The sequence below is a fragment of the Carassius auratus genome, chromosome 20, assembly GCF_003368295.1.
Source record: "Carassius auratus strain Wakin chromosome 20, ASM336829v1, whole genome shotgun sequence".
Lineage (NCBI taxonomy): Eukaryota > Metazoa > Chordata > Actinopteri > Cypriniformes > Cyprinidae > Carassius > Carassius auratus.
In genome coordinates this window covers 22488575-22546523 of record NC_039262.1, presented here as the reverse complement: position 1 = coordinate 22546523, position 57949 = coordinate 22488575, and the positions used below count along the sequence as shown (strand labels likewise).

The following is a 57949-nucleotide window of genomic DNA, read 5'->3' as shown; positions in this document are numbered from 1 at the left end:
AGCTGGGAGACTATCCTGAAGCAAATGAGGGTAGTTCAGAAGATCTTGCTTTGCAAGTCAAGAAGTTGTAGTTGCAAGCTAAAGAGCACAATAGAGTTTTGTTTAAAGAAAGGGAAGAATGGGAGCATGAGAAAGAAAGACGAAGAGAGAATGAGAAATGAGCTTTAATTGAAGAAACTTGAGATGGAACAAGCTTTCCGCCTCAAAGAAATCGAGTTGAGAGGGGTGAAAGGGGTGTAATGGATGTTTCTGATTTCGACTTAAGGATTCGTATTGTTCCTCCCTTTAGAGAACAAGAGGTAAACACATTTTTTATGGCCATCAATCTTAAGTGGCCAAAATCATTTTGGCATATGTTGTTACGGTCTTCTCTCTTGGGGAAAACTCAGGAAATGTATTCTTCTTTGTTAGTGGAAGAGTCTCTTGATTGTGGACAAGCAAAAGTTGCCGTTCTTAGCTGCTCTAGCTGATGAATGTGTACATACACATAATAATGTGTTTGGTACTGCAAAAAATTCTGGTAGCAACAGTCGGCTGTATACAAAGTGTAGCTTTGATCACACTCCGCGTGAGGATAAAGCCTAATCCTTTGATCTGTGCATTGTCCTCCGTTTCTGACAGTGCCGCTGTCTTGACTACACTTTGTTGGCAGGTGGTTGAAACATACGTGCTCCTATTTCTATGGTAGGCAAATTGGTGTGGGTCCAGTGTGGGTAGGAGGTAGTCCTTGAGGTGTGCTAGGACCATTCGCCCAAAGCACTTCATAGCAATAGGTGTGAGTGCTATGGGGCGGTAGTCATTCAGGCACGTTTGGGAGGAGTGTTTTGGCACTGGCACAATGGATGTGGACTTGAGGCATGTTTGGCTTATTGGGTGAGGGACAGGTTGAAAATGTCTGTGAAGAAACCTGCAAGGTGCTCTGCACATGCCCTAAGCACACATCCAGGAATGCTGTTGGCGCAAGCAGCCTTACGTGCATTGATCCGGCTCAATGCAGTGTAGAAATCTGTGGAGGTGAGTTTGAGCAGTTGGTGGTCTGCTGAGAATGTGATCTTGGTGGCCGTCACCTTGCTTTAACTCTTGAAGTGAGCATAAAAGTTATTTAGCTCATTAAGGAAGGAGACGTTTGTGACCATTGGAGTGGAGTTGCTTGGCTTGTAGTCACTGATGACCTGGATGTCCTGCCACATGCATCGGGGGTCAGCGTTTGAAAAGTGTGCCTCTATCTTCAGCTTGTAGCAGTATTTGACCTTTTTGATGCCCCTCCTCAGGCTAGCCCTGGATTAGCTGTAGGCCTGAGCATCATCTGATCTGAAGGCAGTGTTGGGGGCTTTCAGCCGGAGTCGCACCTCCTTGTTCATCCATGGCTTCTGATTAGGGTACCTTGTGATCTGTTTCTCTGTTGTAACACTGTCAATGGTGGTTTTGATGTGATCCAGTACAGAGAAGGTATAGATATCAATGTCCATGCGAGAGCAACATGCAGCCTGAGAAGCAAACATAATCCAGTCCATGTATTGAAACCTCTCCTGAAGTAAAGAGTCTGCTCCTGTTGGCCACAGTTTGATGGTCCTCACTGATGGATTCACACGGTTGATGAGGGGTGAATACTAAGGGGTGGAAACTAATAAAGTTTATCAGACTGTCCCAGGTGTAGGAGAGGGTTGCGATGTAAGCTCAATGTTTGTGTAAACATGATCCAAAGTTTTGTCTCCTCTAGTGTGAAAGGTAATGTGTTGATGGAATTTGGGGAGCACTGTCTATAAGTTGGAGTGATTCAAATCACCCGCAACAATAAATGCAGCCTCCGGGTGAGCAGTATGTTGTTTGCTAATGGCCGCATGCAGTTTATCCATAGCAAGCTTGGCATTAGCATCCGGTGGAATATAGGCTGCAGTTAAAATGGTGGAAGTGAACTCCTGTGGCAGATAAAAAGGTCTAGACTTAACCATGAGAAACTCTAGGTTAGCTGAGCAGTGTCTCCCAACAATGACAGAGTTCGCACAAACCGCTACCTTTGCATTTGCCGGAGTCATCTGCTGTCCTATCTGCCCGGAGCATGTAGCGTCCGGCTAGCTCAATACCATTATCGGGTACATTGCAGTGTAGTCATATTTCTGTGAAAACCATGACATTGCAATCCAAAAGTCTGGAAAAGCGAGGAAAATGCTGGGTAAAGAGAGCCAGAGTGGTGTTACCTTCAGGTTAGCTTTTAGACCTATGCACAGTTATCCTTTGCCTTGCTTGGAAGACTGCATCGATTGTGTCGGAAACGCTGTCTTCGTGATTAAGATCAACCTGCTTAAAAATTACTGGCAGGCGTCTTTAACGGAATGCGCAAAGGAGATCTCCACGTTCATTACACCTGACCATCTCCTTAATTATATGGTGATGGCTTTCGGTTTATGCAATGCACCGTCAACCTTTCAGTTGTTGGTAAATAGTGTTATTGAGGGCATGCATAATGTTGAGACATATCTGTATGACCTAGTTTTTTATAGCATGTCTTGGTCATCTTGACACATTGTTCAGTCATCTGTCTCGTACTAATCTTACGGTCAATCTACAAAAAAAAAATTATCCTTGGGGATACAAACATTAAAAAATATAAATAATAATAAAACCTTGACATTTTATTGTTTGAGTCCCAATAAGATGGAAAATAGCATTAAATAAATTTTCTGATGTCTCTAAATGGGTTTGCCCTTTTTAGGGTTAAGTTGTCTTTTTTAGATTCTCGTGCCAGTGTGTTGTCGAAATCTGAGCCAGGGAAGGACTGCTGTTTGCAGTGGGAACTGCGAACTTCAGACTGCAAACCTGCCCATAAAAAGTACTGAGATTAGAGAACATATTTTAACACCAAATCAATATAAACTCAGTGTTATAATGAATAAAATCCATTCATGTAATGCAAGGCATAAGACATTTCCATCGTGTGAAGCAACCACTGCTTACACAGCTGACTGACATCTTGTATTTTTGTTGCTTTGCATAAAATAATAAAATTTACAGCACCGTAAAGACTTTATAAATTAAATAAAATGTATAGACATTTTTCGTGAACACAAAAGTAACGCCTGACGTTTAAGAAGCAAAGGATGTTTTGCATTTCGGCTATCCGGTGTTTCTAGTCAAATTAGCATATATTCTGAGTTGATAATCTAATATTAGACCTATTTAAAAAAATAAAAAAAGCTCATGGCTCCATAGTGCCATCACTTTACAGTGTCGCAATGACCATAATTTTTCAGTGCCTCACTCCTCAATGTATAATGAGTGTGTGAATGAAATGAAGCTGCTGCCGTAGTAGCAGATGTTCACTATTATTTACAGGGGTGCTTCACAAGATCCTCGGTCCTATGCATGGGCAGTCTAAATGGGCCCCCCTTCCCTTGACAATATATATTCAAGATTTTTCAAGGGCCCTCTCTTCCTTTGGGGCCCTGGTAATCAGTACTGGTTTTATCCCCAGTCCTATGCCCCATATTATTTAAATGGGTTCCTATGGAGACTGGAAGAGTGTCACAGAGACAAACCCCATGATTCCCTCCTCTGGCCAGCAGATGGCTCTATCACCCAAATACTAGCACACACGCATCCATTCACTCACTTACGCCTCCTTCATACTGTCAGTTGAAATCAGTTCTGTAATACGCAATACACCCCCAGTGGACATCGTTCTGCACCACTGAAAAGCATTGGAAAGCTTCAGAAGTGAGTAGAACAAAAATGGCGGCAATATTAAAATGATTTATCTTGTCAGTATCTGAATGTGCAATTCTTGATGATCTCTCTGATGAGGGTTATAGAGACATCAATCGGAAGGCTGCTGCATGGAGGAAAGTTGCCCAGGACGTTGACATGTCAGGTCAGCTAAATGTGATATAGTGGTATAAAGGGCTGCACAAACCATGCACTCGAGCGAGAGAGACAGAGTGTGTCAGAGAACGTGGGCAGACTGTTATAAAATCATTATTTATTTTATTAAAAGTTAAGAATTCAGGTTTGTTTATCAGTACCATAGCAACGCCAACTTCCACTGGAATTGGCGGATAGGAACCGTCCGTAGCCTTTGCAAGAGTTGAATTTTTTGAACGCATCCGGATGACCAACGGACACAATTTTTTTTGCACCGCACTCGTTCGGACTCAGTTCGGAGCCTTTCAAATGCTATCTGCGAATTTCCATAGGAAATGAAAGACTTCCGGTCATTTCGTAGCCGTATCAGAGCTGATTTCATTGCCAGTTTGAAGGCGGCGTTACACTGACTCCCTGTCAAACTAGTTCACATCACCTCTGTGGGCTGAGTATGCCCAAAATTGCCAGATCATGCGTCACTGGACTGGACTCTCTCGAACATCGTCATCACAACAGCAGAACGATGAAACAAAAAAAAAAATTATTTGTGGCATAGTCCGCGAAATGCAATGGATTTTATGCATCACAGTGGTCAATGCATGGATCAGCAGCAGGAGAGCATCTCTAACAACGGACGCGCTATCCAAGCGCTGGTGGCACAGGTGTCCGAGCTCACCCAGGGGATCCATCAACTCAAATCTCCCACTGCATCCATCGCACCGCCTGCGCCGTCCGTCCCCCGGGAGATTCCCCAGGACCACTTCCGGCCAGCGCCGGAAAATTATGCGGTGGAAGAATCAACATCACGAGTGTTACGCCCTTATGGACTCCAGAGCCGAAGGTTGATTGATTCTTCACTTGCACATCACTTGAACATTCCTGTCCTTCCTGTGTCTCTCCCCATCCATGTCACCTCACTCAACGGCCAGGAACTGCCTCACGTCAGTTTAGGTCACCCCTGGTTGTCCAAACATAATCCACGAGTGGAATGGGGTTCTGACACTGTCACATTGTGGAGTGAAAGATGTCATGAGTCTTGTCTGGTTTCTGCTTGTTCTGTTGTCCCTGTTTTTGTTTTTCAGAAGGAAAACATGGTTTTGCCAAATGTGCCCGTTGAGTATCTGGACCTGAAGGAAGTGTTCAGTAAGTCCCGTGCTGCTTCTCTCCCTTCGCATCGTCCCTACGACTGTGCCATAGACTCAGTGTCAGGTAAGTCTCTGCCTAAGGGCAAGTTATACTCTCTTTCTATTCCTGAGAGGGAGGCCATGGAGAAATACATTTCTGATTCCTTAGCCTCTGGGTTCATCCTTCATTCCTCTTCTCCAGCGGGGGCGGGGTTATTTTTTGTGGGTAAGAAGGATGGTTCTCTGCGACCTTGCATTGATTACCAAGAGCTAAACAACATTACTATTAAGAATACTTCTCCTTTACCACTCATGTCTTCAGCTTTCGAGAGGTTGCAGGGAGCATCCATATTCACAAAATTCGATTTACTTAATGCTCATAATTTGGTCCGCATCAGGAAGGGGGATGAATGGAAAACCACCTTTAATACCCCTAGAGGGCACTTTGAGTACTTGGTGATGCCGTTCGGGCTCTCCAACTCACCCTGGGTTTTCCAAGCACTCGTGAATCATCTCTCCAGGAACACGTTCAACTCGTCAGACGAGTGCTCCAGAGGTTACTTGAGAATGGGCTTTTTGTCAAGGCAGAGAAATGCGTATTCAATGCACAGTCTGTTCCCTTCCTAGGGTATATCATTTCATCTGAGGGAATACGTATGGACCCTGATAAAGTTAAGGCTGTGATGGATTGGCCATCTCCAGACTCCCGTAAGGCCCTACAGCGGTTTCTGGGGTTCGCCAATTTCTATCGACGTTTCATTCGTAATTTCAGCCAACTAGCCTCACCTCTGACAGCCTTGACCTCTCCCAGAACTCCATTCAGGTGGTCGGACGCAGCTGAGGCTGCGTTCACTAACCTCAAGAATCGCTTCGTTTCGGCTCCCATCCTTGTGGCCCCTGATCCCACACGGCAGTTCGTGGTGGAGGTCGACACGTCAGAGGTGGGGGTAGGAGCAGTGTTGTCCCAACGTGCTGCTTCGGATGATAAGGTACACCCTTGCGCCTTTTTCTCACATTGACATCTCCTGCCGAACGTAATTATGACATTGGCAATAGAGAGTTGTTGGCGGTCAAATTAGCATTAGAGGAGTGGCGCCACTTGTTGGAGGGTTCAGGGGTTCCCTTTATTGTTTGGACCGATCACAAGAATTTAGAATAATTTAGAACTGCCAAAAGACTCAATTCCAGGCAGGCTCTGTGGGCACTTTTTTTCGGTCGTTTTGAATTTACCCTATTGTACCGCCCGGGTTCCAAAAATGTCAAACCCGATTCTTTGTCACGTCTTTTTGATCCCTCCGCCCGTCCGGTGACTCCGAGTGTATTTTGCCTGAGAAATTAGTGGTCTCAGCACTCGTATGAGAGGTCAAGTCGAAGGTCAAGACGGCCTTAGAAGGGGTAACGCCTCCGTCTGGTTGCCCACCGAACCATTTATTCGTGTCAGAGGAGTTAAGGTCCGAAGTTGTTCAGTGGGGTCATTGTTCTAATGTGGCTTGTCACCCAGGGATAAGTAGAACTAATGGGATGGTTAGACAAGGATTCTGGTGGCCACGTATGGCTCGCGATGTCCGCTGTTTTGGCTTGCTCAGTTTGTGCCAGTGGTAAGTCATCTAACCAACCTCCTGGTGGGCTCCTTCAACCGCTGTCTGTCCCTTCGAGACCCTGGTCCCATATCGTTCTAGATTTTGTTACTGCTCTCCCGCCCTCTAATGGCATGACGGTCGTTTTGACCGTAGTGGACCGGTTCTCGAAGGTGGCACATTTCATTCCCTTGCCCAAATTACCAACAGCCAAGGAAACAGCGGTCACTGTTCTAGATCAGTGACCAAGATTTAGAGAGGACGTTGTGATGTTTGGTCTCCAAAAATCCTTCTTCCTGGAGTCAACAACTCTCTATGGTGAAGTACGCCCACAATTCGTTGCCAGTGTCATCTACGGGCCTCTCTCCGTTTCAATGCAGTGTAGGGTACCAGCCACCAGCGTTTCCCAGTCTGGAATCTGAAGTCGCGGTCCTCTCAACTCACTCGTTTGTCCAGGGGATCTCAGTTTATATCCAAATTTTGGAAAGAGTTTTGCAAATTGTTAGGAGCGTCAGTTAGCTTGTCTTCGGGTTATCATCCCCAAAGCAATCTGAGCGAGCCAACCAAGATTTAGAGAGGACGTTGCGATGTTTGGTCTCCAAGAATCCTTCTTCCTGGAGACAACAACACTCTATGGTGGAGTACGCCCACTATTCATTGCCAGTGTCAGCTACAGCCCTCTCTGTTTCAGTGTAGTGTAGGGTACCAGCCACCAGCATTTCCCAGTCTGGAATCTGAAGTCGCGGTCCCCTCCACTCACGCGTTTGTCCAGAGGTGTCACCACACCTGGACCAGAGCCTGTGTCAAAGCCTCCCGTCTATGTCGTGGGTCAAAAAGTGTGGCTTTCTAACAGTAACATTCCTCTGCGATCCGTTTCTAATAAATTAGCTCCCAAATTTATCGGCCCGTTCACTATCACCAAAATCATTAGTCCGGTGACAGTCCGCCTCAAACTACCTCCTGCATTCAAGAGGATATACCCCGCCTTTCATGTGTCCAAAATTAAACCCGTGTTTTATGCACATATTAATCTGCCTATTCCGGTTCCCTTGCCGCCGTGTCTTGTAGATGGGAAAACCAACATATTCAGTTAATCGTATTCTGGACTCGAGACGGAGGGGATGAGGATTCCAGCATCTGGTGGACTGGGAAGGTTACGGTCTGCAGTGTAGGATTACTTACCTTCGGCTCCATTCCCCGCAGTCCTGTGCCATCCTCTCCAGCTGCCTACACGCCGTCATCATCCGGATTACTCACCTTCTATCCACCATCATCTGGATTCCTCATCTCCTCACCACCACCATGGAGTGTCGTCGTCTCATCATCATTGTTTGTTTGTGTATTCATTGTAAGGGAAACAGGTCAATTTAGCTCAAAGGGAATCATTTAAGATTTTAAAGGGAATTTGAACAGAATCACTGTTTCACGGCTGTTCACGGAGACACGCCTGCGGTTCAGTGAACGAGCCGTTTAACATCAAATCTGCGCTGGATACTAATATCCAAACTATAGTGAAAACACTATCAATTAGCACAGTAACAAGATCGGCAGTTTAAGACATTAACTTGTAAGCACAAAACACAAGATACTTCTCTTTTCAATATGAATAAGGCTTTATTAGATAAATCTAAGACATATAAACTAATCTAACACATAAACGCACGCACACACACATTCACACAAGTTGCAGGAAGGTCGAAAGTTAGGGAAAGATGAGTTTAAGAGAATGGAAATATGGAATTCCAAGTTTACAGCAAAACGTTAAATTGCATAGACATGAACAACCATCAATCACGTAATTAGCGCTCGCATTGAGTTCCTCAATGGGGTTAAAATTATATTAGATACACCAGCACAACAAATATCTGGGAATACGTTGCCTTCATTTGCTGTGAAAGGGACTCCAGTTGAAAGGGGTATCCCGGTGTCGCTGATTGGCTGGAAGTTCAGGTGGCTGAAGTGACGTCTTGGGGAGCCCGTGCTTGGGCGTTGGCTGAAGCTGGAGTTGTGTGGCTGGTTGGAGTTCAAACGCGCAGACGAGGTCGACGTTACAAAACTTAACTCAGAACACGAAACTCTCAAAAGGAAAAGAAAAGAAAGAAAGTTTGACGAGACTAGGTTGTGTTCCTTCTCATCGTGGCATAGTAGCAGCAGGCAGGCACGCTGGAACCGCGCTCAAAGAACAATGATGACTAAACCGCATGGCTAGAAGCTACAAGCTAGCAGAAGCATAGCTAGAGACTAGAAACAGACATGGCTAATAGCAGCAGCAAGGGACTAAAAGCAGACTAAAAAACAAGGCATGACTGATAGCACAAGCAATGCAAGAACTAAAAGCCGACATGGCTAATAGCAGCAGCTAGGGACTAAAAGCAGACTAAAAGCAAGGCATGACTGATAGCACAAGCAATGCTAGAACTAAAATCCGACATGGCTAATAGCAGCAGCTAGGAACTAAAAGCAGACTAAAAGCAAGGCATGACTGATAGCACAAGCAATGCTAGAACTAAAAGCAAAATTTCATGGGGTCCAAAGTATTTAAACTTCCTTGTTGGCCACCCCTCAAATGTTGCCTTGACCAATCAGATATGGTCTTGGGTCTGGGGTCATAAATCATTTGTTTATCTTACCAAGCATGTGGTTCCTGCCTCGCAGGATCTAATTTTGGACAGGATTCCTATAACACAATTATGATATATTTTACAAATAAATGATTGTCAGGACAATATCAAGCAAGAAAATTCGATTATATCAATACTAGACATGACTATGTATCCTATAGTAATCAAAAGACATACACAATAAGTGATTATACATGATAGTCAAATGTGTGGGTTACACGTAAATGAATATGGAGTTAAGCAATGGAACGATTCATTTAGAAGTCTTTTTGAGTTCATTCTGGTCCATATATAATGTATAAAAAGCAGTTTCTTTGCCATTCTCTGGCAAAGGGACTTTTCTGTGAAGACAAAGGTTTAAAGCCCTTCCCCCTTAGGAATTTCAGTCTGGTTCTGCTGGCTGGGGGGAAGTCAATGCAAGTATTTAACTTGATCTCCTGGGTTTACATGTGATGTCCAGCGTTGCATTTCAATCACGAACAATAAATTTGACAATCTCTTCTTCGAATTAAAATTGTTAATAATTGTTCTATTGGTGTTAATGTTGAAAGCTGTTGTGTGAACAAGTTAGTTGGTTGGTTATCTTGCTTGGTTCTTGTGGCACTAGAACTGATTTATGACTTCCTGAGGAGTTCAGCTCTCGTTTCAATGCACACAGCTCTGATAGACTCTTTGATTTGTCTGGTTCGACTCATTTCTGCTACATCATATTACTATCATCTCATTAAATCTGTTAACTCGCATCTGCTTCCAGAATTTCCTTTATCCACCGTCACATAATGCACCTTAACACCTTAACAAGTAAGGGTGTCCGTGGGGTATCTGTGCATGTGCTTAACAAGGTAAGCGTATTCATGGTCATTTACCCAGTCTTAAGTGATGAAAAATTAAATGTCTTTGGAAGTGCTTGGATTTACTCAAGGGCGTAAGAACCCTGGTGTACCTTTCTCTGAACAACAGAGGGCGACAAGGACTAACCATCCTCTGAAACCATCGGGAATCACTAGTGAGAGGTACTGGCTGCATCCGATCTTAGGCAGCTGACTCGTTGAGCATCAGGCGTGTTCGACTCACCAACACTTTGCCAACCGATCGCAATCTGACTGAAGTAGTGCATGATCCGGCTGATTCAGCCTGCACTTCTCGAGAATGACTGCTGAAGCGCTGATGACGACACAGCTGTCACGATTGGCCAGATTCACCACATGACAATGATCACGTGTGTTTCGGGGTTTATTCAACATTTTAGTTACAATAATGGCCACAAATCTGCGTTTTAAGAATGGTAAAAGTTTCAATGTAGTCAGCTGTTCCTACATCATCCTACACTGATCAAGTTTCAATGTAGTCAGTTATTCCTACATCATCCTACACTGATCAAAGCGTATATACTCCTCTGTATTAGCATTTAAAAAAGCATATGATCATGTGAACTTGAATCTTGAAATATATGACACCATAGTGTAGAGTATCTGTGCTCACAAAATGTTCTGAAACGCCTGCATATTTGTCAAGTCTGCATTTTATTTACTTCATAGTGATAAGTATGCGAGCACCGTGTGAGTGCCAAAACAGTAGGAGAGTGTCCGGCTGACATAAGTGTCTGTTTCTCCTCATGAACCGATTTTGGACAGGCTTCTGAAGCAGAGTAATGGTCTACAGCATTATCTACAGCTAAATATAGAAGCATTGGTTATAACCAGTGGATATTTCGTACTATGTACATTTTATAGTAAACAAAATACGACACTGACCGCAAGGGAAAGAGGAGAATGCGGGGGAGGATGAGAAGAATGAGGAGGATGATTAGTAGGAAATAGAGAAGGAGATGAAGATTGAGAGACACCCATCTTCATAACCAGGCTACAGGATAGACGTACCACTGCCACATCTTCATGATTATCACTGTTTGCTTTAAAGACTTTATTAAAAGTCTTAATTGTTATGCATTTCTAAATTCATGGTTCCAGGGGGTTAATGTTAAAGCTCTTGTTGGTTCAATTATTCTGGGAGCAAGAATCCCCACATATAGCCACAGCATCTCAACCAGATTTAAGAACTGACTTTGATTTGGGCACTTCAGAGGTGGACTTGCTGGTGTGTTTGGGATCATTGTCCTGCTGCATAACCCAAATGCACTTGAGGTCACAAACTGACAGCTCTACATTCTCCTTCAGGATTTTTTTGTAGACTACAGAATACAAGTCAGAAGAAGAGTTTACTTCCACCGACTCAACTTCAGTGTGGAGAGGACTGAGAGCCATCACAAACTACAAGACACCATCCCCCTGCACTGAGGCTAAACAACGACTTGCTAACGACCTGAATTAGTTTTATTGTAGATTTGAACCCCCCAACACCAATTCTGACCATTTCCCTACACAGCAATCAACACCTCCTGCACTTCAAATCTGTGAAGATGATGTGCCCCAGGTCTTCAAGGAAGAGCTAAAGAAGAAAAGCACAAGGCCCAGATGGCGTTACACCAGCCTGTCTGAAAACCTTTGATGACCAGCTGGCCCCCATCTTTTCACAGATCTTCAACAGATCTCTGGAGTTGTGTGAAATCCCTTCCTGCTTCAAACCCTCCACCATCATTCCCATTCCAAAGAAAACCAAGATAACAGGACTTAATGACTACAGACCTGTGGCTCTAACATCTGTTGTCATGAAGTCGTTTGAAAAACTGGTTCTGGCTTATCTGAAGGACATCACTGGACCCTTACTGGACCCTCTGCAGTTTGCTTACCAAGCAAACATGTCTGTGGATGATGCAATCAACATGGGATTGCACTTCATCCTGCAACATCTGGACAAAACAGGGACTTATGTGAGGATCCTGTTTGTGGACTTTAGTTCAGCTTCCAACACCATCATCCCAACAGCCCTTCAGACCAAACTGACCCAGCTCTCTGTTCCTAGCTCTGTCAGTGGATCACCAGATTTCTGACAGATAGGCAACAGCTAGTGAGACTGGGGAAATTCATGTCAAACAGCTGCTCCACCAACACTGGCGCCCCTCAGGGATGTGTTCTCTCCCCTCTGCTCTTCTCCCTGTACACCAACGACTGCACCTCTAAAGACCCCTCTGTCAAGCTCCTGAAGTTTGCAGATGACACTACAGTCATCGGCCTCATCCAGGACGGTGATGAGTCTGCTTACAGACAAGAGATTGAGCAGCTGGCTGTCTTGTTCAAACTTAAAAACCTGTAGCTGAACAAGCTCAAAACTGTGGAGATGATCGTGGACTTTAGGAGAAACCCCCCTGAACTTTCCACACTCACCATCATGAGCAGCACTGTGACTGCAGTGGAGTCATTCAGGTTTCTGGGCACCACTATCTCTCAGGACCTGAAGTGGGACATTCACATTGACTCCATTGTGAAAAAGGCCCAACAAAGGTTGAACTTTCTTCGCCAGCTGAGGAAGTTTAACCTGCCACAGGAGCTTCTGAAACAGTTCTACTCAGCCGTCATTGAGTCTGTCCTGTGTACTTCAAAAACTGTCTGGTTTGGCTCAGCAACAAAATCAGACATCAGAAGACTACAAGAGAACGGTTCGGACTGCTGAAAAGATTATTGGTGCTCCCCTGCCCACCCTTCAAGAACTGTATACATCCAGAGTGAGGAAAAGGGCTCAGAAAAATCCCTCTGGATCCCTCACATCCAATTTTCCCCATCTTTGAACTTTTGCCATCTGGCCGCATATACCAGGACAGTCAGGCATAAGAACAGTTTCTTCCCTCAGGCAATCTACCTCATGAACAGTTAAATATTCCCCACTTATTCAATAAAAACATGCAATATCCTTATATTTATTTGTTACCCCTCCATCCTAATACATCCCTGCATCTTACTCAATCCTATTCCATTATAATTTATAGCACAATTGTTTATACACTTATTATTATTTTTTTTAATAATTTTTTTGTTGTTGTCTCTGTGTACTGGAAGCTTATGTCACTAAAACAAATTCCTTGTCTGGGCAGGCATACTTGGCAATAAAGCTCTTTCTGATTTTGATTCTGATACTGATACATGGTTCCATCAATTATGGCAAGTCATCAGGTCCTGAAGCTGCAAAGCAGTGCCACACTTTACCACCATGTTTGACTGTTGGTATGATCTTTCTATGAAATGCTGTTTTGGTTTTACATGAGATGTAACGGGGTACACACCTTCCAAAAAGTAAAACTTTTGTCAGTCCACTGAATATTTGCCCAAAAGCCGGCAAATGTGAGACGTGCCTTTGTGGGGGTTTTTTTGGTCAGCAGTGGCTTTTGCCTGGGAACTCTCCCATAGATGCCGTTTTTGCCCAGTCTCTTTCTTATTGTTGAATCATGAACACTGACCTTACTTAATTGAGGCCAGTGAGGCTGCAGTTCTTTAGATGTTGTTCTGGGTTCTTTTATGTCCTCCTGGATGAGTCGCTGTTGCATTCTTGGAGTAATTTTGGCCAGCTGTCCACTCCTGGGAAGGTTCACCACTGTTCCAAGTTTTCTTTATTTTGGATAATGGCTCTGACCATGGTTCACTGGAGTCCCAAAGCTTTAGAAACGGCTTTATAACCCTTTCCAGACTGATACATGCCAAATATTTTGTTTCTCGTCTGTTCTTGAATCTCTTTAGATTGTCTCATGATGTGTTGCTCTTTAAGCATGCTTCACTTTGTCAGACTTGTTCTATTTAAGTGATGTCTTGATTCAACAGGTCTGGCAGTAATCAGGCCTGGGTGTGGATAGTGAAATTGTATATAATGAGAAAACCCATTTATGGTAATTTTAAACACATTTTGCAGAAAGAAAAATGGTATATTGAATCACTCTACTATAACATAGTTGAGAATCATCTTTATACAAAGTTAGGTAAAAAATAAAAAAATAAAATGTTTTTGCCTATGCATGTTCATTCATATGTTTTTTTTTTTTTTTTTTTAAATAAGTTGAGTCCTGATGTCCTCTACCGAGGGCATAGCATAAATTTATTTTGAATGTTCTAAACAATGTAATGACATTTTTCATATATTATATTATTATACCAAGTCTTAGGACAATCAGTTCCATTATGTGCAACAGAAACTTCATTAGAATTATTAATCATTATAGTTACTTAAAATAATTATATATACTTTTGTGATTCACACTATAATTTGTAGCAACAGATTGAAATTTTTTTTTTAATACTAGAGTTGAGTGACTGTACAATGAAACCATCATTCATTCATTATTTACAACTTTAGACAGACCTTTCAGATTGGACTTCTCTCTCTTTTTTTTCATACAATAACAGTTCGGCGTGATTAAGTTTGTCAAGCTTCAACGAACAAAATGTCTGGTGTGTTTATCATGCTATGTCTTCAGAAAACATGACATATTCAAGACGGGTGACCTTTACTTCTATTGCGCTTAATACAATACAGATTGGAGATACAATGGAGACAATTCAGATGCTGTTGTAAAGCAGCTTTAAAAGACAATAGTTTCATTATTCATCTAAAATCAGTTCAGATCAGTTCATATAAACTACTTTTGTGGTTCAATTTGAGCAAAACTCAATAAACCACAATAAAGTTCAAAACTGTAGCTGTGTTTTAAAATGGGTCATGGATGTCTTATCACCATCCTCCACAGTGTTTTCTGTGCAACATCTACAAATGATCTTTGCTTTACTTAACAGAGTGGATTGTGCATGACTTCAATATAATAACCTTTAACTGATAAGTCTATATTTGATACCAACGGTGCATGTTTCTTTTGGCAAGTCTGTCATGTTCCAGCTCAAAGGTATTTTTGGATGTAACTTATTAAAAACACTGATAAAGTTCCTCTCAACCTCAACTGACCCCGTAACAGTGACCATCGGAATCAGCTTTCTACAATTTTACAATTTTACTGGTATTATAAAACAGCATCCAAATAAAAGAAGTTCCTTTTCTAAACTATTTTGTATGGTACTCTGCATATATATATATATATATATATATATATATATATATATGTATGTATGTGTGTGTGTGTGTGTGTGTGTGTGTGTGTGTTGTTTATACATTTTTGCTCATTATAGTAAGAAGTATTAACAGAATAATAAACGAAGTATTATAAGTATTAAAATGAATAATAAACGTATACGTCTCAATGCATTCTAGTGCAAAGATCTCACAAAAGAGAATTATGCTTCTCAAAAATTCACCTGCTTCCACGTTAGGTTTACAGGGGCTTTTTAAAACCAGATTTGCAAATGGAAACCCAAATGTAGATAGATAGATAGATAGATAGATAGATAGATAGATAGATAGATAGATAGATAGATAGATAGATAGATAGATAGATAGATAGATAGATAGATAGAAAATACTTTTTGATTTGCCCACTGGGGGTCATGGTTTGCCAACTTTTTTCCTAATACAGCTCCCGCGGAACACTGCCAAAAACACCTTGATGTGATTTGGTTTCACTTTGTTTGTAGAATGTGGTGAGGAAAAAATCTGTCTTTTTAAGCTTCTTTTATTCTAAAGTGAGTCTACTGTGTGGACACTTCAGTTCTTTTAGACTTGCAAGTTTGTTCCTTAATATTAGCTACACATCTAGATTCTTCAGCAACAGAGCCGGTACCGTTGCGCGTGCCCGCGGCCTGTGGGAGGTCCAGAATAACGGAGCCGAAGATCATCATCACTATCATCCTCGTTCCTCATCCCGGAGGAGAGGCCCAGTGAATGCATGCCCGACACGACACGCCTCGCCCGGAGCGGAGAGATGGGTTTACGAGCCTGATCTCAAGCGCGTGCGATCCAGAGGTTCGGCTGCGTGACTCCAGAAACACGCGCGTGTGTAACTGAAGCGCATGCCTCCTATCAGGACACCGACTCTCGGAACCAAGTCAAGCCGTGGAGCAGACGACCTAAAGCTCTCGGGTGCACCGATCGACTCCGTCCGCTACATGTGACCGAACCGAACCGAGCCTCCCGAGCTTCACCAGCTGGCTGCGCGTTAGCACGGTGAGAAAACACCTCCACGGGGAGATTAGAGGATTGATCATAAGAGATCGTTTCAGATCATTGATGTCATTTGAACCGTCGAAGCGGTTAGATCTGGTTAGATTCAGATCTGGATCGCATTGCTGATCCGGTTCGTCTCTGATCCGTCAAGGACTTTAGTCCAAATCTCATTAAATCACCAAATCAGTCAGACACCGGCCACTGTGTATAAAGGACAGACAGTCGGGGATTATATAAACATGAAGACACACAACTAATGAAACAGCCACTCAAACAAAGAGCTCGTTTGAAGAATGAATAATCATATAATGAAGTGACCGTTAAACTGAATTGTGACTGGGGTTTGCTTCGCAGTAGCTTAGCATGCTAGCACAGCGGCACACACACACACACACACACACACACACACGCTCTGCTTTATTTACCAACAGTGACTGTATATATATATCATAATATTTTATTTATTTATTTACATGTCTACATTTGAATTGTTAGAAAATTATACCCGTTTTGGTATAAATTGGCATTGCTTTTTTTAAGCAGCAGTTGAAACTGTATGTAGCATGTTAGCCTCGTTAGCGCTGTTCAAGACTTAATTTAAACATTTCACCTTCATTCAAAGGATTTTTACTCAAATTGTCCTTAAAATAAATGAATGAAAGCCATGCAGACTCGGATAACTGAATTGAAGTGTGTTGAGCTTAATCAGGCTCTGCGTGTCCTATCAATGTGTGTTATGATAAATATCATAGTTATGAATACATTTATGATTTGAATAATTATACTCTCCATCATTCTTATCGTTATTATTGTGCACAGGTTTTTTTTATATATCATACAATCACCCAGGACAAATATAGGATGAAGCATGGTGTTATTGGTTTCTTTTGTTAACCTGAAGTAGCTCCTCCTCAACATGCTTATCAGGAAAGAAGCTTTAATTTGAACCAATGTTTTTGTTTGTTTGTTTTGCTTGAATCACAGATATCAAAGTCTGACGGGCTTAAAGGGTGTCAGTATGAACCAGCACACTTATATCTGTGGTATCTTGAGTGTCCGTTAGTAAATCAGTTCACAAGCGTAAGCAGCATCTCTATACAGTGAGTCTGTTGTTTGTTGTCACCTCCATGTCTTGCGTTCACTGGCTTGATGCATCGCATCAGCTAAAGTGTTGAGATTTAATTCGCTTTTTTTCTTTTTTTGCAGGCGGGACAGTACAGTATGGCTCCCCATCTGGACACGGCCCGCAAATTGTTCTGGATCTTAATGAAGTCGCTGATCCGTTTCATCTTCATGTTTGTGAATAACTGTGTGGCGATCCCGTCCTACTGTCTCTACCTGATAGTCCTGCAGCCTTTAAGACTCGTAGATGCCCCCACGTACTGGCACATCGAGGGGGTCATGTTCAGGTGGTTACTGGCGATGGTGGCGTCTTGGGGCTGGTGTGCGGGTTACACAGGTAAGACAGCTTCTCCTCTCTTTTCTGACTCTTTACATGCCAGTGAAAGGCCCTAAATGTAAAATTTTGTGTAAAACAACCTTTTTCAAGTAAGCCACACAGCACCAGACTTCACTCAGCATCTCTAGTATTTCACCTAGTGGCGCCAAAATATGACTCTAGGGTTTCCTGTGTTTGGATTGATTTCTCCATTTTTTCATTGGGAAACAAGGTTGATTAAGTGGTTACACTGGGTCTTGACGAATCCACATCATCATTCATTAGAGCCTGGAAGTGTTGCCTGTATTACTTTATTGTTACAAGTATCGATTTGAATTGGACTTTTTCATTAGAAAGTGATTTTGGGTTTTCCTCGTAAAGCCGATTTGAATTTATGGCTTGTTGAATCCACGAGAGGTGAAACGCTGTCTGCTTACTCACACATTTCATGGGTAATTTCATTTGTTGCATGCTGGTCCTAAGAGTAACCAGGGTGTTGATTGTTGATTTATTATGTGGACCGTGAGATGGAAGTACAAGGGCTGGGACAGTCAGACGATCATGAAGACAGATAAGACGATTTGTCAGCTTTTTACAAGATGACAGATAAAGGGAGTTCACTTGGCATTAAGCTGTGTTTCTCATTTTTACATGCTGTGTTTATTAAAAATGTATTTTAATCGATTTTCTCATACGTGCAGATTTTATAAGCTCATATTTATATTTTAAAAGGTAAAGTGTTATTTAAAAAATGGTGTGAAGCCTATAAAGATATGGTGACCAGGTAATATACCTGACAAAAGTAAAACTACACATAACTATGCATTTACTAAAGTATTTGCTGTTATGTTTATTGTGGACAAGTACATTTAGAATGTTTTAATATTGCATTTTGTCAAAATGGTAATAATAGTAATCTAGTTGGAAATAATCTAGGTATGTGTTTCACTACACAAAACAATGCAATAAACGGCTATATTTGTCTACCTATATTATTAAAATAACATAAATGCATTAAGAATTCAATGCAGTTTTTTGAGTGAAAACAAATTAATTTGGAATAGAACTATTTTGAATGGTCTCACAAAAAAGAATCAAGCTGGCCCAAACATTGTTTTTGCAACAGAAATTTTAATCTCTAATATTCTAGGCCTATATCAGAGATTTTCCGTAAGCAACTCTCTTTGATGTACTCAAAGCCATGAATTGAACCTGGCTTCATGCTGCATTAGATAATTGTGATTGGAAAATTAGATTGGTGTTTAATTGAATTTGCTCATTGTTTCATCATTTGTTTGATGTTGAACAAAAGTTGGATTTCATAAACTGAAGTGATGGTTAGACAGGCTTCCCTCTCACATTCAAAATTGGAGTTTCTTTTTTTTATTATGTATAACACATTTCCTTAATTCTTTGTTGTCATGTTTGGAGTTGGTTTGACATGCTTTAATTCTACAATTGAATCTAGAAGTACAAGAGCGCACAAAATCAAAATCAGTTTTATTTTAATTTGTCTTCTCACAGGAACAGCATGAGTTTTGGGTTACGATAGGCTGTGAGCTAAATGCTCACAAATTGGGATGAGCAGTGTTAAATAATTAATGGTGGTTTTCCTTTTGAAAACCTGCTCATGTAGCTGAGTTGCGAGTCACGTGGACGGCGTCTTTAGTTTAGACGCTGTTCTTGAACCCTAAAAGGAAAAAACAGGTAAATATAAACTATTGAGGATAAAAAGGGTGCAATTGATCATATTTGTCAGTCAAGGTTAAAGTTGCTTGTCGTGATTTTTCACCAGGTTAGAATTTTTCGCAAGACGCCTTGCTGATAAGAGGCTGGCCCGATGAAGCCGGTGGAGATAAATATGTCTGGCAGAGGTCAAATCTGTGTGTCATTTACCTGCTCAACTGCTTCCTGTTAAAGAGAGCACAAAGATCAGATCTCACGTGCCTTGAAGGAACACGTCACTCAAAAACTAACATTTAGTGATCATTTAATCAACCTTATGTTCATCCAAGTTTGTTTGCCATTTTTTTTAGTGTAACACTAAAGAAATGTCAAGCACCATTCAAAGTATCATAACTAGATTTCCATACTACTTGTGCACTTTTCTTCATAGTATATGAGGAACTGATAAAAATTCAAGTAATTATTTACCGAAATGTCTCTCTCCAGTCAGTTTTTAACTCAGAAATCTAGTTAATGAGTACAGCTGATTCAGTTGGAATTCTGATCCCAATTAACTGCTTCAATGAATAGAAACGGCTCAAAGGAATGATTCATTAAATGATCTGATTCTTAAGTTTAACTCAGTGACTCAATGATCCAGTTCTCCTTTTATGTTTCCCTGAAAAGATAAAATCCCGCATACTACTTTAACTTAAATCATTACAAAGTCTTATTACCAACATTGCGATAAATCAGGCAAAAGCATTTCAAATGAAATTTTATTATGATTTGAGTAGTGTGTGGAATTTATAATTTGTTCCCAGTTCATATTGGACTTTTGTCTGATTCACCTACAAATAGCATATCTCTTTAATGGCTATTCACACAGAACACAAAGATGCAAAACACTGGACAATGGGATGAAGAAAAAAAAGGTATTTTTTTTGTTGTTAGAACACTGTCAAGGGTGAGATGCTGTAAAAGACTTCAGGGCTCTAGACTAACTTTTTGCACTGGTTAACACTGCAGTTTTACAAGTTCACATTGTTTTTGTAATTGTAATTGCATATGGACACTATTGACTTGTAGCCTAAATGATTTTTGTAACTAACAATCTGGTTCTTTTTGCACATAAAGTAAGAGTAATGCATCATTCGTAACTGCAAAGGGTCTACTTTTGATGTTGTGCGCTCAAAATATCAACAAAACGTGCTTTTATAAAATAAAGAAAACAAACACGGTGCACTTTCTGCGTGTCGTCTTTAACAGGAGTACAAAAATGAACCGAAACTCATGCCTGACAGACATAATAAATATATCTATAGAAAGCTTTAAATGACTACTTAACTAAATAAAACAAATCGAAAACAAAAACTCTTTCATTATAATCATAATCCGTAAAGATGAACTTCTCTCTTAAGGCACATCTAATGAGGAGATGGCGAGCCAGGATCTGCAACACAGACTCAGAAAACACTAGTTTATTAGTAAATAATTCAAATATCTCCTTACAACCCCCCCCCCCCCCCATTTTATGGTATTAACTTTTGCTGGTGCTGCGGGACACTTAAACACTGTCGAGCCACTCTTGACAGTCGTGCTAGTAATGTCTTGTGTTGTTTCTACCAGCGCGGTACCATATTGGTCACACTCTAGAGACCTGGACTTGAGTGCGGTGGTCAAACATGCTTATCTAATGTATACTTGCATAGAAAACAAAGTAATTAATGACAGAATATGGCATTTTTAAGTGAACTATTCCTCAAAGTTGCTTTCACATAATGATCATCTGCGACAAAAAGTTGTGAAGTCATTTATTGTCATTGAGAGTTACCAGTTTGAAGTGACGTGAGTGACCGTAACCGCTGGCATTGCGAGCAGCTTTATGTAAATGAGCAGTGGCGCGATTCACAGCTGCTGTGGAGACCATGAACCACTGGCTGATACAGTTGGATGCAGAAGTTGAGTAGGAACTTGTGCTAGAAACTAATAGTTGAGCAAGCCAAATGAAAGTCAAACTAACCACTACTGCAATTGGCATTTTGAGATTGGGAATGATATCTGCAAATAGCAGCACAGGTCACATGGGCAATATAAGAATGCCATGCTTAAATAGATGGGCATGATGTCACAATTTTTGCAAAGCAATATACAACTCAAGTTCTCTCCCTGGCCTGTCTGCATTTTAATTAGTGTCCAGTTTTTATGCATTTTATCTCACAGATTGTTCTTACACTATTGATGATTTCATAGTTGACAAGAAAGGACAAGCTGCTTTGCATTGCGTTTGCATGGGTTTTCCCCACAAGGTCTCCTGTTTTACATGCAAAACAATGGGAGGGATATTATATATTGTTCTCTAAAAAGCTGATTTAAGCTGACCAAGTTGTTTTGCTGATATGAGAGAACTACACCAAGCAGGATCAAAATATCCTTTCTAGTAGGGCTGCACGATATTGGAAAAATCTCACATTGTGATTATTTAGTTTTATATATTGTGATCCTTGATGACTTGAATAGCTCTATTTGAAAAAAAAAAAAATCAATGATTGAGGTGATTGTGTAGGTGAATAAATCAACATACAGTCATCCACCATTGTATTTTATTCTATTTTTTTTTTTCTAAAACTTGAACTAATTTTTCAAAATGTTTTAGAACTGCATATTTATAACAGCAACAACAACAACAAAAAAACATTGTAATTGTACTACAGGTATAACTGCAGTAATGAATTGTGAATATGTGAAACAAAGATGTATTATGTAGGTTCTGCATAAATGGACAATTATATGTATTATCATACTTATTACAATATGAAGGGTTGTATAAACTAAGGCTGTAAGTCGATAAAAAATTTAATCTAATTACATGATGTGGCAATTAATAAAATTAACCGCAAACAAAATTTGCCTGTGAAAATACCCACAAAAGATTATTTTAAAGCTATTATTGTGTTAAATGAGAAAGTATCATGTAATTATTACCAATAGTAACTTTAGAAAGAAAGATTGTATTTAATTGACTGTAAATGATAATTTGAGAAACATCGCAGTATTTGTTGTTCATGCAATGAAAGTCATTGGGAACCAAAACAGCTTTGTTACCAAAAGTCTTTAAATGGCTTTCTTATACAGGTTTGTAAATGATGACAGAGTTGTTAATTTTTGGGTGAACTACCCCTTTAATGTTTTTAATTTCAGTTCTGCGGTGGCTTTACAGGAAATATTTTCATTGGCAAAACTGAGCAAAAACAGATTTTGTTTAAATATAACAACTTCTTATTTACTGAACTGTTGCGTAAAATAACATTTGCAGTGACATAAACGCCAGTGTGGTATTGCTTATCGAGATCAAAACATACTGGGGCATTTTTCCTTTTTGCCACAATGTCTTGTATTTTAGGGCATAACCACACTTGAGGGGTTATTGCCCTGCATCATATTTGGAAGGAGTCATCTGTATGAAATGCAAGATGATGTACAGGTCTGGGGGCGGGGCCAGTGCGTTTACTTCGTTAGAATGTTTTAATTGCATTATTTTTCTTAACTAATTAATACAATTAAAACGTTAAACTGACAGCCCTAGTATAAACCTATTAATATTTATCTTTAGTTATTATTAAGTATTATTCATTATTAAGTAGCTAGTAAACATTTGTGGTTTTGCTTGTCAAAAAAATTGCTTTTTGTCTATTATTATTATTACTTTTTTTTTTCCTGTCAAATTCAGTCATTTCAATAGGAATCCACACAATCTGGAATTTTTGCGTGTTAACAAAACATTTGCCCACATATATTGCTACAGTATTAAAATTGGACTTTGCACTTGCTGCCTCTCGTAATCGATTTCCTCACAGAAGCAGTCGGTGATCACTCTTAGAGCTGTTTACAGGGTTTTGTGATATTGAATGTCCCGGTCTGAAATGGTAGCAGCCCCTCTTGTTGTCCTGAAGTCTGTAAGTAAATACTCTTTGTTGATAGAAGGTCTGGTGGTATCTTTTAGCAAGCGTGGGTGACCTGTAACTTGTCATGTCAGGTGCCCTCAACCTCACAGAGATCCGATGGGTTTCCTGCTCTTAATAGGGTTGTTTAAACTTGCCCTCAAGGGCAAAGTACAGTGGGAACAGAGGGAAGATTTACACCCCATTGTGCAAGTGCATCTTGTGTCTTTTATTTACTCCTATAACTTGCTTTTGTAATGTTATGTATTTGAGGATTTTATTATTATTAAGTTAACATTTTCTATTAAAGACAAATGAGATATCTTGAGAGTAGGGTGACTGATATTACTAACAGACACATTATTGGTATCAGCAGCTACCTCATGATATATGATACACACAGCTGTACATGAATCACAGGCCAGCACATCATGATATTATAATCCTATTATGATTGTGTATCTGTGAGAGGGAACATATTTAAGGTCTTGTGACTTCTAGAAGTGGCTCTAATTGCACTGGAAATCATCAGCCTCAGAGTTTATGCTCATTAAGTTGACCTTTTTGTTTTTTTTGAACCAGTATGACATTATATTAAATTTTGATACAGTATCATAAGAAAAAAGAATTGCGATTTTAAATGACTGATATAATCCTAATACACACGATACAACTTCATGATGAATGAGACATACAAATACAAAAATTTAGACCATTAATTCCATTAATTAGTATTAATAAAATGGTATAACAGTGTAATATTTACAGTATTACTAATTTTACTGTCTTTTTGATCAAATAAATCTTTCAAAAACCATAAACCGCTAAATTGCCATTTAATAGTCAGAGCCGTAGATCGCTGACAAGCTACGCAATATCGCATTCATTATCGAAGGCGATACATCTGGGTTAATGAATGCGATATTGCGTAGCTTGTCAGCGATCTGGCTCTGACTATTTAAGCAGGTGATGGTGATTTTAGCGGTAATCACGGAACCAGATTTACTGACTAGATGTGTATTATCATATCCATAGAAATATCGCCCAGCCCTACTTTCCAGCAGTGATGTTCCTCTATTAAAGCCCAGTTTCAAATGCAAATCAGTAAATCATGTAACATGACTTTTGCAAAAGGGGATGTGCTTCATTTATTGAAGTGTATTATATTTATTCATGTTTTTAAAAGCGCTAAAGACAACTTGAGCTTTTTCAGATTTCTGATTAATGTTTTATTTCTTTCCTTTTTTTTTTTTTTTTTTTAGTGACAGAATGGGGTGATGATGTGAGACCAATGTCTGAAGATGAAGCCATGGTCATAGTTAACCATCAATCTACAGGAGACGTGTGCACCCTAATGATGTGCTTGCAGGACAAGGGCACGGTGAGCACGCCTCTGCTTGGGTCGGGGCCAGTACTGCTCTCATAGTAGTGAATTGTACATTAAATATTGGCTGATGTCACAGTGATAATATTCCAGAACATAGTCAGACAACAAGATGAAATCTCATGTTCTTTTCCAGGTTGTACGAAAGATGCTGTGGTTGATGGATCATGTTTTTAAATATACCAATTTTGGGGTTGTGTCCCTGATTCATGGAGATTTCTTCATCAGACAGGTAAGACCTGTTCACTTAGAAAGAAAAAATAGACGTTTGTTATGTAATGTGACAAGGATAGTGAGCTGATATTCTAAATTCCTTTGTCTGCATTAATTAAAAAATAAATCAGTTGTTTTTAGTGCAAGGGAAAATTTAGCCATCATTGATGAGATATGTCATTACCAACAGGGCAAAGCTTATCGAGAAATGCAACTAGTTTACCTGAAGGATCACCTAGACAAGTATTACTACAGCAGAGACAGGAAATGGATTGTGCTGTTTCCTGAGGGCGGCTTCCTAAGAAAGAGGCGAGAGACAAGTCAGTCCTTTGCCAAAAAGAACGACTTGCCTTCCTTGACTCATGTAACACTGCCGCGACTGGGCGCTACACAGATCATCCTGAAGACCTTAGGACCCCAGCAGGAAAACGGCATCTTGGGAACAGAGGGAAGCCCACACAGTCAAAGTAAGGAAAAAAATCAGCTCTTTTATATTTAAACAGATAGGGTCTTTCACTACGTTTCCCATGGTTCTGTGCATGCATGAATTGCCAAATGGTATACCATTTACAGTAAGTCCCTTGTCCTTTTCAAAACCATGAGTAATATCTGTATTATGGTATCTACTAGGAAAAAAACTATTTGTTGATGTAATCAGTGATGTTGATAACACATGCATTACACAGATACATTGCTTTCATTCAGATCAAAGTGCACACAATGTAGAAAACGTTAGGGATGCACCGGTTGACCGGCCATAAATTGGTTTTTGGTCTTTTTTCAGGCAATTTTTCCGGAAGTGCGCCCACATGCACATACTACATTGTAATCGTTCGCTATCATGTCGTTTGTGTGCAAATATTTCGGAATCTGTGTGTAGGACACGGGCAGTTGTTCAGCACTGGAAATGCAGAGTTTCATGTCTGAGGCACAGATAGCAGGAAGCGAACAGCCGTTGGTGTACTGCCGCACAAATAAGAGCCCCTTTTCTGCGCGCACTAAAGCTGCGTGAGCGTATACTGCATGGGTTCGTGCCCTGAACACATGTAGACCGTGAAACCAAATTTAAAAACTAAAACAAATACTGAATGCTGATTAAGAAACATCTTATTGAATGTGTGTTGAGTGTGTTGTTTGGATTGTAGAACTATGCAGTTATTGCCTTTAATTTCACATGGTTACAGTTAATCTTTAAATTTAAGGCCAGTTCTATGTAGTTTCAACCCAATTCCAAATACAATCTGTGTTTGTATTGAATGTAGGCTACTTACTGTGCAGTTACTGTCGTTAATTTCAGATGGTTATGGTTATTGTTTTCAATAGCCAAAAGCCAGTTTGGCCTGTTAAATACCAAATTAACATCTTGTTTATGCACACTTTCCTTCTTTCTTGTTTGTTGCTTAAAGATAAAAAAAAAAAATTGGAATCGGCCATGAAAAATCATGTTCGTGCATCCCTAGAAAACGTATTCATGTGGTGCAGCTAACACAGAACGGCATACACTGTTTATGTTCAGTGGATATTCTCCAAAATTATGCTATAGGGTGACGCAGAGGAGACAAATTGTTGCATAAAGTTTTTTTTTTTTTTTCACAGTAAGTATTCTCGTAGCTTCTTAAAATTACATTTGAACCATAAATAAATGAAATGTTTCTGGACCTTGATCGTGTAATGACACTTGCGGTCTATGGAGGGTCTGAGAGCTCTCAGATTCCATCAAAAATATCTTAATTTGTGTTCGGAAGATGAACTGAGGTCTTACAGGTTTGGAACAACATGATTCTTAGCCTTTTATGTCGTTGTTGTTTTTTCTAAAGTATTTTAATGAGAATTTTTGAATGGAACATTGCAAGTTTAATGGCAGAAGTTATGTTATTATTTATTAGACCTAGAATTTAAAGTAGGGTCAAATTATGTGTAATACCAACGTGTAAACTAAAAAATATCTATCTATCTATCTATCTATCTATCTATCTATCTATATATATATATATATATATATATATATATATATATATAATTTTTTTTCAACTTTATGTAGATATAAAGACCAGTTTCTAAAAAATCTAACTAAACAATATAAAATATTTTCAGACTGTTCACTGCACCAAAGCTGTTCGCATTATTCAATTTCAGTGCAAATATTTGTCATTGTCATGTCTGGAAAGCTGAATGGATGGTTCAGCATCAAAACAATAAAAAAAGATACATATTTTGTGGTTATTTGTTTTCTTTCATTTGATTGGGCTGATTAAATATTAGAAGTAAACAACCGTGGGCTCAGTGACTTTTATTATTTTGATAAAACACTATACTTTTTTTTGACTAACACTTTAGAGACCACATTTTCACTGTTAATCGAGAGTTAATAAACTCCTAAGTTTCTGCTTATTAATATTAAGGTTGTAGCAGTTATATTTAGATATGTGGTAGGTTTAAGGGATGTTAAAATGTGCTTTAAATGTACTAATAATTAGCTAATATGCTTGTAATCAGCAGTAAGCAGCTAGTTAATAGTGAATACTGTTCTCTACTGAACAAACATATGCATACCGGTTTGGAATGACATTAGAGTCAGTAAATAACAGAATTTTAAATGTTTTGGATAAATTATACATTCGTTTAATAAAAATGGTAATAATAATAATAAACTTACAAGACAGATACTACAGTGCAATGACTGTGAGTTGACAGAAGTGTCTTCTAATTCTATACTGTGTCAATATTTTCCCACCACACTTGAACTTCCTTGTTGGGTGGATCTTCCATTTTTTTTCTCCTCGCACCGCTTATGCAGTGCATATATTTGCTCTGCTTAATGGTGGACTTGCTGTTATTGCGTTATTGGAGATGTTGCGTTCTGACAGGCATGGATTCAAAACAAAGAAACACTAAGGCTGGTTAAGTAAGATAATAAGCTGCTAGTATTGTCTCTCAGTAAATATGTGGAGACAGCCGTCACAGTCTCTCAGAACGTATCAGAGGACATGCCCACACAGAATGTACATCTTCATTTTAATAATTCCTCTTGGGGATTTGTAAGGACAGTATGAAGACATATTAACTGAACCAGTAAACAACTATTTTAGAGATTAAGGAGATTAAAGCAGCATAGTTACTGTTTTCACCTAGTTGGCTATTAAGGTGGACTAGTTTTCGGCTGTATTATTTTAAGCAGTGACTCTTCTCTTTAGGAGTTACATCTCTAAAATGTATATCTCTTTTAAACACTATAAAAAACCCCACCATCAATACATTTAAAGTTAGACTTCACTTTTTAAATGACTTTGATAACCAACTAGCATTATACATATTCTTTTGAATTCTGTACCCAATATTTAAAACATTTGCAAATACAGTGAAAATACTGGTATCGGAATCGGCAAGTTCCAGAAATAAAAGTATCGGTATTGGCAGAGTACTGGAAAAAGTGGTATCGGAGCATCTCTAGTTTTAGTACTTCCAACTTCAACTTTTTTCTGTGAACATTTTATTTCAGTTTAACTGCATATTTATTTTATTTCAGCTTTATTTCCATTTTAGTCAACAGACAGGTATATACAAGATATTTGATAGTAGGACATTTAATGTTTTTATTGATTTATTTTTATGCATTTATTTTTATTTATTTTGTTCTGTTGAAGGCATGCGTGTTCTAGAATTCTGGAATCACTATGTCTTTAATTACTTTAGACAGCCAGTGGCGTAACTTTTCATGCTGTTGTTTTGGTTGGATTTTACTTTAGACATCCAACACCTTTTTATAGACAATGTGTCAAGCTAAATACAATTACCGTATTTTCCAGACTATATGTCGCACTTTTTTTCATAGTTTGGCTGGTCCTGCGACATATAGTCAGGTGCTACTAATTTTTAAAATTAATTTGACATGAACTAAAAGACATGAACCAAGAGAAAACATTACCATCTATAGCCGCGAGAGGGCGCTCTATTCTGCTCAGTGCTCCTGTAGTCTACACTGAAGACATAGAGCGCCCAGGTTTCCTCTCGGCTTTTGGTTCTAAATAAATGCGACTTATAGTCCAGTGCGACTTATATATGTTTTTTTTCCTCATCATGACGTATTTTTGGACTGATGCGACTTGTACTCAGGTGCGACTTATAGTCCGAAAAATCCGGTAAACTTTTAAACAACTGTATGTTCTGTTCCAATCTGTTGTTCCCCATACAACTGTTTTTGAACACATCTTATTCGAATGTCTCCTAAAAAACCTGTCTAATCGGTGTCTGCTGGACCATAATTACACAGAGCTTTCTTAAGACCGACTCGTCATTCAGACAACACAATGAACAGTTGTAATGAATAGAAAAAAATATTTTTCACATTTGTAATCTTAAACTCAAGGACTAAAAGGGGTTCATTCAGTTCACGCTGAGAATTGTAGTTATTGAATACACCAAAATTGTTTGTCAAAATAAAAAAAATCTAGTTTTGTGGTGTTAATAACTGTGAAAATGCATCACAGTGTGTAAAAAAAAAAAAACTGTTTAAATGACTTGTTTCATTATTGAAGTGTATTGTCCTTGAAGGTGACATTGGTACAGCTCTTTCTCTGACTCAAGTCTTTGTGTCTGCTCATCTTCAGGTAACAAAGCAAAAGGACTAAAGTGGGTAATAGATGTGACCATAGCCTACCCTAATGCAAGGCCCATGGACATTCAGACATGGATTTTTGGTTACAGAGATCCAACAGTAACACATGTACACTACAGGTAAGAACTCTTCTGTAATATTGTTTCTCAAATGTAGGGGTGTGCAATATATATCGTTTGCGATAATAGTGTAATTGTTGTTTTAATGATGTGCGATTTAACGTTATCGAGTATATCGCAAAAACCTTTCAAAACACATCTACTAAAAGCATCTGCGAAATGTTTAAATGTAAATGTAGAGTGTGTGCATTCATTACATGAAGTCTAGAACAGAGGTGGGTAGAGTACCCAAAAACTTTACTAAAGTAAAAGTAATTCTAGAAATATTTACTCAAGTAAAAGTAAAAGTACTAGTCTTGAATAGTTACTTGAGTAAGAGTAAAAGAGTATCGGATAAAAAATCTACTCAAGTAGTTAGTTACTAGTTACTTTGGGTCATATATACGGAGCCTATTTTTATTTAGATATATAGATAAAATGTATGTGTGTGTGTATAAATGTATATATTTCATCAGCCTTTACTCCAATTTATGTAATTTATTATAAAACCCTGTCTGTTTACTTAAGGAAAAGATAGGTGTCATGCCATAACATATTTTTAATACGACTGACTTTATATTAAATGTGAATTTAACATTGAAAGTTAATGTGATATAAATATTGCTACGAATCTTTCATTGTTCAGAAAGAGAGCAAATAACTTTTACATTATTAAAGAACATTTTCACTGACAGTTTAGATTTCAATCACTCTCAGAAACTCCCATTAAAATCACTGAAACTGTTAACACTGTGAAATCAATATCTTAATTATAGATTCGTACACACATCTGCACTTTTCTGTTGTTTCTGACGAGAGAATTCGCCAGAAAGAGGTATTCAGTCAGTCAGCGAGTGAAGGAAGCACCGGCATTTTAGCGATGACTCATCGGAACACCTCTGATTGGCCATTGCATTTAAAAGCTCAACAGAACCGTGTGTGATTGGTTATGATGTGCACTGCTGTAAAAACGCGTCTGTCTCTGGTTCAGCGCCAGCAAGCGATCACAGATCTGAATTTAGCAGCTGATGATATGACTTGCTGAACGTACTCGCACCGGTGTGATTGTATTAAAATTAATAAAATCTTAATCGGCTATTTTTTGTCTTTTGGAAGCTGCATTCAACTTGACTCCCCTCTGTTATAAGCCACACACGTAAAACAAACTAATATCACAGTGGTATCGTGTAGCCTACTGTAATCGAATGTAGCCCAATTTATTACCTGTTAAAAAGTAGACAGCACACACGTTCATCTAACAAGGACCTCCATCGCAAGCAAATAATAGCCTTTGCAGATTTGCTTTCAATTCAGTGCAGTTCCATATCCACGTTTTCAACGCTGCTGATATTCTTAAACGTTACAACTCTGAGTGATCCGCTTCAGATGCTCAGCGCGTGCGGCAGGAAACTGAACGACTCATTCAAACTGATTCATGAACCAATTCACTCGTTTGTCAATCTAAATGAAAAGCTGTTGTATGGCGTTTGAGGTAATTTGTGAATTACCATAGACTTTACAATTATTACTGTTATTACACTAGTATACAAAACTTTGTATCATGCTTGTTGTAGAGTGCATGATGTCACGTGCACAACTACTGGTGGTAGTAGACAACCGCCACAGCCCTACATGTGACCGTGACTTATCAGTGAGTGAACAGATCTGCTTCAGTAAACTCAAGCTGCGCTGCCGTCTTAACTTTGACCTGAGTGGACAAATGGTTTGTGTGGCATGGTTCAAATGAGATAAATATCTTTAATGTTTTATCGCTAAGCCCTACTTTAAATATGTTCTCATTGGCTGTAATTGTGTTGGTTGTGCAACATTTTCACTTTTTATCTTGGACGGCTAAATTAATTGTACTTGCAAACGTCATGCCTGGTTGGGACAAAGAGCAACATGGTGTTAAATATAATCAGTGAAAAATGCATGTGAGCACTTTGTTAATTTAAAGAAATCTAATAAATTAACTTATTGGACACAAAAAAATTTTAAATTAACCATGCTTTATTACTTATCTGTAATAGGTATGATTACATGCCGTAGATTTTGTCAATATGGATGAATCCAATTCACTTTTAGATGTTCATGTGTGTTCAGAAATAGAAAATGCTACTGCAAAAAAGAAAAGTTTTTTACTAGGGGTGATCCAATTAATCCGCTACCAATTACTATCGGCTGAGGTTTGGCATGACATGCAGCGGCTCGGTCTCACTCTCTGTCCTGTGTTTGTAATAAAGATTTATATGCAAAAGAAAAGGCCTTGCTGTTTACGTCAACTATTACACGATTGTGAAAACAAAAATGCAGTGCATGATCAAACATTTATGTTAGATAAATATATTTTAAATAAAATGCCTTCTCCACTCATCAAATTAAAAAATAAAATAAATGTCTAAAAGTTTTGATTGGATCATCACAATAAATAATTCTATATGATAAAAGGAAGGCTTTAAAGGGATTGGTCTCGGTGCTCATATTGGCAGACTGTGATTGGTGATCGGCCTCAAAAATCCTGATCAGAGCACCCTGAGCACATTGCTAAATTAGACGTGCCAGTTTTCGATAATGCGATATATCGCAATAATGAATATGCACAATATTGTCATCATAGACACTTCAAAGTAAATGCTGTGAATAATTATTTATTACAAATTATTCAGAATTTTTTTATGCATTTTACGAATACTTTTCCCATCAACTAATCACAATGCACAGCACTGCTGAATGCACACTCATGCCCACTGATTTGTGCATGTAGTGTTTATAAGAGAGGCTAACGCAGGTCTACGCAGAAACCAAATGAAAGCGATGGATCTGAAGACAAGACGTCAAGTTGTGAAAAAAGTGTTTGATCCCAAACACACATTTTTCTTTCTGATCCCAACATTTTAATGAAGATTCAGATCGCATCATAAGAACTCAGTCCTTTGTTTACTTAATTTTACTACGGATTCGTTTACAAACAAGGCACAATTTGATGCAGGATTTTCAAGTAGATCAAATTCAAAGACGATGCTGTGCCGACTATATAGGATCTGACAGTAATGTCACAGTACGAGTATGTGTAACTGTTTTCATTACGTGGTAAATTCATTTCATGATCTAACTAAGAAAGGTTAAACGAGTGCAAGAGATGATGAAAATGATGGGGAATGATTCGTAATCTCCTTCTGTGTGTTACTCCCCATTTCTGAACCTTTGCTGTGAAACTGAGTGTAAGCCCTTTGTGAATTTAGTGCCAGGTGGATGGATGATCACACTGGGTCAACAAACTGCCTTAGATTTTTATTTAAAAAATGTTACGCCTCCCTGCAAACTGTCTTTTATTCTGCTGTGCAGTATTTGCTGATTCAGTCCAGACAGCACTGCTGTGATTTATGAGCACCTTAACGTTTACATTCTCATCAGTTTTATCCCCACACCTGCCCTGAAACGGCCTCAGAGACGAACAAGAAACACAAGTGTCGAGTTAATGAAGTTTTACAAGGGAAGCAAAAAATACAGTCATTGTAGTTAAATATTTATATATGTATAGGATGCCACATGATAATGGTTAACCAGGATGCTTTGTTGGTCACTTGCATTCTGTGTTGGGTGAACTAGGCCTATCCCTTTAATGTTTTTTATTTTAATTTATTTTTTTATGAAAAGAGATTCTAAAATAAGAAACTCCATCTGCCAACAGGTGGCGTATATTTTAAGTTGATTCATTTATTCATCATTATTCATCATTCATTTAAACGGATGATTCATTCAGGAATTCAGTAAACGGCTCTCTATGTGATTGGGCCTTTGAATCATTGATTCACATGATTCGTTCAAAACGTGGATTCATTCAGAAACTAAACACCGCTGTGTTGCTCTGAGACGTGCAACAGTTCTGCTATGGCTTTAAAGGTAATATTTTTTGAATAATATTGAACTGTTGTCTAAATTCACATTTAAACTTGTCATATTTGGGACAAAATCAGCAGTATTGCTTATGATACAAATATGAGATAAAAACTCTGGGGGCGGGGCCAGTGCATCAACTGCATTAAAATATTTTAATCACATTAATGTTTCATAATTGGTTAATGTGTTAAACTGACAGCTCTAATATATACATAATGAATATACATGGTACACATTCATATATTATGTAAACCATTTGTTTTATTTTGGATGCAATAATTGCGATAAAAAAAAATTCTAAGCATGACGAAAAATAATCGTCAGAAACCTTTTTTGTTTGTTTTTTGTTTGATATATATTGATACATTTCATTTTTCATATAGAAGAATATGGAGCTCATACTTGAAGAAAAAAAAAAAATTTTATTCAGATCTCTCCACAATTTTGTAAAGTTTCTGATATTTCTATTAAAGTCAGATGACATTCTGATAGTTTGTAATGTACTACAAAATTGTATAACCGTATGACAGACTAATCAAGTAAAACAACATGAAGGTGTACTATTTTACAATTTCACTAAAAGATCTTTTACTTTTTGATAATTTAGAGGCCTTAGAAATTTGCTAGAAAATATGATACATAGTTGGCCTTTTAGGTTTATGGACAAGAATAGAGTTAATTGTTGACAGAAAAAAAAATGAATAAGGTGTGGACCTCCAGATAAGCTACACAATGTTACATAAATTGACACTCCACTTAAAAAAAATAGTTCAACTAGTATCAACAATATTTGACATGGATGAATAAATGTATACCTGTCCAGAAGTACAGACTATTTGACAGACATTGCAGAATGTAGAGTTTAGCTCTGTGGATACAGAGTCTACCAGGTCACTGAAATCCCCCTGAAACAAATCTCTGAGGTACAGAGAGGTTTAATTGGTTTGGTGGAAATGCTCCATTTCAAGCAAGACTTACAGATTCTCTAGGGAACGTATCGCAGTCCTCAGCGTCAGCACATTAACATTAACATTAACCGTTTACGATCACACAAACTATCTTGGAAATATCGGTTAAGTCCTTGTTTTATCCGTGTCAGAAGGATTTTTATACTAGGTACCTTAGTATACTAAATAACATGTCTTTGTTTGTGTTCAGATACAATTATTGCAATAATTTTCACCTGTTTTACCAGGGAAAAAAAAGGAACGTTTTATTTCATTTGCAATAATAAAGCTCAAATGAAAGCGGAGTATTCATAAACACTTTTGTGATGGCATACAGTGCGAAGCATTGCTTTATTTATTTTTTCCTCTCCAGTCTGTTCTAACAAGTCTTTTGCAGTTTTCACAACTTCAATAAAATCATCCTGAGCTTTGAACAAAAAGAAAGAGCTGTATCTGTATATCCCCATTCATTAGCTGACCTGCCCTAAAGAACATAAAACCTTCAGACATGGCTTGTGGGATGCATGAGTAACGTGAGGTGACAGAAGTGTGCGGTGCTGATCTTTATGGAGCTGTATGTCCTCCTAGTGGGAAACATGTGATCTGATGCATTAGATGCTTCTGGGTGTCTCGGGTGACTTCTGTTCCCAGGGCTCTTATCTCGTGTTATTGCCAGGCATTTTCTGGAATTCGTCCCTCAAGGGCCTTATTACTCCACACCTATTGATTTGTGTGTGGTAGATGGAAAGAGAGCCAAGTCGAAAACGTAAGCTATGGATATACAGTATGGATGGATGTAAATAAATGGGTGAACAGCTTTTGTGGTATCAGAGATTTAGAAAGAGGTTATAATAGTAAAACATAGTTCTCTTTAAGTAATATATGAAGGGAAAGATCATACAATAGGGTTTTTGCATTAATTTCCCAAGTTTCCCAAATTTTATGTTTATCAAGTACCTTTAAAAAGCTTTACCCAATAAATAATAAGCACCAATATTAATAATAACCAGAATATTAAATACCAAAAAATGCATCAAATCAGTATATCAGAATGATTTCTGAAGGATCACGTGACACTGAAGACTAGTTTTAATTAAAAAATATATCCAAATATAATTTTTTATTGTAATAATATTTTACTGGATTTTTGGATTATGGATATATATACTTACATACTATACCAACATATTTGTTGTAGTTTTTACATATCAGTCTTTTATTCTCACATCCGCTTATTTCAACTTAATTGAATGTCCTTTTGATAAGCAGGATTCTTCTAATGTATATGTATTAATCTAAGTTTTGAAAACATTTTTGTACCAAAGGAAGGTTGTTAAGAACAATGCAGTGGCAATTTACAGTCTCTCAGTAGTGATACATTATCACAGACTAATGTGAATCTACTGAATTTGGTTAAATATTTACTAGTACAGTTATTACAGACTTACAGAGGGAAGTCGACTGTTTCTTAAACAAAGGGAAAAGCAGAAGCTGGATCAGTCAGGAAACTCTAATTTCACAATGTTGTAATATCGTGTCCGATCACAGCCTCTACTGTTTGTTTTGGTAAGACACGTTTGCAGTCAGTCGTGTGTTTGTACGTCTGTGCAGAGCTCGGCCAGTGTTTCAGCAGAAAACTGCTGTCATCAGATGAAGCGTCTCCTCAGCACAAACACTGAATCTGTCACGCAGCTCAAAGCCTGAAGAGCTGAGCTCTCCACTTCTCCATGCTAACTCTGGGAGATCTGATGAAGACTGAGAATTGGGATAATTTGTGCTCCATGCTCATCTGTTTTTTCAGTGCCTGTTAGATTTTCTCCGTCAAGCTGTCTTCATTGCCTCCCTAAATTACCTTCATTATAGTACCGTACATTTCATTTAGTACATTTGTTTTGTGCTTCGTGTATACCAGTAGCTTTCAACCTGTGGGTCGCGGTAGTATTACAGACGGCCCGCCAAATATTTTCTGTTAATTTCCAGTTCAGTCTAGGGCGATTTGAGCGTGCGCGATTTCTAAATCGTTTTATAGGACGATTTTCCACTGCCCTGACCTCCCGCAGTATGCTGTCCGACCCAATCAGAATGCAACAGAACAGACTGGGCATATGCCTAACTCCAGGTTCACACACTGTCTGTGATGCGCCCTTTTTCTGAGCCCATGTTAACGGATCAGAGCGTTCACACTGCACGCAATAAAAGGCTAGAAATTAAAACGTGCGAAATATTTAATATCTAACACATGAGCACAGAGAGAGTTGTGAGTGCACAGGACACAGTTTTAGTGAGAGGAGACACGTTTTAAGTGCGCACACTCTCTCCGTGCAGAACAGCGTGTATCTGAGCAAGCACGTCTGGTTTTGTGACAGAGCAAAGGAAATCTGCGTGTGAACAGAGAGATTCGTGCTCGTGCATTATTTGAATGTGCTTTCGCATTATATTCATGCACTCTCGCTGCTGACCGCATACACATACTGTATACACACTGCAAACACCTGAGGCACCGCTACAATTAATGAGCACGATGAACAATGCATGGCAAAAAAAAACAAAAAAGTCCCTATACACAGGATTTTTTTTGTTTTTGTTTTTTTGCCACAAGTCTATACATTTTGTTACATCTTTACTATAGTGATAATTTTGACTTATGTCTGTTCTAGAGACATTACAACTTTTTGATAAAGCTCTAATTTGTTTTCTTCTGGAAATATGTTTAAAATTAATCCTGAATGCATTCATGACTGTAAAAGCATATCTTGTGTCACAATCGCAAAACTGATAAAAGAAATCGCGATAATTTTTTTTTTTTTTCGTCCATATCGCACAGCCCTAGTTCATTCAATAAATATAGTTAACAATCTAGCTTCTGAGTACTAATTTTAACCCAACAATAGCCGGGTCAGTTAATTTTTTTTTGAAGTGGGCCACGCAAACGTATGTGTTTGGTTGTGTGTGTGTATATATATATATAGTCAAAATTTATATTTATTGCAAAGTAATGTACTATAATACAATCTGTTGCTACTGCATTCTACATTTAAAGTAGTATTTTATTTTTGTAAATGCATTATAATGCAGTCTAAATTGTATTCATAAAACCTTCATATGCAGTTATTATTTATAATAAATGTAAATATAGAATTGTAATAAAATAATATTGATATTTGATTGATTATTCTTAGTATTAGTAGTACTAGTGCTGCTGCTTTTAATATATTTTATTATTTACATTTTGTAAATGTGATAATTGTGATTATTATTAATCTTGGTCTCTAGAATGCTGCATTGACCAACTGTCGGTATAGTTTTATAATTTTTCTTTTGAATGTTTCTCTGTTCTGTATAACAAGTACTTATTTGTTATTGTTTTAGGACATACCCCATAAAGGACGTCCCGGTAGAAAAAGAAGCGCTGACGGATTGGTTATATCAGCGGTTTGTGGAGAAGGAGAAACTTCTGGCTCACTTCTACAAGACAGGTAGTGTGATAACGAAAGCATTTCTATAGAGATCTATTGATTTGTACATATTCATCCTCCAGCTAAAACCAAACTTGCTGACAAGTCTCCATCTTTCCTTCATCTCGCAGGAGTATTCCCTCCTCTAGAAGGCCAAAAAGAGTTGGTCTCCCGAAACATGACCCTTGACAACACTTGGCTGTTTCTTGTCCAAACGTTGGCCTATGCCTCAGGCTACATGTGGTACAGCATTCTACATCACATCTACTGCCGGTTCTTCTGAGCGCTCTGAGGAGAGCGCAGCGTGCAGGATGGAGGAGCGCATGCCAGAGACCATGAGCCCTGATTGCTGTCTCCTCTGCCGGATGGTTGAATGTACCCCGCAGGACGACTCCAGTTGCTGTATCCGATCGCGGCCCAGACACATCCACCCAGTCCCAGACATGCGTTTATCCTTTAGATTTGCGTAGAACCAGTTCAACATGTTTACACATGCGCGCTCACATGCAGAGAGAAGATTATGCACATCTAAATGTTTACTCATGCACATGTGGACACACCTCTTTAGTTTTTTTTTTTTACTTTGTTTTTACTTATAATCAAAATTAGGCTCAGGAATAAGCCAGAGATAGATCTGTCACGTCCTCTTATTTCTCTCATGTCCTGCCACGTGAGCTTTACCCCTCTTTTTATCGTTAACTCCCAAACAGGATGACTGAAATATGTTTCAGAGACCGCTGTCCTCTTTTGAAGAGCCTCCTCTGGCCTTCATTGCACTATGAATCCTTCTCGCCCCTCGACAGAAGAGCCTCGGTTGTGTGCTGCCCTCATGTCATTTCTTCCTCGTGGCCGTGTCTCGTCTCTCGTCTCTCGTCTGTTTTCTGTGTGTATTATCAGTATTGAGAGACGGTGGAACGATTGTGATGTTTACACTGACTGAAGGGGGATTTGGTTTTGATGACGAATTTCCAAGACGCACCTGGTTCTTGTTTTAAAACAAGGAGAACTTTACACAATCAACGCCATACAGACACATCCAAGCACACCACATGACTGCCACACGAGCGATTTCATAGGACAAACACCCCTCACTTCCAAAGTTTTGCAAATATTAAGCCATATGCTTATCTTCGGGTCAAAAGGGGGCGGACATTCTACTGACTGAACTTTTGTGTTTGTTCATTGTCCTAAAAAGATTTAAATTTGTTGAGTTTTGAGTCTCATTTCTGTAAATGTGACAGCATAACCTGCCTGTGTGATTGTGTGCGACTGCCCTTTGCTTTTTTTTTCCTATTTTTTAGATGCACATAATGTCTGGTAGCTTCATGTTATATCAGAGTGTTGGAAAATATCTGTTTAATAGTTGAGATTTTACGTTCTTTTTCCTCATTCTGTGGTTAATCTTTGTACAGAAAGCAGTCTGAGCTGCGGTCGATTTCGACGTTTTTACTTCTGAAATATCATGAATGTTGGAGAGGAAGCAGGAAGGAGCTTCTGTCCCGGCAGGTGCTTATGTTTCTCTCAGTATCTGAGCATCACCTCGTCTGCCATCTGCTGTCTTCTGCGGCGATCGCGTGGGCGCATTTCTGTTCATCAAAAGAAACAGTCTTAAAACTGCTGCCACGCTGAAGGGATCAGAGGCGTAGATATTTTAGAATAGCTTTAGACTGTCTTGAGGAAAATGGAAACGTTCTCCTCGAGCTCGAGACAAGATTGCGATTCTCATGTGTGAAATTGGATCTGTTTGTGTGTGTCGGAGGGGAAAGAGTGCGTGCTCGAGTCCGTCTACGGGTTATCATCATGTCGAAAGGAAATATGGGCGAGGTCCAGCAATAATGTACTCAAAAGTAAACGCCCATGTTGTGGCGTTCTAAAGAAATGATGCTTAGATGTACAAATTAGACATTTGTAGATGAAAACATTGTCATTTGCCCCCTTAACCGAAGCCATGTCGTCTGTGAAAGTGAACATTGTGTGTTTCTGTAGCCTGCCAGATTGAAATGTGAATGATGCCAGAAGACTAAAGCCAAGTTAGATGCGGACTGCATTCAGAGCAGGCTACATCACCACGAACTTCACCGCGAGGATCTCAGACGCCGGGTTCCTTGACTCGTTCTCGCTGTCTGTCAGATTGAGACGTAACATTGTTTTCCTAAGTATGGTTTTGTTTTTAAAAAACGTGTGAGATATATCTATATATTAGCAGTTTAACCAAATTTCAATAGAATGGTCCATAATTTTCATTTTGTACTCCTCTTTCTCTTCCTAGCTACCCAAACATTTTACAACACACAATTTAATTGTGCTGGAATAAACATCATGCGCAGCAGTGACCCACAGGCTCTTCTCTGAGTGTTATTGTTCATCTGAGGCTACGTTTACTCAAACGTTTTCTCTTGCTTTTTTAAAAAGTTTCATGTATACACGACAGCGTTTTCAAAACGATTCGCGTTTACACATCCACAAAATCGGCCAAAAATGCTGCATTACGTATGCCAGGCCAGTAGTTGGCGCTGTCACTTTGTTAGTAAACAGTACCTGCAGGGAAGTGATGATTATACAATGTATATGATGTGTCTCTGCTGTTGGTTGTAATATCGGTGAAGTAAATCCACACTTTGCTGAAGAAACGTTATCAAACTCTTAAACCACAACAACAGTACAATACACTCTGCCATTATTGTGTATGTTTGTTTGCGCTTTCCTTTAAAATCGACATGTATTACACACGCTTATGGCATCACCATTTTTAAAGATTACAGTTTTGGGTGCTTTCACTGAAACTATAACATTGGCATTTTCAAAACACTTGTACTTTGAAACCCATTTTCAAAAATATGCGTTTTTACTCCCCAAAACACTGTTGTTGCGTAAACGAACAGGCAAATCGCATAAAAAGTTTCCCTTTTTTGGCTGAAAACGTTGTCGTGTAAACAGCCCCTCAATCATTCTGATCAGACTTTTACAGTTGATGTGAATTGCAGTGTTTGTTCTCTGGATTAACATGCACCATTGAATCATTCACAGTAAATTTGGTAAAATATCAGTTTTGATGTTTAAACATATGCCTCAGCTGCCTGTGTATTTTGCACTTTATGTTCAGAAGAACAGCCAGAGCTGGTCCCTTCTGTGAATAGGGTACAAATTGGTTCCATTACTTCAGCAATTAAATCACGAATCCCATTCCATGCTGAGAGCCAAACACATCAACATGAAAGCAAGTGATAATGGTATATCAATCACAGTCTGTATTGAGTCTATTGAATGCTGGTAGGACAGTACATGGTCATATTTGATTCTCTTTTAGTTTACAAAACACATCCATCTCATTTTATTATTCATTTCCTGCTTATTTGTTCTGTATGTAAATCTCAAATTAAGAAGCCTTAAACGCAGAAATCTAAAACTTGCTGCAAATTTGTAATAAGACTGACATTGAAAGATGTTCCACCTTAAGGAGTAGTATATGTTATGTTGTTGTTTTTTTCTTCTCCACATTTAGCTTTTGAATGATTGTATGGATGACTTTCTAAATAGTTTATAGCAAGATGCTTGCAAATATAACATGGGAAATTAAGATGGAAGAAGAAAATAATGGATCATTTCCAAAGAGAAGGGATTAGATTTTTGAGGGGTCATGTCATGGGGCGAGTTAATATTTCCAGATGCCCATACTATCTCTTGTGTGGCCTTTATAAAAACATTTGAAGCATACAGATGCTCACAAACTTCCAACATGTGCCTCATAATTGAATTAAGCTACAACAAAGCATCTTTTCCAATGAAATTACGTTTTTTCCTGTCTTTCTGGCTGCATGTGCAAAGCTCATATCCTGTAAACGCTTCTAATGGAAACGGTAAAGGGTTTTAGGTGAACTTTGACCCTGCCACACCCAGAACCGTTGAACACGGTACACACACTGCTGCCACCGCACGGACAAACAGTAAACTTACAGTGACTGAGTGTACAGCTTCAATAACGAAGTGACGGGCGCAGAGGTCAGTCTGCAGACGGTACGTTTCAAAGAAGTAACCTGTTTTTGTTAAAATGAAGGAAACCATATTAAATGCGTCAAAATATAAAGTGTATGTGACCCTGGCGCACAAAACCAGTCACAAGGGGCAGTATTTTTTAATTGTGATTTATACATCACCTTAAAGCTGAATAAATAAGTATCTCGGCATCTCAGAATAATTATTATTATTATGAAGATGGCCGCGTGTTTTTTTTTTTTTGACACGTGACGTTATAGTGCTGCAAATATAACGTTACCCGTGTTACTTATGGTTTTGTGGTCCAGAGTCACATATTCAAAGAAACTTGTCCAAAAGTATGATGGGAGGAATTCTAACTTATGATTTAAAGTTAAAATGTTTAAATCAAGTTTAGTTTTTACCGTTCCGTTTTAAAACTTAACCGTTCAACGTAGTTCACACGCTGTCCTGTCCCTTTAAGAAATACTCTTCTAAATGTTCCCGCGTGTTCTCGCGGTTCTTCAGCGCTTGGCAACGTGCACGCTGTATCCTCATACGGACCAATGGGATCACCGCCAACGATCAAGTCCAGCCAATCAGAATCCAGCGTTTGTGCGCACGTTTGAAAATCGGCTTGTTTGTATCTCGTCAGTTTGTTTCTCTAGCTCAACACAAACAAGAGACTGGAACGTTTTATTTTTAAACTAAAACACATACAAAACGATACGAGACACAGGAAGATAAGCACAAAGGACGAGAAGTGAATGTATTACGGTAAGTGAACTGAATGAATCCTGTTGTGTTTGTAAGTACAGTCTGTACATGATAAACAAGGAAGCTCTGTTGTGTTAGTCTGAAGTGTGCAGCTGCTGTGCGCGTGATGCCGTCCAGAACTGAAGACTATGAGGTGATGCTCACCATAGGATGCGGATCTTATGGGAAATGCCAGAAAATCAGGAGGAAATCAGATGGAAAGGTCAATAAAATACAGACTGAACTCCGTTTGCATGAACAATATGGTATCGTTGTAATGACTAAATCAGTATCAACAAATGAAAAAATATTTAGAGATTTAAGTAACACTTAATTAGACAATTGTACTTAGACAAAATATTGGTAAGTAGTAAGTGTATAATTTGTTTTTAGATGCTTTTTTCTGTAACCTTTCTGTTCTAGTGCAATACCCTTCATAATGAAGTGAAGTCAGGGTAACGTTACTGTGAATTATGCCTTTGTGGTTACTGGTAGTTGTATTCATCTTCTCCAGCTGGTTAATGTGGACCGTGTCATCTGATCTCTTTAGATTCTGGTTTGGAAAGTGCTGGACTATGGCACCATGGCAGAGGCTGAGAAACAGATGCTGGTGTCGGAGGTCAATTTGCTCCGTGAGCTGAAGCACCCAAATATCGTCCGATATTATGACCGAATTATAGATAGGACGAACACAACATTATATATAGTGATGGAGTACTGTGAGGGTGGAGATCTGGCCAGTCTCATCAACCGATGCATCAAAGAACGGTAAAATTAAGCTATTTATGGCTTCTACGGGTCTTAAAGTCTTCTCTCACCCTTTCACAATAAAGGCCTTGAAAAGGTCTTAAATCAGAGTAGAAAGTGTTCAACTGGGAAAGTTGTGGTATTAAATGTTGCATGCTTTGCTTAAAATTAATATCTTCCTCATCATTTATGTCTTGTTCTCCTATATAAATATCAAAACATTTCCTAAATCAAGATACATTTGAGGTGCAAAATAAATGTCTTTTTTTTTTTTTTTTTTTTTTTTTTTTACAAGTACAAATATGTGTGAATGGAGAATGAAATCTTTTTTTAAAGATGTTTTTCCTATGTCCACTTACAGATATTTCTTTTCATAAACTCAATTTTGTTATTTTTCTTTCTTTCTTTTTTTAATGCAGTGTGATCAGATAGTTATTTCCATATTTCTAGAAGTTGGAATCAGAGCTATTTTTGTTAAATAAATTAAAAATTGATGAAGATCGATAAGAAGATGTATTAGCAACACTTCAGAGTTTAAAAATACAACTCTGTTACATTTAGAGAATACATTGACATATAAATGTATTAGTTTTAATGTTCTTCACTTGGTCTTAACGTCTTAAATTTAGCTGCAGAAACCCTGCTAGTGTAGTTTTGTTGTTTAAGCTATTTTCCTGCAATGTGTGTTTCTTTTGCATTGTCTTTGCAGACGATATCTGGAAGAAGAATTTATCCTGCGTGTGATGGCACAGTTGTCCCTGGCATTAAAAGAGTGCCATGGTAGAAGTAACGGTAGCAGTACAGTTCTGCACCGGGACCTCAAACCCGCAAACATCTTTTTGGATGTCAAAAAGAATGTAAAGCTCGGTGATTTTGGTTTAGCTCGGATACTGAACCATGATACAAGCTTTGCTAAAACATTTGTTGGAACTCCATATTACATGTCGCCGGTAAGAGTTCTTTCATCTTTCATTTAAATGAGTTTCAAGGAGAGAAGATTGTGATGAGAGAAAATTGGCACCTACAGGTGCTGGTCATATAATTAGAATATCATCAAAACGTTTATTTTATTTCACTAATTCCATTCAAAAAGTGAAACTTGTATATTATATTCATTCATTACACACAGACTTATATATTTCAAATGTTTTTTTTTTATTTAAAATTTAATGTTTATAACTGACAACTAAGGACTATCCCAAATTCAGTATCTCTGAAAATTTGAATATTGTGAAAAGGTTCAATATTGAAGACACCTGGTGCCACACTCTAATCAGCTAATTAACTCAAAACACCTGCAAGGCCTTTACATGGTCTCTCAGTCTAGTTCTGTAGACTACACAATCATGGGGAAGACTGCTGACTTGACAGTTGTCCAAAAGACGACCATTGACACCTTGCACAAGGAGGGCAAGACAGAAAAGGTCATTGCAAAAGAGGATGGCTGTTCACAGAGCTCTGTGTCCAAGCACATTAATAGAGCGGGAAAGGGAAGGAAAAGATGTGGCAGAAAAAAAAAAGTGTAGAAGCAATAGTGATAACTGGAGAGAATCGTGAAACAAAACCCATTCAAAAATGTGGGGGAGATTCACAAAGAGTGGACCGCAGCTGGAGTCAGTGCTTCAAGAACCACTACACACATACGCAAGACATGGGTTTCAGCTGTCGCATTCTTTGTCAAGACAACTTGAACAACAGACAGCGTCAGAAGCGTCTCGCTTCAAAAAGGACTGGACTGCTGCTGAGTGGACCAAAGTTATGTTCTCTGATGAAAGTCAGTTTTGCATTTCCTTTGGAAATCAGGGTCCCAGAGTCTGGAGGAAGAGAGGAGAGGCACACAATCCACATTGTTTGAGGTCCAGTGTAAAGTTTCCACAGTCAGTGATGGTTTGGGGTGCCACGTCATCTGCTGGTGTTGGTTCACTGTGTTTTCTGAGGTCCAAGGTCAACGCAGCCGTACACCAGGAAGTTTTAGAGCACTTCATACTTCCTGCTGTTGACCAACTTTATGGAGATGCAGAATTCATTTTCCAACAGGACATGGCACCTGGACACGGTGCCAAAGCTACCAGTACCTGGTTTAAGGACCATGGTATCCCTGTTCTTAATTGGCCAGCAAACTCGCCTGACCTTCAGCCAATTAAAAATCGATGGGGTATTGGGAAGAGGAAGATGCGATATGCCAGACCCAATAATGCAGAAGAGCTGAAGGCCACTATCAGAGCAACCTGAGCTCTCATAACACCTGAGCAGTGTCACAGACTGATCAACTCCATGCCACGCCGCATTGCTGCAGTAATTCAGGCAAAAGGAGTCCCAACTAAGTATTGAGTGCTGTACATACTCATACTTTTCATTTTTATACTTTTTAGTTGGCCAAGATTTCAAAAAATCCTTTCTTTGTATTGGTCTTAAGTAATATTCAAATTTTCTGAGATACTGAATTTTTTTTCCTTAGTTGTCAGTTATAAACATCAAAATTAAAAGAAATAAACATTTGGGATATATCAATATGTGTGTAATGATTGAATATAATATACAAGTTTCACTTTTTGAATGGAATTAGTGAAATAAATCAACTTTTTGATGATATTCTAATTATATGACCAGCACCTTTATAGCTGAAAAATTCACAAATAATTAAAAAGACATAACAAGCAAAACTGGATTAAAATTTGAAATTAAGTAGAAAGTTTGAAATAGTATTTTCTTGTAAATTGTATTGGATTCATCTTTATTCGACTTTGAAAAATTAGTTTTTACAGTGTATAACTGAATACAGATACCAAGCGAACATGAACAGTTTTAATTACCATGTGACTATCTTGTGGTATGTATTAAAGATAAATATATATGTACAGTAACTTTTACGTACTGCAAATTTTGGGGTAAAATATACATTTAAGCGCACATTTACTGACAGATATTATTATACACTGATGGTGGCATATTTCCTTTTTGACTCACCCAACCCTTCAGAAGAACTGGAACGAAACAAGTTTCGAAAAGTAGTTTTAAATGATCTTGTCATGACATGCAGAAGTAATTATTTGTGCCATAGTTTCATCATTTTATTCGTTATATTCCAAGACTTGGGCTTTCTCTGTTTTATTCATATTTTGCACCTTTTGTATCCATAGGAACAAATTAACCGCATGTCCTACAATGAAAAGTCAGATATATGGTCCTTGGGATGTTTACTTTATGAACTATGTGCTTTATCGTAAGTATAAATGTGTTGTTCTCCTCTTAAATCTGACAGGCTGGTTGTGTGATTATACAGAATAGTGAAACTTGGTTATATGCATATTCAGTCCTTTTTTTTTTTTTTCCAAGTCCCCCATTTACCGCATACAATCAAACAGAACTGGCTGGAAAAATCAGAGAAGGGAAGTTCAGGAGAATCCCATACAGATACTCTGATGATCTGAACACAGTTCTTTCAAAAATGCTCAACTTGAAGGTAAAGTCAATTTGGTCAGAAGAACCATGTATTTGTATTTATATATATATATATATATATATATATATATATATATATATATATATATATATATATATATATATATATATATATATATATTTTTTTTTTTTTTTTTTTACTCAATTTTGTGTCAGAAGGCCAAAGTGGAAGTGAATTTGACTGACCACAGTTGAGTTGTCACTGTTGGTCAGTTGTGTGACTGTGTAGTGAAAATAAAGAATTGTGAGATTTGAATTGAACAATGAATATAGCAAGCATCACAAAGTTAAACAAGGCCATTCACACAGACAGAGTTTCTGTTCCACTGCGCTGCTATCTTGTTGATATTATTTTTAAAATGTGCTGGACTATTGTGTTGATCAAGAAAAAAAACCAATATAAAAATCAACTTATAATTCATGTTTTTAGACTTTGTTAGATTGTCCTGTTCTTTTTGTTTTTATTTGCAACAATGCATTCTGTTTGAAAGGCCCTGTGTTATCACAGCTAGGCTTTTCCATTCACATTGCCTTGTGTGCTGTTTTGTCACATTCTGGCCGGCTGTTTTGTTAGGACTATCTGAGGCCCTCGGTGGAGTCCATTCTGCAGAACAGCTTGATCTCGGGCTGTGTAGCCCAGGAGCAGAAGAGGCTTCAGGAGAAGCAGCGGCGCAGGTCAGTAGATGTAGAGCTGCCCAAACATCCAGAGACGTCGCTTCTAGCAGAGCTGCGGCTGAAGGAGCAGATCCTACGTGAGCGTGAGCAGACCCTCAGAGAGCGAGAGCAGAGACTAGAGCGTAAGTCTACGCTTTTATTAGGCTATTTTTATATTTATCCAGTCACTGTTGGTCAGGTGATAAACATTGGGATACTCAACCCCGCATATTTTATTCTGTTATTAAATAAAGTGATAGTGTCTCTATTCATATAGTTTACTTTTACAGTGTGTTTCACCAGATTCTGGTTGCATGGTCTTTTAGTGGGCCTGAAATCTTTCCAGGTTTCATTAAAAATAATCTTCATTTGTGTTATGAAGTTAAACATATTAAACAGTTTCCTCTCTTTTTTTTCTCTTTTCTCCCCCAGAAAGGGAACAGGAGCTGTGTGTCCGAGAGCAGCAATCACATGAAAAGCTGGCCAGGTAAATATATTATTGTTTGCTGAACTGGTCATATATGAATGCATTAAACATTAGTCATGTGCTGCACAACTAGCTACAGCTACTGAGCACTTGTTTACATACGGTAATGTTAATAATATTGTCCTCTGACAGAGCTGAGAGCTTGTTGAAGGCCTATCATTTGATCCGGCAGCAGAGGGCACTGTCTCTTCTCAGTGACACAGGTATGAAACCGTTTTTCTGTATAGAAATGAAGAATTTCACACATTTAATTGGTTTCTTTCCCAAATTGCATTGAATGATCTAAAATGAGAGATGCCAATATTTCAGGAGTTTAAGATGCAGAATAAGACGTGCTTATTTCCTTTTTGTGTTTGGGAATATGCTTTTTTTTTTTTTTTTTTTAGATTAAGTTGTTTTTTTTTTTTGTCTAAGACTTCGTTAGATACCAGTGTTTCCTGTTGATGTAGAATTATTATTATTTTTTATTTATTTATATGGTATCATAGCTATTAAACTCTTTCTTGTTATGACTTTAAATCTGTAATTTTAACCTCAGAACAATCACATAGTAAAAAAGAGGTGCTAAAGTCTGATTGTTGTGGCTGTTTGTTAAAATAAATTATTATAATAATGTCAGTGAAGAAAGATTTTGAAAGTCTTGACAGTAATGAGGCTAACAAACAGCGCTTGTGAAGGCAGAAGGCGGCAGTGTGCAGCAGCAAGGAAAAGCATGACTCAATTTAGTCTTTTTAGATAACAATATTTGGGTTCAGATCCTTAATGAATGAAAATAGTTGTATATGTTTACTTTTAAAGCATGAGAATGACATAATTCTGTTTCTGACAGAGAATGAAGAGAATGTCTCTCCGGGAAAGAAGAGGGTTCACTTTGCAGGAGATGGCAAGGAAAACAGCCGACCTGAGAGCAGACCGATCACTAAACCTCAAGAACATTGTCTCGTCAAGAGGCATCAGTGGGCTAATGTACATACACAGGCTCTTGGTGAAGAAGAAAAGATTTATTCACCAAAGCTTAGAGAAATGCAAGGCATCCGCTAAACATGAACCACAGTGTTCTACTGAAAGTGGTGGATTAATCTGATCAAGAGGTTTTTTTTTTAATGTGTACATTAGGAAATAAGATTTCTGCTTTTATTTATTTGCTGCAGCGGTTGTACAGTACAGTGGAACAACACTTCATTTTTGGTCATCACACTGGATTATTTTATCAAAGATAATGTGTTGTATTGTCATTTTATAGATGTTTTATTACTGGGATGAATGTGGATATATTTGGATATACTGTTTTATTGGAATAAAGGGTTGAAAATAGTATATGTTTTATTTTATTAATTAAAACAAATGAATATGAAAATAAAATTGCTGTTTTAGTCTTTATAAGTGTGATCGCTAACATTTCAGGTTTACATGCGTTCATCACAGAGACGTCTGCTCATTTGCAATACATCTATAGGACGTTTCCTATCAGATGTCAAATAGATGTCTTTAAGATGTTTATGATTTAGAATTTATGTCAAACTTAACGTCTGTACACCGCAGATGCTTTCCAGATCAAGAGATCTTTAACAGACATCTTGCCATAGACAGTAAAAGATGTGTGTGTGCGATCACGACTCGAGGGATACTCTTGCCTTGTCCAAATAACCACACACAAGGTCTTGGCAACTTGAGATGAAAGATGTCGGTTTTACGTATATAAACATCTTTTTTGCATCTAAAAGGAAACGTCCTTTAGACGCATTGCAGATGAGCAAACACACACACACACAAAATGTCTTGCCGATGTAAAAGTAGACGTCAAATAAACGTGAATGCAGTAATGCAGTTCTTCGCTTTTCCTGGGACGAGTTAAATTTTCCTCGATCCCTAGCGCTCAGCCAATCACAGGTGGGTATGGGCGTGGCCTGATTGAGCGTGTTCCGTGTGGAAAGTTCGCCGGTCCGGGTGCAAAGTTTCAGCCGTCTGCAGACGGGAGACAGAAGACTAGCACCATAACCGGCTCACAGAGTCGCCTCCCGTATTCCGGCCTGAACGAGCTCAGTTATGAGATATTAACCCGAAGGGGAATCGTGTTCGTTTACATCTTTGTTCGTCTCGCGGCGGAGTCATGGCCTGCGCGCCGAACCGGGTCCGCCTGCTCTGCATGCTGTCGCTCACCTTCGGCTTTTTCATCGTGGAGGTGGTGGTGAGCCGGATCACGTCTTCTCTAGCGATGCTGTCGGACTCCTTTCATATGCTGTCGGACGTGATCGCGCTGGTCGTGGCTCTGGTGGCGGTGCGTTTCGCGGAGAAGACCCAGTCCACCAACAAAAACACGTTCGGCTGGATCCGGGCCGAGGTGATGGGCGCGCTGGTCAACGCCGTGTTCCTCACCGCGCTCTGCTTCACCATCATCCTGGAGGCCATCGAGCGCTTCACGGAGCCCCATGAGATCGAGAAGCCCGAGGTGGTGATCGGGGTGGGCGCTGCGGGGCTGCTGGTCAACCTGTTCGGGCTCTGTCTTTTTCATGGGCACGCCGGAGGCGGCGGACACGGCCATTCCCACGGAGGACACGGCCACAGCCACGGGGGACACAAAAAGCACAAGAACGGGAAGGTGCGCCGGAGTGAGACGCTGGAGGACAGTCGGTGCGCGGGAGAGGAGACCAATAATCTGGTCTCGAATCAGAACAACAGCCCTAATGGCGTTAATCCGGACAGGAGCAGATCCGGTACATCGGGTTTGTGTCATCATAATTTATTAATATGGTCACTAGATACTATAGATATTCTTAATTATACAGAACACGCGCGATCGGGTCTGTATTATTAATCAGAATGGAGCAGGGTGATGTAGTTTCGTGTGTGAAACGTGTGCAACACTTTCCTCTTTGGGCTTTTGCTTCTCGTTGGGCATGTTTGTTAATGTGTAACCACTAGCAACAGAATCATTCAGGCTCGAGCGATTGATCACCCCAAAATGAATTATGTCATCATTTATGCCACCCTCATGTAATTTTTCAAACCCGCGTGACTTTGTTTTGTGGACCATAAATGTAGATATTTTGAGAAATGTCTCCGTGGGGGTTTTGTCGATACAGTAGAAGAGCAGCTAAAGAAGACTCCTCTAAAACCAGCCTGAAGCCCAGCAAAAACTAGTCAACCAGGTTTTTTTGTTTGTTTTTAAAAACATGGTTTCTGCTAACATATAGTTACTCTACTGTTACTACAGTCGAATTGTGGTGGTTTTGTATTAGATAGATGTCACTGTTCTTATATATATATATATATATATATATATATATATATATATATATATATATTTTTTTTTTTTTTTTTTTTTATTTTAGATAGATAGATTGGTAGCTAGGTACTTTATAAAGGCCGTGTAGGAATTTGGGGTCACAATGCTGCTGGACATGATCACTGTTATCACGCTGGTCGTAGCTCTGGTAACGGTTCTGGGCTTTGTTTGGGGACTGTCAAAAATAGCATTCAATCTACGCCACATAGGTGGTCAGCTAACATTTGAGATTCTTAACCCCCCATTTTTTAGTGTAACCCCCATTTTTAAACATAAATGTGAAAATACACCATCCAAACTTAAATTGTTATAATTCATGAACATACTTATGATTGGACAATATGATAAAGACAATATGCAGATTATATATATATATATATATATATATATATATATATATATATATATATATATATATATATATATATATATATATATAAAAAGTATTTTTCAAAATATATTTTTAATCCAAAATTGCTATAAAATTGAAGCCTTATGTCTAAAGAAAATTATGTTCCAAATTTGAAGTTGATATAACAATAATTAAGGTTCCCGTGATATTTTCTTTTGGGTGTTATACCACATCTGCGCACACCGCAGAGGTTAACTACGCCTACGCCAACTATAGCATACATTATGTGCCTGCAGTACCACCAGGTGGCAGTAGACTGTATTCGTTATTCAAAAAGGGAAACCAGAAGTGGAACTACGGATATACAAACTGTAAACTAGGGGTGCGTGATCTATCATTTCAGCATTGATATCACAATGTGCACATCCGCAATAGTAACATCGCAGTATGTGCGATGTTTACTGTACTAGTACTAAGCGTTATTTATATACGAATCATTTTCTTTGCTTACACAACATACATGTATACACCAGACACAACAGTTGCAGAGACTGCTGCAAGTTATTTTAAATTGAGTCATAAATAGAACATGGCATCATGTAGACCGCATCACTGATTATAATGGGTTTTAATGTATTTTGCCGTGTTGCACTGCGCCACTCGCGTCCGGTGTAGACACTGTGAGAGCCACGCAGACCACGTGAATTATTGAATTACATTCACTTCTGTATCTATTTGTGCTTAAAATGCCACATTCGCGCAAAATTATGTCAAAATGTATGCCTCTGGAAGCATCCTTGTAAACACAGGCGGTGCCTGAATAGTGCAAACAGTGAGGAATTTACCGCAAAAAGCAGTGCTGACAGATGCTCAACGAAGGCCCACCATTGGACCGCACCAACTGACCAATGACTTGGTGTGTCACGACCCTTAGAGGTTTTTCATCTGCTGCTTGCCTGTCCATTATCACACACTTTATTTGATTAATCTGTTCATTTTTTTTTTTTTTTGATAGTTTGAGCAACAGTCAACCATGCTCTTTTGCATAATTAGGTTAAATGCATGGTTTCTATGGATTCGCAACAATGTAATGGCATGGCAGCTAATTACCAGCGAAGAGCTTTCATTCTGTGCTATTATCAGTGTATATCAGATAAGCAGAATTGTAAGAAGATATGTTCCTTCAAGAAAAGCAGTTTATTCCAAATACAAGCTGAAACAGTCACTCAGCTTATCTAGAGCAATTTCAACCAAGGCCTTGTCTGCTTGCATGTTTAAGACACCCCAGATGAAATCTGAAGAGATTATCACATGAGAGATGAACAGATGGGTTACATCACCCACAGCCAGCTTTTGTCCATCTCAAAGCAGCACTGCAATGTTTAATTCCTAAATGAATCTGTTATTGAACAAATAATTTGAGTCAATTATTCAATGATCCACTCATTATGACAAACGCTAGCAGGAAATGACTGCAGCGTGTGCTTAAAATAAACAGAATGCTATTGTGTGATGGTGTAGATGTCAATATAGTTGTTGTTGCAGTTATTGTTATCATTCTTGGTGTGAACGATCCAATACTTTCTGCTGTGGAATACTGTTTTTGTCTATGTACTGAAAGTCAGTGGGGTCCAAAGGTTTTTTTTGGGTGGGGGGAGGAAGCTCCATCAGCATGAATTATATGGGTAACTTGTAAATATTCTTCTAAATCTCTTGCTTTGTGTTCCACAGAATACTTTAGAATATCAGCACATATTTAAAAGCTGGTCTGGAACAGAGTATGTGAGTGGAGCAACAATAGTTTCCCCTCCCCTCTCAAACTGTTCTGTAATTACTCCTCCAGCTACAATTTTCTGTTCTTTACTTGGTCCCTGCTAGTTGGCATGAGAATCTCTTTGAGCCAGAGAAACACGGCCTTTCAAAAAAGTAAAAAAAGAAAAGAAAATTAATTCCTTCTCACTCCAGTGAAAGAATAAAGTAACCCCACCCCACATTCCTCTTTGCACTGCTCCCATACTGTTATCTGGAATGCTGTGAATACAAGCACAAATGTACAAATAGTGAAACATTCCAGTGCTTTTATACACCCACACTTCCTCAAATTTGTTACAAATTTCCTCAGATGTTGAAAAGTTTGTCTTTCCAAGGTAAATGGTGCAAAGTATAACTGCCGATTAATTTCAATACAAACTGTTGTTTTGTGCAGATCTTCTTGGAATTTTCATGCTTGCTTGCTTGCTCTCTCCTCTGTAGAGATGTGTCCCAGTGACAGCCTGGATTTGCAGATTAACGGCAGCGCTCCGTACGAAGAGCTGGAGAATGGACACGACTCGGCGTCCCAGCTCAACATGCGGGGTGTTTTCCTGCACGTGCTGGGCGACGCTCTCGGCTCAGTTATTGTGGTAATCAACGCCATCATCTTCATACTGGTATGGAATCCATGCAAGCCGGGCGAAATGTGTGAGAACCCTTGTGTGGGCCAGCATTGCGCAGACCATTCACTCAATAGCAGCGGTGCATTTACTAACGGCACCAAAATAGCTGGACCCTGTTGGGTGCTGTATCTTGACCCCACGCTCTGCATCATTATGGTCTGTATCCTCCTCTACACCACATACCCCTTGTTGAAGGAGTCTGCACTCATCCTGCTACAGACCGTGCCCAAGCAAATCGACATGCATCAGCTCAACTCTCGCCTGCGGGAACTGGAGGGCGTGTTGGCGGTGCACGAGCTGCACATCTGGCAGCTGGCGGGCAGTCGCATAATCGCCTCCGCGCACATCAAATGCCACGACCCCACATCCTACATGGACGTAGCCAAGCGTATCAAGGACTTTTTCCATGATGAGGGCATCCACGCTACAACCATCCAACCGGAATTCGTAACCATGAACTCTGATTCTCGCACGTCGCTCTGCGAGCTCTCCTGTAGAACGCAGTGTGCACCAAAGCTCTGCTGTGGCGCCGCCGATTCCGCAAAGCCTCCCGATGGAGCGGTAGATGCAAAGAAATCATGCGAAGCCAAAACCCCAACTGTAACCAGTGCTTCTGCTACATCTCTGGAGATCATCAGCGAGTCTGTGGAGGAAACGAGCAAGCCAGAATCCATTGTGATCATGACTAGGGAGGTGGAATCGTCATTGTGAGCGAGAAGCAGGATAGACACAGAACATCCTGTTCTGTTAAGGGTACCGATGTGTATTGGATCAGCTGCCTGATTTCTGCAATGCTGTGAGAAGAACACACTCATGATAACACACATACACCACACAGTCCTATCTCAAATACCACACCAACATACAGACAATAAATAAAATAAATAGGCTGGAGAGCGAGGCTGACCTCCTATGCATGTGTGTTTACCGCATCGTCTGATTGGTGTGTCCGTGCCAAAGCTTCTCTTCATACAGGACATCACTCATTTGTGTCCTTCCTGTGGATGTAATGCAACGACAAGCAATTTTAACGGTCAGCTGCTGGACCAAGTAGAAATGTCTGGACCAATTATTTCTACCCTTATGTGTTTTGTGTTGTGTTCTTCACACTTTGTTTTCTTAGTCATATTCAAACTTTCAATTTTGTGAGAGCTGTAATAATTTATGTACTTAAGTTATTGGTAATTAAGATTTTTTCTTTTTTTTTAAAGATTCAGTGATATGATATTAGAGGTTAAAAAAAAGTTTTTTTTCTTTCACAACAAATTATCTATACTTTAACCGAGAGTATTTTTAGATGATGTTTTCAAAGATTGCTGTTCAGTCTTTTACGTTTTTTAGATGATCTCTTTTATTAGACATCAGAAGATGTCTCGACAGTACTTCACCATGCCTATAATTCAAACTGCTGTGTTAAAGCACTGAATCTAGTCAGTGTAGGAACTAGACAAACCTTTTCTTATTGTCATTTTTTGTTTGTTTTCATAAAAGCTGATGCCTTGTTTGTTCTGTTGTTGTCAATCAAAAAAGGAGGTTAAAATGCTGTAAAGAAAAAAAAATGCTGGAGGGTGATGTTTTGTCCATGCTGTCGTAAAAAGTGAACGGGCCTCCTCAGATTTGTGGAAAACATTAATTTGTGCATGACCAAATATACTTTATGTATACAGAAAGCTTTTAGAAACCAAGCAAAATTTGTAAACCAAAAGACAAGGGAGTTGCTTTCTGAAATACATTTCGGGTGTCCACAGTCAACTCAGTGGCCTTCATTGGGGAAAAACATATGATATCAACTCTTCACGACACTATTTATATTTGCAAACTTTAGCATTTGGTGAAAATATGCAATTTATGAAAAACAGAAATACTACTAGTCTTTATTATTAGTCGTATAGTGAATTTCTTAGGAATCTGTAGGAAAGATGAGCTTACAGTATAAATGTGCTGACAGAGTGTTTGTTTCACTGAGGATTTTAAAAGTACCATGCCAGCGGAAATGTTTTTTTGATATGTTATTGTCAGATGTGTCATTGTGAATTAAACATGCTTGTTTGGTACTGTTCAATTGATGTCTGTTTGGTCACTTTTTTGGGGGGAAGCTGATTCAGTCAAGGTTTTCGATTTAATGAATAGAATAGGATACCTGAATACCATTCAAGGAGCAGAAAATTATAAAGGCCAAGTCAACTTTAAAAGCGGGCCAGGATGAAACATGTAAATGCTAAAGAGCAGCGGACTCAGTATTTATCCCTGGGGGACATCAGAGTTCATTTCAGTTTCAGCCTTAACGCCACCAAGAGATACAAAGTGAAAACAATTAGAGATTTTATTAGACTATTCTAATGCGGATCACATTTAGTAAACAGCTTAGAAGTAAATTCAGAATGTAACCTATAAATCTTTTGTTTGCTTCCAAGACAAAGAGCAAATGAATCCAGAAGTAGATTATACGGATATGGTGTTATGTGAATTTATAGAAGTTATGGTAACAGGGAATGTGCCAGTTATTGTTTGATTTAACAAAAGATAAATAAAATTGTTTCAATTACAGTATTTATTTTGCCTTTCACAATGATTTTAACCCTTTCACATTGAGTATATAAAGTAAACTTACATTATATGTATGTATTACATAATGTATTACATTATAGTGTAACATTCAGCGATGCAGAATGACTTGCTTATTCTGGACATCATTCCCTTGACAATTCAACTCAATTGCTGTCAGATGCACTATGACTCATTTACTCTCCAGTTGGTAAATGTATAGCAATATTAACATTTCAAACAAATGACTCGGTCAGACTTGATTCTGTCATTGTTTGCTATAACTGCTGACAACTCTACCTCTGCTACAAAACCTTGCCATCTGCAAACAATGGACAGTTGGATGGTGGAAGATGTTTGGCTAAGCGCTCTAGTTTTTAGGCAGTGACCACTTACATTGCAAAAATGGTTTATGTAAAGAAGTCTGTGATAACATTATGTCTCAATGCTGTATATCTATCTTTATATCTATCTTGACGTTACATTCCAGTTTCCATAATTTTTTTTCTACAATGGTGTTTCAGTGGGCCACAAACGTTCATTGTATTTTGAACATAATATCCTTATATACTAGATACAGCACAACTCTAGTTTGAGGAAATGTGACTGAAAGGTAAAAGACAGAGACTCCATTCAGCCAGTTATTGCAGAACCTTTAGTCATGATGGAAACTAGCTACGGCTCAACTAAAAGAAAAAATGTGAGGGAAAGGTATTTCCATTGCATGAAAGCCACATGCAGCCTGTTAATTAATCCCACACAGCAGCACTGTGATTCATCAAAGCCATCACATGACTCTACTCTAACCCAGAGGTTCAGCAAAAGCCTGCTTTCATACTGACCCAGCACCTGTTTCCCTGCCAAAAGATTCACATTACCATTACCACGTTAAGTCAAATTCTTCCTAAATATTATACAGGATGCTAAATATCCATTTAAAGATTATTCGGATTATGCAGTCATATTCCATTCCAATATACTCCAATAATAGAGTATCTTTATCTTATGTTAATGATTCAGAATAAAGACCTTTTAATACATGCGCATGTCACATGAATCAGCATCTTAACACAAAACTTCAGGCATGGTTTTTAAGTTAAATGTGAATCATTTCTGTATTTGATTGTGGCCTTAGTACAGTAGAAGGTGAGATCAGGAAAGCAATAATGTGGCAAGAGATTACGCTTCACTGCCTGCTGCAAACCACAGTCATGCAGACTTTGATCTCACTGAGGTCAATAAGTACAATGTCAGGTACTGTAGGTGATGTAACAAGCAATAACAGCAGATTTCAGATCAAAGTCAACGGTTGGTTTAAAGTCTAATTCTCACTATTAAAAAGCCATTAACTACAACATTTTGTTACTACAACCTCAATTAATTCCTAATTTACAGCTTATTAATAGTTAGTAAGGTAGTTGTTAA

The 57949-nt window shown here is 38.7% G+C and overlaps 3 protein-coding genes and 1 long non-coding RNA gene across 6 annotated transcripts; 3 read left to right on the top strand and 1 right to left on the bottom strand.

The window, feature by feature from the left end:
- The first annotated feature begins 15635 nt into the window (after positions 1-15635).
- LOC113121213 (acyl-CoA:lysophosphatidylglycerol acyltransferase 1-like) lies at positions 15636-40162 on the top strand. 2 transcript variants are annotated; one of them, XM_026291498.1, is made up of 9 exons: positions 15636-16173; positions 17158-17273; positions 17380-17632; positions 24480-24598; positions 24738-24833; positions 25005-25281; positions 29422-29548; positions 37744-37850; positions 37961-40162. In XM_026291498.1, the coding sequence occupies exons 3-9, from the start codon at positions 17395-17397 to the stop codon at positions 38110-38112; spliced, it is 1116 nt and encodes a 371-aa protein (XP_026147283.1). In that variant the 5' UTR covers positions 15636-16173; positions 17158-17273; positions 17380-17394; the 3' UTR covers positions 38113-40162. The 2 variants fall into 2 exon arrangements, with proteins under 2 accessions (XP_026147283.1, XP_026147282.1); XM_026291497.1 differs by lacking the exon at positions 17158-17273 and having other exon boundaries at positions 15637-16173.
- Positions 38782-42278, bottom strand: LOC113121214 (uncharacterized). The gene is made up of 2 exons (XR_003294684.1): positions 42227-42278; positions 38782-41863 (listed from the first exon to the last, which is right to left on the bottom strand). It is a non-coding gene; the product is annotated as an uncharacterized LOC113121214 (long non-coding RNA).
- nek2 (NIMA-related kinase 2) lies at positions 41414-49239 on the top strand. The gene is made up of 11 exons (XM_026291496.1): positions 41414-41843; positions 42286-42578; positions 42657-42780; positions 43108-43325; positions 44014-44254; positions 46445-46527; positions 46641-46767; positions 47341-47563; positions 47853-47907; positions 48040-48110; positions 48737-49239. The coding sequence occupies exons 3-11, from the start codon at positions 42685-42687 to the stop codon at positions 48946-48948; spliced, it is 1326 nt and encodes a 441-aa protein (XP_026147281.1). The 5' UTR covers positions 41414-41843; positions 42286-42578; positions 42657-42684; the 3' UTR covers positions 48949-49239.
- A 550-nt stretch (positions 49240-49789) lies between these two features.
- On the top strand, positions 49790-56042 carry slc30a1a (solute carrier family 30 member 1a). Of its 2 annotated transcripts, none has more exons than XM_026291495.1 (2): positions 49790-50621; positions 53799-56042. In XM_026291495.1, exons 1-2 carry the CDS (start codon positions 50018-50020, stop codon positions 54689-54691), a joined length of 1497 nt encoding a protein of 498 aa, XP_026147280.1. In that variant the 5' UTR covers positions 49790-50017; the 3' UTR covers positions 54692-56042. The 2 variants fall into 2 exon arrangements, with proteins under 2 accessions (XP_026147280.1, XP_026147278.1); XM_026291493.1 differs by having other exon boundaries at positions 49802-50630.
- The last annotated feature ends 1907 nt before the right edge of the window (positions 56043-57949 follow it).

Excerpts from the sequence above, each read along its gene's own strand:
- LOC113121213 (XM_026291498.1), top strand. The coding sequence starts at position 17,395 with ATGGCTCCCCATCTGGACACGGCCCGCAAATTGTTCTGGATCTTAATG. Across the intron at positions 24,834-25,004 it reads GAGATTTCTTCATCAGACAG|GGCAAAGCTTATCGAGAAAT; the intron begins GTAAGACCTGTT and ends CATTACCAACAG. Across the intron at positions 37,851-37,960 it reads GGCTCACTTCTACAAGACAG|GAGTATTCCCTCCTCTAGAA; the intron begins GTAGTGTGATAA and ends TTCATCTCGCAG.
- nek2 (XM_026291496.1), top strand. The coding sequence starts at position 42,685 with ATGCCGTCCAGAACTGAAGACTATGAGGTGATGCTCACCATAGGATGC. Across the intron at positions 42,781-43,107 it reads GGAGGAAATCAGATGGAAAG|ATTCTGGTTTGGAAAGTGCT; the intron begins GTCAATAAAATA and ends TGATCTCTTTAG. Across the intron at positions 47,564-47,852 it reads GCGAGAGCAGAGACTAGAGC|AAAGGGAACAGGAGCTGTGT; the intron begins GTAAGTCTACGC and ends TTTCTCCCCCAG.
- slc30a1a (XM_026291493.1), top strand. The coding sequence starts at position 50,018 with ATGGCCTGCGCGCCGAACCGGGTCCGCCTGCTCTGCATGCTGTCGCTC. Across the intron at positions 50,631-53,798 it reads GAGCAGATCCGGTACATCGG|AGATGTGTCCCAGTGACAGC; the intron begins GTTTGTGTCATC and ends TCTCCTCTGTAG.